Genomic DNA, 72,089 nt, shown 5'->3' with positions numbered 1-72,089 from the left:
TGAAGTGAAAACCTAAGTTTAATAAAGCTGAACTGGACAAACAGCCTAACCATGTGCTTGTGGGAAGGCAGAGGTGCTGAGCAATTCAGCTGGGGAGAAGGCAGATAAACCTGGCAATAAGCTCCAAGGCAAAAGGTACAATGATTATTTCAAATCACGGAATGAACAAATGGGAAATACCTCAAGCCCATGCAGAGCAGAGGGGAATGCCATCAAACCCTGGTCCTGGAAACTTGTGGCTCAGTACTCTGCCTGTCACTTTAGTTCAATCCAGGTAACAAACACACAGCTGGCTGTTAGGGTGTTCTCCTCCCACAGCATCAAGGAATGGGTTAATTGTAACCTTCCATCAGGGGAAGGTCACAAACTCCCCTGAAAAAAACATTTTTAGCTACCTTGGGGACTAATAATACATTTTATTCTGCTTTTGGAGAAACTGACTAAAGCTCCAGTGCCACTCAGCATGTTTCACAGACAAGGCATTGTCCTGGACAATTCAACACCTGCAATACAGAGCCTGGTGACGGTCCCTTCACAGCCACGTGTCTCTTTCACTGAGCACACAACATGTTGAAGGGTGAAAACCAGAAAACTTCTTGGCTCACAAGAGCCCTGCAACTCTCTTCCTTTTCTTTCCTCCACTTTCACAGCTTGTTGCTACTCTGAACATGGTATTGGCAGGTGTCTCAATAAAAATGCCTTTGTTCTTATCAGCAGTTAATATTCTATCATGATCTGAAGATGCTTGCCCTAAACTCTATTGGAAACCTTCACAGGGGAGAGAACCAGGATCCTGGTCAGACACAAAGAGCCATACGCCATCTATTTCCATGCAGACCTGAAACTTTCCCTCAGCACTGAGCAGTAAAAATACATATCCCTTTCTGCTAAAGGAGGTGATAAAAGTTCCTGTCTTTTGCCACAAGGCAAAAATTGACTTGCCATGATTTTTCTCAAGTTTGTGCTCTTAGTGAGACATTTCAAAAAGTGATTAACATGAAGGACTACTTCTCTAATTGTAATAACCTTTCCTATCCTTTCAGAATAAATTTTGTTGAACACTTTTCATGTGATTTGCTTCATTATCTTTTCATTTCCATCATCTTTGATGACACACCATTTAATTAGGTTTATTGTGCAGTATGGATGGTTTAACTTGTGCATTCAGCACATACATTCCATTTGACTAACGTAATACATCTTATTCATGTCACTGTCACCATCCATTGCAAAAATTAATAAGGCATCATCCAGTTAAACTAAGTTTGCAAAAGGTTGTTTACGAAGTATTTGTCTTCCACAACATTATAGAATCCCTTATTGATGATTTTGCTGGTGTTCTGTGATCTCAGTCATAAATATTTACTTGTCAACATAAACTGTGAAATGTTACCTTCCAGGGAGTCAGCCAGTGTTCTCCTCTAGTCATAAATATTACTCCCTCTGTTGTAGTATTATTAACATTGCATTTTTTCCTGTTATGAAATTTTACAGCCAGGAAAAGAAAGCAAATTGTCTTGTAGTTAATAACAATCATTTTATACACACCAAAATCTCACATAACTTACAAATATTCTTTGGCCTGCAGCAAGAGGTGTATATTCACATCTTGTTTAATCTGCAGATAAATATGTACTCCTGTGCACAAACTTGTTATTGTCAAGATATATTGTTCAATGGCTTAAAAAAAAGTATTGGCAGAGTAACTCAAAGCATTTGGCTGTGACCATTAAGGGTCCCTTAAAATCCCTTCTGCTCCCAGTATTTTTAACAGCTGCTTTTCCAAACGATCCAAGGTCTGCAGGGAAGAGTCACTGCTTTCTTAGCCCAGCTGATACAATTGTCAGACAGCACAAAGTCAGCCATGCAGGGGATTTGGTGAGCACCGCTGAACTATTGAGGCTGCTGCTGAGCCCTTTCTAGGCCCATCTGCTCAGAGAGGCCACAAGGCCCTAACGCTGAGGAGCATCACAGGAAAAAACCCTCCTGGGCTGACATCCCAACCACAGCAGCAGTGCTCCCACCTCGAAGTGAGCTCCCTGGAGTGCCAACAGCCTCCCCCAGGACAAGGAGCTGCTGTGCTACTCCTGCAGCAGATTCAAGCCCAGGATTCAACCCAGATGGCTCAGATGGTTTCCCAGAACTAAAAACTATCTAGTCATTAGTTTAAATAATTTCAGCCACAACACTTCTTTCTCCTGAAAAGTGCTTCCACTACTGCTCTGTGCTTCACTTTAAAATAGCTTCACTTCCAGCTTTTTTTTTTTCCTATAAGCTGCTCTACTCAACAAAGAAAAGCAAAACTTCTGCACAGCAATAAAGAACAGCCTCATTCACAGTGGATCTCTTCTCCAAGGACTGTGCATTCCGTGCCTGTTTCGTCAGGGAATATCAGGCAGGTGTCCCTAGCCAGGTCACAAACACATCACTCAGGTAAAACCACACCAGGCATAAAAGATCTTTTAAATTCCTGCAGAACATGTGAGAGAAAATAAATAATGAAGGCCAAGGGCTGGATGTTCCTTCAGAACAACAGAGCTACTTTGTAGGTTAAACTTCTGCAATGCTGTACAAAGTGCTGAGGGGATCAGATGTTTGAAATAAAAGTCCACAATGAACAGTCATGGTTGCTATGCACCCACCCCTCCTGCAGGTAAAAAGACAAAACATGTTTTCATCCCAACAATAAGCACATGGTAATTTTTAAGAGCTCTCCTCAGGCTTTGTGACAGCAGCCAGGACTGTGTACTGAGGTACCAGCAAATGAGAAGGTGCAAATGCTTTGAAAGAGGGTGTCAGTCACAGACAGTGTCAGTAAAGCTGGGGCAGCTCCAAAGGAAAGAAAACCAGCCACTGCTATGTCTAAAAGTCATGAGGAGATTCCAGAAAAGTAGTGATGATGGCTAGAGCAGAACAAGTAGATCAGCTGGGTATTAAACCCATAAATATTTTAATGGTGCCATTTCCTGAGTGCTCTGTTTTGTACAGCTACCTGAATGCATCTGTGTTTGAGATACATAAATATATACTTAAACAGAAAAGGTGTTTCATACTCGTGTCCTATTTTTCTCTTTTGCTTTGCTGCTCTGATGGTAGCTTGCTCTCTGAAGTCTATACATGAACAGTCAGATAAAATCCTAATTAAACTCATGCATTTCTAACATTTAAAATTATAAAATTAAATACCCAACAGGAACAGCTAGATGAAGAAAGAACACAAACTGTCTGAGATGGTGCATTTCATAGTTCATGTCTTTTCAGCACTTCATTAGGCAAATCATCCACCATGAGCCCCACGACCAGCACAGCTTCCTCAATGGGATTTCTCTTTCTGCTATTAAATTAATTTTCTGTGTCGGTTTCTTTTACACTCATTTTACTTGCTGTACTCAGGATAAAACATGAAAATTTAGGGTCAATATATATGTATATAGATGTAAGTCTTGTGCTCAGAGAAAGAAGGAAAAATAACATGCAATATAAAGTTTATGCCCAATGTAAACAAGCAACTATAATCTGTGGTCATGAAAACTCTCAAGGACAAAAGCACAATTCTATTTTTTTAACCTCTGTATTTTACTGCAGGTTGAGAAAAGATAAAAATCTCTTGTCTGTGGTACAAACAAACATTTGGGGGCTATATTTTATAAATGGAAATAAAATGGCTAACCTTCAAGTTTTTAGTGGGTTTTTTTTCCCTTTACCTAGATTTTCATGCAGTGCTATTCTCCCTCAGGCTAACTACTTTTTTGTTGGTTGGTCTCCCTCTCACTCTAATATACTCATTTACCTCATGGAGACTGTACTTCACCCAGTTGTTTTTATTCTATCAGCAGCAACAGCAAAGAAACACTGGCTTACCTTTTTTTTAGGACTGAAAATTATAATCAGCCTCTGTAGCAATTGTTCTATTTGCAGCAGAACCTAGGCTGTACAGGGAAGGTGACAGATTTCCTGTTAACCCTCCCATTATATTAAATATTTACAGTTTTAATTAAGAAAACTACGCTTGTATATAGTTAGATCAAAAGAGACGAATCCAATGCTACTGGTCCCATATTTCCAGAACAGGGATTTGAGGTTCAACTTCAGTTTTGGCCAGCCAGGTAACCGACCAAAGATAGCTGGAATGCTTAATGTCATTTGTGTTGTCATAACTATGAGAAAAGACAGCAGATAGCAGTGGAAAAAATAAGAAATTTCTAAAATAAAAAATTATACTTCACATTTATTGGTACAGTGAAAGGGTAGATGTTATCAGTATCCAAAAATCACTTACAGCTCAGACTTAAGTTCCTCCAACGTGTTTTCTCCAAATGTTACCTGTGTGCCATTTACAAAACATACTTGAAAATATCTTTTATATTTTTGGGGGGGGCTATTTAAAATACATTGTTGTTAAAGTGTTGAAATACTTTGTTCTTGGCGAATTTTATTTTTCACACACTTGTTTAAAAAAAATGTTGCAATAAAAAGAAGCAAGACAAAAGACACAATATTTAGATAAAGCCATAAAACCAGTGTGAAAATGTAAATCCCCCATGTCCTCAATCCTTCTCCGGGTTCATACAATGAAGAACACTGACCTCTGGACTGATGAAAAGAAGCCTGACCCTTATATCAGCCACAATCTTATTGTTATTATTTCTGTGACATTCCTGTTATTATCTCAGTGGAAATAAGTTTTACACACTCCCCTGCAGTTTGCCCTGTCCCCCCATTCCTCTCAGAGGGTTTTTCCTATTTCCATATCACCCTTGGCTGGTTCTGACAGCAGTTCAATCCATGGGAACCCACTTAAAACTCCACCTTAAGAACTCTTACCTTAAAAATCCCTTTCCTGTTACTTCATCTGATAGTTTTGGGGAGGGACTCCACAGAGGACCTAAGCTATCCAATTACTGCTCAAGGATGGAATCAAAATGAGGAAAATGCACACAGATACAAGTGACTAGATTCCTGTTATGAGCACCTTCAAAAAGGATTTTTGTGTTATCTCTGGTCAGGAGCAGGAACTGAACACAACCCTTAATCAGCAGCATCTACAGAGTTGGTCTGTGGGTTTTGCTAGAGCACAGCAGTACAGTTTGGTTAAAAAGGGTATGTAAGCTGTTCATGTGGAAGGAGAGAGCTGAAATAAAAGGATAAAACCAATTTAAGATGTGGGCTAGAGTGCTTCTGTTAGTGTGAAATTATTAAAATGAATGCTTTCAAAGATCCAATAAATCAACTGGATTATGAATCTCTTTTCATGTGGGTCTCTGCTCACCTAAAGCTCCACAGAGCAGCCATGAAGAGCAATTAAGGACACCCATAGAGAAGAGCCTACTGTAACACTTCAGGTGCCTCAATTTCTTTCAGTCCCCATTGAAAGAATTCCAGTTGGTCCTCCTGTCCAATTTAATCCCTATTGGGTTTTCACCCAGAACACTGCCCTAATACTTAAGTTATACACAAGGGAATCTCAGCAGATTTCAGCAACTTGCCTCCTTGCTAACATAACACATCAATTTTTCACCTCCCTCTTTGTCCATCCTACGTTCCCGCCAGTTTCCATCCTCCCAAAGATTCCAGCTGAAATGGATTTGCTGCTTGGTCACACACCAAGGCTTACTGAGCTATCAATGAGTAGGGCTTGGCTACATCCCACAAAAGCAGACACTTAATGTTTGAGCACTTCCAGCACTGCCCATGGAACAACTCCCAGGAGTCCAGAAGCGTATCCTGGCAAAGCACTGTGCATCAGCATGCTGACATTTCCCTCTGCTCTCCACATTCTTCCCCACAGAAAAGTTGGGAACAAGAGCGAGCTGCCCCCGTGCCGCAGTGCCCTGGAGTTGCCACAGCTTTGCTGCTCTCTCTGCAGTGGAACTGCACTGCAGGAATTGTCCTCAGGCATTTCAAATGACACTACAGCCTTCAGTGCCCCTGCAGGGGACAGACTGTTTGCTACTGCCGAGTTCAAACAGCCACAAAAATGCCAAATAAGCTTCACAGTAAGGCTCAGCCATTTCATTATAAAGTCTATAATCAAGCAGGCTACTCAAGTGAGAATGCACACAGAGCCAGCTGGGAATAGAGGAGAAAAACAACCTAAGCCTTGCTCAAGACTGTCAAGGCACAGCTCAACCTTCAGTTCCATCCCCCTTGCCAGAATCTGCCCAACATTAACCTAGAGCTGAAATTACTTGGGCAAAGAGTTTACAATCTCATGGATACAATAAAGCCTATGCCAACACATGACTATTTCACCAGGATGCTTCACGGACATTGCTGAATCCCCTTTGTGCTGCCTTTTTCTCTTGGTAAACAAAGTTCTGTTAGAATGCAGAGGTAAGCAAGGGCATCCAGAGGATCCATAATAGGTGAGGCTGTTTTCTTCTGCTTCCCAACTACACTTCTTCCTTCTCAACTTGCTCTTGAGGCACTCGTTTAAATATAATTACGCAGAATTTAATGGATGCCTGCTACATGCAGGTACATACTTTGAATGGCATCTCACTGCATTTTTCCATGGCTGGCAGCAATGGATGGACACCTGTCTGCCTCATCTTCCAGGAATTCAGTAATGATAATTCTGAGCAGACATTTTGCTCATCAAAAGTACCTCTGTTCAAATCTACCCTTCCAAAAATACCAAAATCAACACTTGAAAATAGTTTACTATATTCTTGGCTAATGTTGTGAAGGATGTCACCATAAAAGACAATGCACTATATGTGCACCACAAAGGAGATGATGGTGCATTGCTGCAAGAATTAGACTTGATACCTCTGGTTTTAAGGAAATATGAGCACAGATGCATCCTTTCCTTATGTCTCCAAAGCAGTGAGAGGAAGAAAGAACCATACAAATCTCATATGCAACACAAATTTCTACCAATGTAAGTTAGCTTATTTCTTTTACTTCTGTGATTTAAGGGCTGATTTCCCAGTCACAGCAGAAGAACACTTACAGCAGTTTTATATCAACACAAACAGGTCTATTAAAAATGAGCAAAGAGGGATCCTGAGAACACCACAGCAGTGAACCAGGTGGAAATGCAGGGTATCCCAGTTACCAGTCCTAATACAAAATTCCTTGCTTTACTTCCTATTTGCAATAAACACATTCAGCACATAACAGATTTGTTATGCCCTTAACACTCATGGACCTTGAGTTAGAGCTCTGACCCAGTTTTGCCCTCAGGTGGCTGACAGGTGTGAGATTCTCCGGTTCAAACCCAAGTTATTCTGTCTAGGTTTCACACAGTTAATCTTTATACTCCTGTGGTATGCCTTAGAACCTTCAAAAAGTTCCTGGAATACTGCCAGTAAGTTAAAGACAGGACCATCATCATCTGGTGAGAGGTCAAGTACCTCCAGAGCTGTTCTGTGCTTTAAATGCTTTTCATTTGAGACTGCTATTTTTCTAAAGGGAAAAAATCCTGCTGCTTTTCTCTCTATGACACATATATTGAGGAGAGGTGGGTTTTGTATGCATGTGTTTGCTTCTTTTTAAGCGGCATCTCTTCCCATATCTCAATAGAAGTGAAGTATGTATTTCCAAAAGGAGAGAAATCAGTTGCTTACTAACAACTTTGAATTGCAGAACAAAGGTTAGGGTTGGAAGAGACCTTGAACACCATCTTGTTGCACTCCCCTGCCACGGACCAGGACACCTTCCATTGGACCAGGTTGCTCCAAGCCCCCTCCAACCTGGCCTTGGACACTCCCAGGGATGGGGCAGCCACAAGTTTTCTGGGCAACCTGTAAGAGTGCCTGGATAACTTAGGTAGTAATCCTCCTGTAGTTCTTTAGATTCACCCCAAAATCTTTTACAGGCCTGCTTCAAAAGAGGCAAAATATGTCATTTTCACAGCTGCAACATTTGTACTGTAACAGACTCAAATCTTCTGCAAGGTTTGTCATTCAGAACTCTATTTCCCTCCATAAATCCAGATGGTTTCACTATGTTTTATCATACCATTTCTAACTCAAGGCTTCCCTCCTCATTATGCCTTTCACTCCGGGGTGATTTGGAAGTGTTGATTGTCAACAGCTCTCAGTAAAACAATCCCTTGTCCTTGACCACATGGATCATCAAGTGCCAACAAGGAAAGCTCATCCCATTGAACTGAAGGCCACATTAGAAAGCCACTCATTTTTCACAAGGTCAGCTGCTAGTTAAGCAAAGATTCCATTTCAGATTTCACAGAAACTATTGTGATCTTTGTTTGGTGTTCTTATTTGTGGGCCAAGTGCTAGATAGACAAGAATCTTTCCTCATCTTCCAGTCTGAGAAGGAATGCTGGCTGTCTTTACAAGCAATTAAAAAAACTACTTAAGGAATATCAGTCTGTAATATCAATTTTAGTATGATGCTGATGAAATTTGTACCTTTGAACAGCTGTGAAGGTGGTTTCAAGGGTGAATGGTGATTCTGTGTTTAAAAACGAAACCAAAACCGGTAAATAGCATTAACTGCTGAATTTCAAAAAGAATCTCAAAACACCAAGCAAATTACTTATTTAGAGACAATCCTTAGCCAACCATTTCAGATGACCAGATGTGTGCATTACCTTGCAGACACGTGCAATTTGTATTACCTTGATTCCTGGTCCTGTGAGCTAACTTGAAAACCCTGAAAAAGCAGATAGGCAATCCAAATTAAATATCTATACACCCACGTACTTGGAAAACATTCAGGGTAATAGCATTTGGATAAGTTTCAATTTCCAGCAGAGAAAAAAAAAAAAACAAGAGCTCAAAAAATTTATGATCATTCTTTTGACTCACAGAACCAATCATCTAAAACACCTCTCTGAGTAGAGATGCGTAAAACATCTTTTTATACAAGCAAATCAACGTGTTGTGTTATTGTAAGGACAGCAGCTGAGATGACCTGAACTTTGTGTCACTAAAAGCAGCTACACAAAGAAAGCACTGCACTAAAGGAACACTATTACCCAGTAAAGGAACAAATTTCCTCCATTTGTTCTAAGTGCACTCTATTATATAAACCACATAAAATGTCAATATGACTCTCGCAAAACGACAAGTGTGTCACTTGGTATTTGGAATGATCACTACAGCAGTTTTTGAAGGACCAAAAAACTTTAAACATCCATACCCACATTTAAGATATTTTAAGTATTATCCTGTGCATCGCTAAGGAGTGGGGCAGGATGTTAGGCAAAACTATTAAATTTGTTTTAATAGGCAAGACTATTACAATTGTTTCAGCAAATATTTGTCTCATAGTCCAGAAAACTATGCCTCCATTAAGTCTTTGTCATTAGAATGACTTTAGACAGGAATGATTATTCAGGTTTGTAAACCTGAGCTCACTGAAGGCAGAGAAAAAGGAAGGATAGGAGTGACAGGTCCACATTGCCTGCAGCCATCCAATGGCAAACCTGTGCTGAAGGGAGGGAAGGGCAAAGCAGCAAAATCAATTTCAATGTACAGGCACCTGCAGAAAATGCCACCTGTGCTGGCCAAGACAGGCACAGCATGGGAAAATCATGGGAGTGCTCAGGTCAAAGGAACAGGGAACAATAAGAATGCTGGTATTACCAGAAATGAAGAGTTCACCATAAAACTAAGTGAGTTTGGTGATAACCTCTCTCCCTGCCCACAAAATTACCACAATGTCTCAGGACACGATTTGAAAACAGCATCTAAACTAAGGTACAGACCATTTTCTTCCTAACAAACTCTGCTTCCCACATTTGAATTCTACCCAAGGAAATCATTAAGCTGTATTGATTTATTGATACAAGAACCTGATCTAATTTGCATGTGTAAATTAGCAGCAAGAACATTTCCCATTACTTTGCTATATGGCTGCAATGACTGTTGACTTAATTTCCTTTGGCACAGCTGTGGTTTTGCAAAATGCATTTGCAACCAGGGTGTCAGCTCAGATTTATTTACATGTTACATATGCTTCGTAAAAAGGTGAAGCAGTGCAAAAAAATATCTGGGAATTACAATTTGCTACCAGGCATAAGGCTCTCAAAACAGAACCCATCCATCCTTTGGAGCACCTGAGTTTTTCCTCTGTACAAATACTAGAGAAAGCTTGAGTCTTTAATTCTCTTAAGACTAAAGGGTTTTCATTGTTTTTGATATAATTACCTTTAAATTGTCCTGTACACATCTAGGTTCTAATAGCTTGTTTATCCTTGTAGAAGGTGAGAGATTAAACTTGCTTGAATATGAAATAACACATCTGTTTTAGAGCCTTTTTCATTTAAAATAATGGATATTTGGACACTGTGTTACTTGGTTGCTCTAATTCAGTTGGACTCTGTCGAGTCCAAATGCAAAGTTACCATCTCACAGTATATCTCTCCAACAGCTGCTGAGGATTCAGGTGTTTGAACAGCTGTAATTTCACCACCAGAACTCCAGAACAGACAAACCAGGGAAGCCCATTTCACTGAGGATTCAGTGCAGTGCATTTTCAGTGCTGTGCAGCAGGAGCTGACCCAAAGGCTGCATCATATTCCAAAGGCTTTGCTGCTTCAAAAATGTGGCAAAACACAGTAAGGCAACAGGCTCCTGCCAGAAATTAACTTCCAAGAAGTGACTCTGTTTTTTAATCTGACACATAGCTGCATAGCTCTATTTATTGATAGCTTGGAAAGGAGGAATAAGAAAGTGAGATAAAATATAAAGTCACAGCACTAGAATTAACTCCCCAGAAAGCTGTTGTGAAAACAACTTAAATGACTGAGGACACTGTGGCTGTTTACTCATCTGTCCAATACCCAGCAAGGTCACACCTGCTCTGAAGTGGAAATTCAACAGGATTTGGGTTTTTTTTGTACTGGGCAGCAAGCCTTAGAATGTTTCGTTTTCTTTTAGGAAAATTTTGCTCAGGAGCCACAACAGAGAAGAAACTCCCAGAAGACAAAGATCCCTTCCACAGGCCCTGTGCCACAGGACCTGCAGCATATCCAAGTGTCACATCCAAAGTCCATGGCAGCACGAACAGCAATCAGGACACCAAATTCAGAGGGCTTGCATTTAGGGATTGAAAATGAAGTACTCCTTATTTATGCATGGTATGCAACGTCACACTAAACCACTTTGCTGGCAGAACACTAGGAGATGACTAGAAAGACTTATCAGCCTAACTTGAGGGAAAATTTCTCCCAAATTAATATCACTATTTTTTATTGATAGCATTTCACCCACTTATTCTAAAATGTGGTCCAAGGAAATCATTCTGAAAATCATTATCATAATGAAAAAAAAAAGCCAAATTAGCAAAGCCACAACAAATAGGATCTATTACATAGCAATCAGCACAACTTATATAAATGCAAGGCATGTATCAACAACATATTGATTGCCTGTGTAGCCAAGAACAACATGTCTAAGAGGTGAGGTTAATATACATACATGGACTGCCAAAAGGCCTCCTACAAGAACCCTTCAAAACATTTCCAAACAGGCTGAGCAGTCACTCATGAGAAAGAAGGTTCTCATGTGAATAAAAATGCTGATTAAAAAAGGAAGATATTGAAGGTCAGTGAACAAGCCATTTCTCTCTCCAAACAGAGCTACTCAGCAGAGTCTCCCAGGATTTATGAGAGATCCTGGTGTTCAGCATGTTTTTAAGTTATCTGGAAAAAGGAGCTGAGAGTGTGATGACAAACTTTCAGGATGCTACTGTTATTCATGGTGGTAAAGATAGGAATAGGAATTGACTGAAGGAATGCAAAAATCCTTGCAGCCCAGGGATGGGGAGAGATAATGGCAGATGAAATTCAGGAAGGATTGTTGTAAAATGATGCACAAGGGAAAACAAAATTAGCTCCACAATGCTAAGCCAGCCACTGATAGGCAGGAACAGGATGTTAAGGTCAGGGTAGACAGTGCTGTGAAAACATAAATCCAGTACCCAGGAGTGCAAAACCAGACATGAATATCAGCAATTACTAAAAAGGGAGCAAAATAAGCAAACTGAAATATCATTAGCTCCCTGTGCAAATCCACCACACTGCTGCATCTTTCCAACTGGATGCAGTTTTGTCCTCCCCTTGAAGTGAGGTTAATTCAGGATAGAGCGACTCCCATCAAAGGAGGCACTGGCTACCCCAGCTCTCCCCAAACCTCAAGAAAATTGGCTGTCAACAACTGCCCTTTCACTGCTGCTGTAAAATAGAGGGAATTACGCAAAGTCTAGAATATCTTTCAGTGGTTTGAATGGTTTGCTGCAGTGTGGAGTCTTCTGATTTTGATAAGGAAAAATAAAATAAGCTTTCAGGCCTGAGGATGGTAACAAACAAGGGGAATGACTGTAGTTCACTGAAAAAACTCAAACCAACCACTTTGTATCCGCTTTTTTTCCATGTAGTTGAAAGAAGAGCATTTGAATTTATGGGAAATAGCATTGTGAAATTACTAGTAATCCAACACGTTATCTCTCTTACTTATTCTAATTAACCTATGAAGTTGGAGGAGAAATTATTCCTTTGACCTGCAGGAAATAGCTATAAAGAATTTAAGCAGGGATTCCAAAGTGTAGAGATCAGGAACTAGTTGGATTAATACTGCAGGAATCAATCCACTAATGAAATACAGCAACACACAGGTATTCAGTCTCAAGAGCCCAAATGTCAGTGAATCAACAATCTGCTTGCAAAGGGAATTTTTTTCTGTAGGAACCAGGAAGCTGCAACAGAACAACACAGACCACAAGGTAATCTCATTTAGAGTGGGGGCCCTCAGAGGCAAAAGTAACTTCCTTGCTACACCCATTATCTTCTTTCCAGTCTGTCATCCCATTGCTTTTCCACACATGCCTCCTAAGAGTATTGTGTCCAGCGAAAAAAACACTACCAGAGATTCCAAGAAACTGAGAAGTCATTTCCTTTTTAACCTCAACAGCTATTCATCTAAAAAATAAAATAATATATTTGGTAGAGATACCCTGTAGTTCCAAAAGCAAAGTGTTAATATAAATAATTTAATTAAAAGCAAATAGCTGTAGTAGCAATTTATTACAAAGAGACTAATAAACTGAAATCCATGTGTAATACTGCTTTTTAATAAGATATCTTAACAAAAGTAATAACCACTGAATAAAGCTAAATGCCTCAATCAGAAAAGAGTGAAAGCAGCTATGTAAAATGTGGGAGGGAAGCAGAGCATCACTCAGCTCACCTAAGCTGGATGCTTTAAGCTTCAACAGTCCATGTCATCTTCATTACACTAATAAATGTATTTACGTGTATATACACCCACAGAGAAGCCCTGCAGCAAGTTACACAGGTTCTCCTACCCAGCTGACTTCTCTACCCCATTAAATGACTGCTTCCCTCTCTCCAGGTGTAATGGTGCTCCTGCCCTCTGGCTAGGTGATAATTGAATCTGCTAAACAAGTGGCAAGGAGTTGGGAAAGAAATTATTTATGTTTATCCAAAGAGGAGGGGCTCAATTAAGACTTCATTTAGGAATTCAGCTATTCGAATTTAATCACAACTCAGATGTAATCTGAGCTCCAAGTTCCCTCCATCCCTCTCTCCTGGTTGCTTTGATTCTTCCTCTCAGGTCCTAAGTCTCAAACAGGAATTCCTGCTTGGGAACAGGAAGGTCAAAGAAGAAAGCAAAAATCTGAGTAATGGTCTGTTCACACTCAAAGGTCATAACACTAAAATACCTTGGAGAAAAAAGATGCAAGGACCTACAGAGGGTCTCTATCCAGGTAGTAGGGAGTGTCACCAGGAATGGAAACACAAATTCTACTGATACACCTCTACCTATTAAGAAGCCCTGAGACCATTTGAGGTTGTCTGCACTATAGGAAAAGTAACTCTAATGCGCATTACCACTGATTTGGCTCCCTCACAATGAAAATAAACTGAGAAAACAGGATTTGTAGTTAAAATTGTTCTGATTGCTCTCCTCTATCCTTGGAATAAGTACAGAAAATTCCACTTTTGTCAAGGAGATAAACACACATTTTACTTCAAAGTGGCTGAGAAGCATCATTGGATTAAATATTCTGTCTACAAGAGGGGAGAAAACCAGTTTTCAGTACAAAAGATAAGGTAATTAATTAAAACGAACCCCAACCAGTTTCCAGTAGCATCATCAGGGATTTGCATGCATTAGCACTGAACAGGCACAGAAACACAAGCTGAAATGGAGGTTTATTGGTCTAGGCTGGGCTCATCCAAGCACCAATAAATTACTCTGGTCCTGATAAGAAGCAGGTATTAACCAAACACCAATAGAGTTCTTGAAACCCCTAAATTATTCCAACTTGGCAACTTAAAAACATCATAAACAGGCAGGAGCTATTCTTCAAATCTTAGTCATTAGAAATTACAGCAAATAGACCCATACTGCTATCAGAAATATTGAAAATGTGGATAGCATGTAATTCCTAATCTCCTTAGGTTCCTTTCATATGCTGAAGTTGTTGAAGGATGGACATGAAAATGTGAATAAAATCTTCTCAAGAAAACCTCTCCTCTAAGTTGGAACAATTGTGGTTAATCCTCCCACGAGTAACACTAAAGATCCAAGGCACTTATCACAAACCTGAAATCTCACAAGTCCTCATCACGTTTCATAAAGGAGCTTTTATAGTCAGGGAAAAAAAGGTGGGGGAAAAAAAGCCATTGATATTGTTCTACTCTTGGCTTGTGGTGTGGAAACCCAAATCTCCAGCTGAACTCCAGTGCTTTGGAAAGTTGAATGGCCCCAATTGAACTCCAGCATCAATCACCCTTTCCCCAAGGAATGCCCAGATTCCTAGCCTGCCTCAGGCCAAGCTTCCCTCCACTCCAGGGCTTTGAGCAAATCCCATCTGCTGTCAGGGATCCATTACCACCTGAAGCTCAGAGTCCTTGAAATTGTCAAAGTTCCCAGGAAGAACAAGTTCCGAAACACTGAGCTTCTAACAAATGGTGCATCCCTTCTTCCCGAGGGTGAATCTAACCATGTTCCACCAGGAACGTCTCACAGAGGGCAAGCGAAGGGTAACTGTAACAAAGCAAGAATTTCCTTTCCCTGCACCGCCCTGTCCTGAGCTGAAAAACCCCCAGTCACTTCCAGGGCAGTTCTCATTCTGCTGCACAGAAATCCCAGAGTGGCCTCCCCCACAACACTCATATTATTCACAAGAATGGATCACAACCATTTCTGCAGTCTATCACATTCCAGTGCCTTGGCATTTATTGCTACAGCTTTTCCAATACTAATGCACACCCATCTGCTCACACGACCCCTGCATTTGGTTTTTCCAAAGAATTAGGGGTCAAATCTCTAACTGGGGGTGCAGATAGTATTTTTGAATCCAGAGACAGAAAGGGCAGGCCATGTGCAGAGCTCTGATTCTCTCACCAGGTGTCTGAGCCCCACTGTCAGATCAGGAGAGGGGTCTGGAAGCAGCCCCTGCCTGCCCCAGCACAGCCCATCTGTACCTACAGCAAGTTAGCTGCTGCTGCAGTCCTGCTCTCCCTTCCCTGTGAGCTCTCACAGCTCTGCAGGTATCATCTGGAAACTAAAAAGCAATTTTACAGGTTTTGACACACCCAATTTAAAATACAGCAAATCAAAGTAATTTAGATCTTTTGATAATGCTTCTCAGTATCATATCCACTGGTTTAAAAAAAAACCCAACAGAACTATTAACAGTGGTTACTACTAAGGAACAGGCTCCTGCTCTTCTGGTCCATTTAAATCAAAGTGTCATTAACTATAACTAAATTAGTTTTATCACCTGAAGGCTCACAGTCCATCTTTGACCTGACATCCAGCATATTTAAGGCTTCTATAGCTATCCTTAACACTTTTGAAATTATGAGCATCAGGCAGATCATATTTATTCCTATCTTTAATCCCTTGACATCATCCCTTGGAGATTGCCTTGGTCATTTTTCTAGTCAAGAATTCCGCTATCTTCCTCCAAATATTTGTCTCCATGTTCTCAGTACATCCTCTCCAAAAAATGGTGAACAAATAGTGGAAAAAAATTACACTGGCTTCTTCAAAACAGTAAAATCTTGACCATCTGGTTATCCCCAACCTGCATGTGTGGAAATGATTAGGGGTCTACTGCCATGAGATACAACTTTCAGATCAGAGACTAATCTCAATTTTAAACACAGTAAAGAGCTTACACAATTTCAAGATGCATCTTGTCAGTCTGGTGCTTTATGTCAAAGAAGAAAGACTTGCATAAAATTAAAAAATCCACTCATACATAAAGCTGATGTGCAAAATCAATGCCATTGGAAGAAGTCAAGTCTGTGTAATTGCTGCAACAATAATATTTTTTAAAAACAAAAAGACCACCCCCACCAAGGACAATTAGGAGTGACCCATTATTTTATTATTAAGGCATGGAAACAACATGGTTGTAGGAGTTGTGTCTTATCTTCCTTTAACAAAGGAAAGCTAAATTGAATGTTATAGGAGACAGTTTTAAAAAAAACCTGCAGGTAAAACTAGACTGAGGCTAAAATGTATAAATCACTGAAACACAATTCCCAAATACCAAGAAATATTTTAAAAAAAGATTTGACGCCACTTTTAACTGACCAGTAAATCAGTTAAGACAATTTTTCCTGATCAGTAAATCAGTTAAAAGCACTGTTGGGGTTTTTTTCTGTTTAAATCAAACTACTCATAAATAAATAAATTCACAGTTACCTAGTAATTCTTAGACTGATTTGCTGAATGTTTAGCAAATGGGAGAGCATTCAGCCAGGCTGCAAACAGCACCAACAGGTCCTGAAGGAATTCTGTCCCTTACCCCTCCCCTGTCACCACATAAGAACAGCCATCATCAGTTCCAACAAACTACAAATACTACTCTGAAACTCTTATTCTGCCAACTCTTTTTCTTTCACGCTCTGTTAAACCTCATCCAGTAACAAATGGAAACAACTCATCCTGTAATAGTCTCACACTCAAGAAGGTTTTAGAAGCAGCAAATGGGACACAAAAATTGAAGGGAGAAAGTAGACAAGAGCTGAGCAAACAACTGCATTGTTGGGCCACCTCTGTACTCTGCAGAGCACGTAACTGAGAGAACAGGCTGGCTGTTCAGATCAGCTCTTCTTCAAAGCTGCTGCTGATTATCCAGTTGGACCTTTACAGATCATGTCAGAGTTGCATGCTCATTTCCACAAACACACGGTCAAGTAGCATTTTTTACTAAACACAAAAATCCTCCTTTGCCTACATTGGATAAGGGGAGAAATGTTTTTGTCTGGAGGAGAACAACAACAAGGAAATGAAGGGAAAGTTTTGCGCACCTGCCTGCAGACAGGATGCACCCTTGTTCTCACTCGGGGTTTTACTTGATAATCAGTTGCTTGAAAGAATCTTTTGAGGCAAAAAAAATTTACTCACTTTTTTATCTACCTGGTCAAGTTTTATTTTCTACTGAGTTTTTAAAAAAACACCAAGTACAGCAACAAGAAAGGCGAGGTAGGAGCAAAGAATCCAAATTACTCCCTTGGGATCTTGAAAATTACTTTCTGAATAAAAACACTGGTGGTGCTTTTCTAGTTACCCTTCGCTAATACCACAGATGAAGGACAACAAAAAATACATACGGCACTTACAGAAATGAGCTACACTCCCACTATTGAAGGCTGTCATCTTCTGGTTTAAGCAACTGGAAAATTTTGCTTGGTTTAATAAGACATCTCCAACTCACGGAAAATGTTCACATAGAATAACTTAGGAGCCCAGCACATCACACATCTAACTCGCCTTCATTACCTTCAGTAGAGATGAAAAGCCATTTCCTCCATTACACTTGTAGCCCATTGCCTCTTGTTCTGTCTCTGGAAATCACTGAGACAAGAGCCAGGCTCGATCTCTATACATGCACAAACATCCATATTTTGGCAATGCAACCTCATCCTATTACTGTGTGCCTCCTAAGATGTGCCATACAGAACATTCTGCCAAACAGATCTGTCCCCAGCCTTCTCTTCAGAAAGCTGAACAGTCCCAGCACTCTGGCTCCCCTTATTTCCCATTTGTTTCAGCCCCCCTAATGCTTTCTGGTAGCCCTCCACTATTACTTGGGGAGAAACACCAAAGAAAATTCCCAGTAAATTAATTTTCTACAACAGGCTAAAAGGAAAGAACTCCCCAGCCATGGGAAGAACAACAGGCAAACTTGATGGAAGTGCCCAAGGAGGCAACAAATAAAAAATCCAGGATACCTCTGTTCAAGTACAGTCAAGTGGCATTTTGAGAAGACTGAATACGAATGAGAACAACATGACAAGTGCACTAAAAACCAGAGTCACAGAGAGAACCTTTATGAATGGCTGAGTAACAGCACGCAGAAAGAACCATCTTGTTTTGAGAACAAGGAAATATTCTGGAATACCAACAAGCCCACAGAGCAGTGGGAGACACCAAAAACACTGGGGAAGGTGCCGGGCTGGCACTAAAGGGTACAGAGGAACAAGCTCTGTGGGACTGTGCAGCTATTAAAGGTGAAATAATCTTGAGAAATAAAAGGAGATGAAAAACAAGTCAAATGCAGAAGCCGTGACAGATATGCAAAATAGTCTTTGTAAAAATGATAACAGCATGAACTAAAATGAGGTCCAGGTTTTAAATGAATTTTTTCATCTGGCTTTCCTTGTTATGGAAGCAAGAGCAGGCAGGACTCTGCTCTAACACAATGCAGTGGGTGTTGGATTGTAAAAAAATGCCACCACTGGTCCAAAATCTTCCCAAGAGAGAAGGACCTCTTTGGCAGCCACAGTTATACAGTATCTCAGGTTGTGACTGCAAAAAAGCCCCTTTTCAATAGTGATTATAAACCACCTTTCCAATATCTGTCCGTGAGAAAAGGAAGCCACAAATAAAATCTGTTAGAGCTTAACTTTGGACAACAGGAAGAGTTTAAACTTGAGGGAGACAGTACATCGAAACAACAAGCAAAAAGATAAAGCATGACTTCACAGAAGGAGTTTAAAAATCAACCAAAAATGGCCCATTAGCACTTTGTAGAAGTTGAGCAAACAGACAGCTGTCAAATGAAATGATTTCCCTGCAATGCTAGAATTTTAGTGAGAAAAAAAAAAAGAGTTGGAAGTACTTCATAATTTGTACTTTACAGAGCTTGGTAACTCCTATTAACTTGTACATAGCATTCAATGCCTGATACTAGCCATGTCAGTCCACCTCCATGATGACATGAAAGTTTAATAACACAGGCACTATTAGTTTCAATTAAAATCATTCATCCTTGTGACTTGCTGTTTTACCTTAGTATATTTACTTCTTATTGCATTAAACTCATTATAATGACCTCCCCATGCCAATGACCAGGATTAGGATCAGGGTGTGATCAGGGATCAATCTCATGTACAGCAGCAAACTCCTGCAAGGACCCGAAACTCTTTCAGTACCGATTCATCTCCATGCATCTTGCGGGCCAGATGCATTTGTTATAAAACCACAGTTCTTCAAAATCTTCCAATAAATTATCAGCTCAAGTATTTCTCATGCAAGAGTCACAATTATCAATTATAATACCCAGGAGCATTTTTAAATTAGGGAGAGAAGAAAACATGAATTAATAAGAAAATAATTAAGATAACTAATGAAGGCTAAGCAAAAACAAAACAGAGCCAGGTTAGACAGAAAAAAGGGGTTTGGGAACAAAGCACAAATCACACAGTTTAATATGACCAGGCAGAAAAACACAGAAAAACCCCCACAATCCAAAGACTGGTCAACCAGGGAAAAACTGAGTGTAAATTGTAAAGACAGAACCAAAACAACATGGTCTTATGACAAATAGTTGCTAACCAGTTCATTCATTACGTTATCTGTTAAAACCTTTTATTTTAGTAGCTTTAAGTAAACCATAGGCCCAGTAAATTTATGTGTGTCTCAGAACTGGAGAGGGGAAATACTGGTTTATAATAAAGTGCATTTTTGTTCTACTACATAGAAATTAGCACTGATCCATGTAGACAGATCTGCAGCAAATGAGCTAGTTTTCCAAAATTCACATTATTTGCACGGAGAACAGATGTAGGCATGAACACACAGACACAGAAGACAATGGCAGATTCGCATTTATCTCAAATGTATTTTAGCTGAAGTCTGACTGCAGTGAAAAGCAGGGTGCCTTGCAAAAAACTTTTGCAACTGTTGGCTCTAATCCAAGCTCAGAGCCAAGCAGAGCTGGCAGAGCTCTTTCCATCTGCTCGCTGTCTTTTCCCCATCATGGATGGGATTAAGAATAATTCACAGTGCAAAGAATAACAAAGTGGCTTCTTACATTTTTGTTACATGGGTTATCCATCATTTTCATGGCAACAACTTCCTCTTCAATGGACGAGTCCCTTGGTCTACCAGCTAGCAACATGCAATTTATTTTTTCCTTACAGTGCAACTCTCATTTCTCTTTTTATGAATGCCTCTGGGCCAAATTCACAGAAGAAATGCTTGGGTTGCAGAGCTCTCTCCAGGAGCAAACCAACTGCCAGCCATTGGCACCCTGTCCCTGTAAGCATTGCAGCCTGGTTTCAGAATGCAGCGGACCCCACACTGGCTTTATCCCCCCCCTCCACTGATGTGTTTGGGTTGTCTGTTCAGGCATAAATTTACCAGCCACAGGATCTACCTGAGCTTCCATGAGCAGCCCCTCAAAGCTCCAAGGAAACAAAACCCCTTTAGAGAAACGTGCCAGTGCACAGTGATTGGCAGGTCTTATTGGGGAACAAGTTTAGATAATTTCTTGCCCTAGAATAAAAATAAATACATCAAGGTTTAGCACGCAGGTCAGCTGTGAATGGTCTAGTAACAAAATTTTAAGGACAGTCCATAGCTTTCCTCCTTCTCTCCAGTCCTGTTTCCTACTGCTTAGGAGCCATCCCACATCATCTACTCTCAACATATTCACCTCTCCCTCTTCTATTTCATTGAAAAGCCAAGGCAAATGTGCAGAGAAACTTCAGCTCATGGAGCTGTTGCCAGTGTGAGGACTTGAGACAATCAGAAACCATTTTGGATCTTACATTCTGTGAGAACTTGGTCATGGGAAGAGCTTTCGCCTGTAGGTGACCCCCTTGGCAGCAGCAAGGTGTGATGTGAGCAGCTCAGTCCCACTGCTCCTTTCACAGCCATGAGCAAAGCACTGGCCCTGCTGGAGGGAGGTGAAGGGTTAATTGGAAATTCAGACAGTGCTGCACTGAGGCTTGAGGATAACTGGCTGCTCTGAATATGCATTTCCAGGGCTTATCAGGAAATGGAGTGGAAGATGCAGAGAAGGCAGACAGAGGAGCTGCTGGAGCAGTGGGAGTTACCCAATTAATTTTCTGGTGTGTCTGCAGCAGTCTCACAGCTCTTGGAAAGTGGTTTGTACTTCCAGAATATTGTTTAATTAAAGAAGAAACTTAATCTCTGAAAGGTTATCTAATTCCCCCCATGAAACTGTTGAGTTTAAAAAGCCAGGCTGGGTAGAACAAACAGGATTAAGCACTAAATGTTCACATTTAAGGCATTTACATTCCTGACTGCATGGAATACAAATTATAACAATTAGACCAACAATGAAGATTGTCATTTAAGCCAAAACTAAAGACTGACAGCTCTATTCATTGGCTGTGCTGCTATAACAGGTGTGAAACATGACTGTCATCCTACACAGCATGAGAAATCCTTAATTTAGGTTTTACTCTGGCCCTTGCAACAGTTCAAGAGCCCCTGTTCATGATCAGTCACTCACACTTCCAGCCACACAAGTCCAGCTGCCATCACTGCCTGCAGTGTTTTACACCGGAATTTATGGTATTGCACTGCCACTGGCAGCTTTGCTCCTGGAGAAAAACTAGGTTAAAAACAAACAAAAAAACCCAGTTCCATTTTTAATTCAGCGAGTTTGGCCCCCTGTAACATCAAAGAGGTGGTGATGGGACATTGCCAGTTTTGCCTCTGGGCCAAAACACAAACCCCAGCTGAGCACCCTCCCTTGTTCTCCCTTGTCTACATTTTTTCTAGTCCATGCTGAACAGGGAGAGCCCATATGTGCATGGATCAAACCCCCAAAATCTGACAGTGAGCCTATGGAAAACTGCTGAATTTGACACCTGGGAAGTTCAAGACAGCCAGTATCAACCAACACAACTCCCCAGCCTCTGCCAAAGAAGTGATCAAATCTCTTTAATATCAGTTATTCAAGGAAAAAAAACCCAAATTATTCAATAAAGTGAATTTTCCCCCATAAATGAAATACATTTTACTGTGATACTTAGCTCTCAGATATTAAGCAACACTCTTCCTAAAATCTTTGGCATATCTCTTCCTTTTAAATTACATGCAGATTTAGTTGAATGAATTTGTTCATAAGTTTAATTTTCTGCCTTGAGGTTACTTCCATCTTCAGATAACAAAATAAATTCTGTGCAAATTTAAAATGTAGTTCAGTAGTATACTGTGAATAAAACAGCCTGCTAGTCTAGAGTTATTTTATTTGCTATGATTTGGAAACAATTCCCATTTCCCATCAAGTTCAAACATGGATCAGTGATAAACAGTTGCACAGAATTTTTTTACCCCAATTTAAACCAGAGCTGTGACTCAGCAGACGAAGAAATCTTCCAGACATCAAATGAAATACAAGGCACAAGAGACATCTGGAAGCTACTTGGAAGCTGGAGTTGTTTATCAATCTCACAAACACCTGGAAGATTCAGGTAGGTTCAAAGTCTGACACCTGAGAAGGCTGACAGCTTCTGTCCTTGGTTCTGATGACAATTGCCATGGGTTAGGTACAGAAATTCTGTAAAGGTCACTGCCACATGTAAATCAAAGACTGGGCAACATTTGCCAGTTTCATTTGGAAAGGTGTTGGAAAGTTTTCACCCTTGGCATTTTTTAAAGCATGGGACAAGTGTCCTTTTCTCCTCCTGTCTGAACACACAAGTCACGACAAATAATTTTTGAGTGTACCAATTGAACAGAAATTAAATAAGTCATGCATATTCTATGACTCAGATGGAGAATGCTCACTAATATTCCCTGCCTAGGCCTGGGGAGTTACTATCACCCTTATTACTCTACAGCTCTTATTAATGCCTGTGCAAAGTGTTACAAATGTATTAAATATTTTGCTCACATTATTTGGCAAAGAACTGCCAGAAACTTAAAATGCTTTGAGTTCCCCATATAAGAGAATATCAGAACAATTAGAGAATATTAAGTTTTGCTGAAAGCTATTTCCCTCGCATCCTTGCTCTACACTTCTGCTCAGCAAAAATTTGCTAGAAACTTATTTTGTTTGTTTAAACAAAAGTGGATTTAAGAATGGATTTATAATAGTATCACACAGTATGGGGGAAAAGTAGAGGACTGGGGTTATCAAGGACGAAACAGAGCTGCAGCTGGAGTGAGGCAACCAAAAGACTGCCAAAGTAAAACACAGCCTGAAGATGTAGCATGTTTAATCTTGGTTCCAAGTGAAATTACTAATTTAAATATTCATCAGCATATTGAAGACAAAATTGTAAAATGGGTTTCTTACTCTCAGGTGAGCTGCCAAAGAAAGCCAGAACCCCCAAACTGTAGAACCCAGAGGAAATAAGAGCCTGATCCAAACTACAGCACTACATCCACCAGTAAACTCTAGATTTCCAGCCCTTGGTGATATTCCCAGTTCCCTCCTGTGATGTGCTCGGATGTACCACACAACCCAAACACCAGTACAAACACAATGACACAAGCAGAAAAGCTGACTCAGGCTGAACCAGTTGCTCCCATCTGAAAGAGTTGAGGGCTGAGCAGAGGATCTGCCACATGCCAGCACAGCACCAACCCCGTGGGCTCCTGGAGTTTCCCACCCAAACTCCAGTCATGGCCTAAAGAGCAAGAGACCTGCAGCTCTTACAAGTGACACCTGAGAACACCTCAGTTAAAGAGATACTCATTTGACTGAACATTAGACTGCAATAAAGAATTCAATGCAGTGAAGGAAGAAGAACCCAACCCATCCCTTTGCCTGCAATGAAGCAAAAATCACCAGAGGCCAGCATCACCTCCCAGGCTGCCCGTGCAGGCACAGGTACCCAGAGCTGTGGCAGGATGTGGGACAGAAAGGGGACACACACAGGGAGTCCCCTGAGGTGCACTTGGCACAGTGGGAAATGCCAGCACAGCCTTGTCACCCAGTGTCCCACTGCAGCTCCATGCCCAGCGACACAGCAGGACTGAGGGAAGGCTTCCAGCTCCTAGAGCCACCTGAGGAGCCAGAATCAAAGATTTACTGAATAGATGCAGAGGAAAAGGCTTTCACTACACTTGTGCAGTATTCCTCAAAGCCTCTGCTGTAAAGGCAGCTCCAAGAGCTGGGAAACACAAGACTTGCTCCTTATGTCAAGTTTTCCCACAGAACTACCTTTTGTTGCTTAAATCTGATCTAAGGTTAACAAAAATCTGTCAAGCATTTGCAACTGCACTTGGCAATTACCCCACTACATGAGAATGTATGCAATGTAATCTATGGCTTGTTTCTTTGATGTACAGATTTTGGTAACCAAATGTGATTACTCTACAAAAGAAATTTCTAGTGCTGAGCTGAACTCCAAGTACAAACCTCCCAGATGCTCTGCCTCCTATTTTCCTAGTTTAAACCCATGCACTTTTGGCCTTTCAAAAACAATTAAACTAGTTGACATCTTTATTACATGTTAAGACAACTGAGCACTTCCAGTCCTCGCTGCAGCATTAAATCCTTCATTTAAAACACCCCTGAAGTTCAGGACTCTCCAGGGCAATACATTTCCTGCAGCTGAGATGTCCTTTGCATCTGACAAAGCTCCTGCCCAAGGAGGCTGCAGAGGCTTCACCCTCAGAGGTTACTGCAGTTACTGAGCGGGAGAAGCCCAGAATGACCCTTGCTGATGTCAGAGTCACCCCTGCTGTGAGCAGGGGGCCAGGCTAAAGATCTGCTGAGATCCCTTCCACCTCATATTAACCCAGATTTAGCAAAACAGATAATTCATTTCCCTCCCCATTTCCACTTGACTATGGACTAAGGAAACTTGGGATGCACAAGCAGTGCAAGAAACCTTTTGAGAGCAGTAACAAACAACTCTCTGGTGGATTCCAAGCAGGAAAAGATCCATGCCACAAACGAAAACTTCACAAACAACCCCCAAAACAACAGGGAAATAAGAACACAAAGTTAGTTTTCCCATCAATTAAAGAACTACCTTGAAAGAGTTATATCAATTTTAACAACAAAACAAGTGGAGGAAACTGCAACATAAGTATTCACAGGATGCAATTTTTAGACTGGCAAGAAGTCCCCAAGCCAGAAATGTCAGGCTGTGTACAGCACACCATGAACAAAGCAATGAAAGGGAAAAGGAGTTATTTTGTTTAAGCATTACCTTTTCTCACCTATATTTAACTATAATCATCTACTACTCTTACTTTCTGATTTTTTTCTTAAAAAAGGAAAATTGGCACCCAGCTCTTGACCTTCAGAACAAACAGGATAGTAATTTGTTAAATACCATCTCTTTCTGGTTCTTCTTGCATAATGCCTATGGATAAATGTCAATCAAAGCAGCAGAACAGAAAAATGCACTTTCTGGCTTCAAATGTATAGAAATTCTTAGATGTTTTATGTACTCAATAATGGATTTTTCTTTTTATGTGTTTATTTCTCTTGGCTCCCTTCCTTCCACAAAGATATGCAAAGGTCCTTTCCAGCAGGGGAAAGGAATCCACACAGCCGGAAAACCTCTCTGGGCTGGCACAGAGCAAAGCATTTCCCAACTCTGTGGACAACAGAGGAAATAAGGAGTCTCTCTTTTACCTCTGTAGAATCCCAGCACTCTGAACAAGAAAGCCAGCCTTTTAAAAATTGCTTATTTGGATACTGTAATGCAACACACTAGTGCCATCTGTTCCTCCTCTACCTCTCCATTTGAAGGCTTAGAGATCCACCTAGCCCTTCCAAAACAATTGGTATTTAGTGCTCCCAAAGGTGAAGATTATTAAAGACACTTGTTGAACTCTCTCATTAGGAATACCATAATTAAGCTAAGCTGGACCACTCGCAGTAATTTAATTTACAAGGATGTCAAGGTGTATCCTGTTTGACTCAGGCCAGTTCAATGGATTTGTGCTGAACTCCTAAATCTCTGACTAGCTGGAGCCATCATGAGAACCTTTGGGCTGGCAGCAAAGTCCTACCCCAGACAAAGCAAGAGAAATCCAACAGCCTGGTGAAGGCAGGGAAGGCACAGTGCATGAAAGCTGATGCATTTAAAACGTGTGGTATTTGGCCAGAAGAGAACTGCACACCACTACTGTTTCCCATAGCAATCAGCCATATTCCCAAACCTGAAATGGCCTTTGTTATTACAGGCAGCACCCACATTTCAAACCTGCATGACTGAATTTCAGAGCCTAATTAATTTTGACCCCCTTAAATTTGCAAGGGCCACATCTACAAGCAGCCTGAGAGGTGTGCACTCATCCATTTCAAGAGATGCATTTTGAATTGCCTCACGCTTCCTCAGGCATGGAAGATTACAAGTGTTGATTTGGACTAAGTTGTTGCTTTTCCATGAAACAATAAGACACTGACAATCAAGTGCCTCACTACAAAATTAGGGGACAAAGTCAAACATGGGATGGACTAATGACTAGCAATGAGCTACTTAAGAATTATCCCCATCAATTCCCTGCAAAGCTGAGAAATTCAGGGCTGCACAACAGCAGGAGTCCAGAAATGGAGGAAAGCAGAAATAAAGGTCAAAACCAGATGAGAAAAACAAGAGGACACAAACCCCAAAAAGTACCTTTTCTGCCTCAAAAGACTACTCTAATTAAGTGTATTTATTACTTCATACACTTCTCACTTTAATATATTTAAGTGTGGCAGAAGCTCAGAGGGTTGCTTGCTCCATTAATGAAGTTTTGCTAGCATCCTCCCCATCCAAAGAGAATAAAGGGAATGCATGGACTATTCTTCTACAACAGCCTGGACAAGGACTTTTGGGCTCTCCTCTAATTCAGGACTTCTAAGCAATCCAGTCTTTGGTTGGAAAAAATAGACTATGACCTCCTGGATTGCAAGTAGAAGAAAAAAATCATCTTATCGGAAACCATGATAGAAAAGAAGAATTAATTCCCCTATATATTCTAGGGACCTTGTTATCTATTATGTATCCCTCCCTTTTTTAAGGAATTAAAGTAGCCTTTGGAAACAATAATGATTTCCTGATCCTAACTGCTGTACAAACAAAAGAAGAAATTTATGCTTGTGATTTCATAAGCCACAATCATTTAGCAGTACTTATTATGAGGTGCAGACAGAACCAGGATTACCCAATGAGGATGAAGTCTCAGCCATCGCAAAATGTCTCTTTGCCATAACCTCATTTAAACCCTAACCACAGAGAAGTGGAACTATCTTCCCATTAAATACCTTTGTGACAGTTTGTGTAACAAAACATGAATTCTCTTTTGTCCCTTTCTCTCTGGATGTGAGCAGATAAAATCTACAAGAGTAATTAACTAGATGGAAAAGAAACATTACAGACTCCTCAAATAACTCAGCAGGGTAAATTATGTATTTTGCTAGCAAAAAAAGACTTTGACAAATGTCAGTCACATACTGAAAACCCCTTAAAAAGGAAGCCTGAAAGCTCTAGATACAAATGTCATCATAGTTAGATATTTGGCATTTTCCTGTCACTCATGGACAAGCATTTCATTGGCAGTTCTACAATCAAGCAGGCTGTAATCCAAATCATTATGTGCATTTGTTTTTAAGTAGATACATTGTATAGTCAGAGAATGACAGGGAAAACTCAGTTGTTATATGTTGCAAGTACTAATTCTATTTTTCTCTTTTCTTGTACAAGCTCTCTCTCTTATAACCTAATCCTCAGATCACAAAGTTGTCATCGTAGGTTGGAGTAGCAGAACAGGCAGGTTGCTATTTTTCACATGTATTTGTTTTCCCCTCCTCTATCCCCCATGAAGTCCAGCCCAGGAGGGCAGCTGCCACAGGGCTCTACAGACAAATGCAATCAACTCTGAGTAACTACCAACAGGAACAACAGGATTTTCTGTAGGTGGTAAAAACAGGAATGTGATTTTTAAGCATGACACAGTAATGAAATAATCTTATTAGATATCACATACACCAAAGACAACAAATTTTCTTGGAGATGTCCTTAATCTCACTACTGTCAATTTACAGCCAATACCCCAGCAGCAGACTCTGCATCCCAACTGGATGATCACAAGCTTGCCGTGTGCTGCATTTACCATGACTTGTACTGGCAGCCCAATAAGAGATTATTGGCACATTTTCCCAACATATTCTAAAGTAAAACATCCAATGGCAGCAACAGGTTTCACATAGCTCTTGAACAGCTGCCATCCAGATGTATACAGGAGACCACCACACTTCTGCCTCTCAAAAAACAAGTCTTACTGAATCCATAATATTTAATTTTCACAGTTTTATACTGTTTCATACAGTCACCACAGACAGTAGCACTTCCCCAATACAAGTATAAAAAGATGAAGCAGGGCACCCTCAAAAATGCTCATCCTCACAGACATCAAATCTGTGCCAGACACACAGATAAAACAACATCTGAACTGATACAGCTGCTCGCCCTTTGGCACCCTCAGAGGACAACACTGCAGACTGATATTGAAGGAGGAGTTAACAGAGAATGTTCACAATTAACTTTGAACTTACTGCTCACAAAATGACTATTACACATCTCAGGGGTAAAACTCAGCACAGGGTGAAAACTGGAAAGCAGTCCTGGCAAGGAAGATGTTAAAGCAAGATACGGCATTTAAAGAATTTTCACAGAAACGGAAGAAATCACATGTAAATTCTGTTTCTGTAACATTAACTGCCCCAAGGACAAAAATTTAACCTGATTTCATGCAGCTCAAGGAACAATCTCTTCTAATGTGCTTTTCTGTCACTATAGACTGGTGGATCGATCACATCTTGAGCTGAGCTTCACTCACCACTGAGCCCCCAGTCATCTGCCCAGTTGGTTTGTGTGGCACAGCCACTGACCACTAACCAGGTGTGATCCATGTCCCCTGCAGTGCAGCAGCTCCTGTGTTTAGCCTGCCCCAGACCTCAGGAGTGACAAATCCCTGTCAGCACCCTTTGGCACCAATGGCCCGAGCAGTGGCACAGCACCTCTGCCAAGGGTGGCTCCCATGGCACACGTCCATTGTGGGGTACTGGGGAACTTTCTGGCACTTTGGCTCCAGCACAAGAAGTCTCTGCCAGAGGAGTCCTGCAAGGAAGATGTTACTGGGATTCTCAAGTTGTGCAGGCCCAGCTTTTTTTACTGCTACCTCTCTAAAAATACCTATTATAAGCATGGTTAATTTTACTGTATCTCAAACCCACGCTCAGAATCACACAAGGGAAATGCCTTTTTACCAGAATATTTCACCATCATGTATTTCACAAAAGAACTAAATGGGAGCTACCAGGCTGCACTTTATAACAGGTATGAAGTGGTGGTGATCCTGGAAAGGGAGAGGAGCAGCAAAACAGAGACAATGAAGTTACTGAGCTGCCAAGCTGCTGCTTGGCATTTGTCCACAACATCCCAAACCCCATCTGCTACAAGAACTGGATCTGGGATCTGCTACAAGAGGATCTTGATGTGGCTTTTGCTTTGCCTGTGCTACTCAGAGGCTTGCAATGGTTATTTGGAGTTACAGAATGCAGGAGCAGGCAAGGCAGCATCTTTCCTCCAGCTACTGCTTGGAATCACAATGGAGCTCCTGCGGCAGTTGAAGCAGCAGTGGGCTTGTGCAGAATGGGCTTTGGTGAACTAGTTGAAACATCTTCAATTAATAGAAATCTTAGAGCTGAGTGGCTCAGACTGACAAAGCTGGATTGAGAAAGATTTTGTCAGGAACACCTTTTTTTATTTTTTCCCCTTTTCTATCCAAGAGTAGGATAAAATGAGTGTTTCCAAATGCCAGGGCCTCAGTGCTTCATAACAAACCCAGCTCAGCAGTAACACACTGGATGGCAGAACAATGGCATTACACAGCCTTTGTCCCTCCTAATTTGTGCAATAAGGAATGAAATGAAGCTCTACATACCATAAACATATATTTCTTTTTAGTGGACTAAAAAAAATTCCATAAGGATTCATACGGAACTGCTGATGGAGAGGACTACCAGCCACCACACCATCAGCTCCTGCATCTTATGCTTGGAAATCAAACACGTTGTATAGAAGTGATTGCCCTGGAAGTTACTGGTACATTTGAATGCAAACTACCAAACCATGAAAAATGAGGCATCCACTTGCTATAAAAATAAATTAGGAGGCAATGCTTTGCTGGCAAAGCCATTGGAGTACCATAGTTCATAACTATTCATGGTACCATTAACAGATGTCTTTGCTTGTACTGTGAGCAGCCTTATGATATTGTCATATTCAGCAGTACTTTATATTTTAAAGTGAGTGCAAGCAACTTTGTTTTAGAATGCAATAAAACCTTGCCTGATGCAGAAATCCCCTGGGAAATCATACAATAATGTTACCTACATAACTAATTTTCTTCTTATGAAATCATGATTCCCACTACACTTTTAGAGCTATTCCAAGTATTGTTTAACATCACCATTTCCATGTTAATATCTCAATAAATCACAGAAATACAATACTTTATATGAAAAGTGAGCTGCACATTCGGGACCATAAGTTTTCCTTTCTAAATTAAAAGGGGAATGAAATCGATGCTGAATGTTCCCTGGTTGTTGCTCAAGGGTAGTAAAAGCACCCAAATGCTCCTAACAAAGCAAGACTACTCACTGTGCACACACACTCACACCAGGTACTGTGGAACATTGCTGAACAATTTAACTCTGTGCCAGGAGAAGTGGGGAGCTGGAAAAACAACCCCCAGCCTCAGTCCTTCAGAGATTACTCAGAGCTAAAAGCAAATGGTTAACCCAACTGAACTTCCCACCTTGAAGGCACTTGTGAGGCTGCTGTTTCATCTTTTCAAGAAGGATTATTTGGAATCAGTACGCAAGCAACGGCACACCAGGACTCTCACACTTCTTAAACAACATTTAAATAATGGTGAAAGATTTCATGTCTTGTGTCTCAAGCACTGCCACAGTACATCAGTGAACTACTACTCACCCCATGCCTGCATCCATCTGTGTGCAACTTTTATATCATTAAAAGAACATTTTCAGGGGGATTAATTGTCCCCCACCTCTTCAGACCCTCACTGGAACTCCCATCCACAGCATGCAGATTTTTAGTTAAAACTTCATTTCTACCCTTTCTCTAGAGCTCCTAATCAGCATTCCACTCTCCGTTGCTGCTTGCCAGGCAGGATTCACTTGGGGAAGGCTTCAAACAAATAGGCAAAGGAAAGAAGAGCTGCGCATACATCAAGGACATGTATTGTAAATTTGTGGAAGATGTTATGTATTCATTTAGGCTTTGTTTCAGTTCTGTTTAAAACACTTCCCAGCCCTGTATACTGTTATCATCATATTGCAAAGCGCTCATACCTTCTCCTTGATTTCTTGTGGACAGATCCTCACAGCACTGACTCCTCCTTCATCTTTACAGCTAACAGCTCCAACTCTCTTCACAGCAAAACCAACAAACCCCAACTCTCCCCTCACCCAGCTCACCCACTCTTTCATAGCACTTTTCTTATTGGACACACCTGTGGCCTGTTAAGGGCAGAGCTGCTCCTGATCTTTGGTGATCAGTACAGCTGCAACCCCTCAGGTGTGAGACTACCTTCTGCACTATTCTCTTACATTCTGTCCCTCCACAGCATACCCTGCTGATCATCTCTGTGTTGAGTTACACAAACCCATCATAGCCACCTTGTTCCCTTGCAGGGGGACACCATCTTTCCCTTTCTGGGCTTTCTAAATAACAACCAGAAGCCTAATGAAGAGCTATTATTTCCACAGTAAGTAAAAAATGCTCCAATCAGTGTGATAATTATGGCTAAATGTTACATGGGTGATTATTGCTATGGGCAGGGAGAAACACTGAGTCTTTAACCAAAGTGTAAGGCCTGTAGATAGTTCTCCCTGCTATTTCCAGAACCCACCCTGTTTATCTCTCCACAGTGGTCTCCAAAACATCACTCAAGTGGGAAAGCAGCCATGAAACCAGGTTTGGTGGAGACAGGGATGGGCACAACTGGGGCCCATCCCTGGAGCTTCCAACCCACAGGCAGATGGTGTCTGGATGGGGGTCCCCAGCGAGGATTCTCAAGAAAATTATGGCATTTTAGTGCCTTCCCTGACAAGCCAAGGCAGTTGGCATCCTTCTCCACAAAGAGCTCTTATCCCTTGGCTGCTTCCATTCCCAGTGGCAGTTTGGGGAGGAATTTTGTCCAAATGCTTTCTGGTTAACTGAGCAGGCTGTATCAGCTGGCATGAGGCTTGGCAGCTGCCTGAAAGAGCCCTGAAAGCTTCACAAAATTTCTTTTTCCATCAACTATTTTAAGAACTTGTCCCCACGCATATTTACCCCCCTAAATACTAATTAAATTATTGCATATTCTATTTAATGGCATACCAATTATAGTGTCAGGCAAAGGCTTATTGGTACATAGCAATGAGGGTGTCAGGCTTACCAGCTGCTTTTTTGAAGCTTTGAGAGGTCTTGATGTCATTCACACCAACTGAGGGATTTCTTGAAATTAAGGCAGCTTTTCTTTGTGTGTGCTAAAACAATTTCTCACCTAGCTAAAGCATCACATCTTGTGAAAATGGCAGATTTAAGTTGGACACAGAAAAGTGGGGAACTGTGAGGCCTTCAGCAACCTGCCAACATTCTGCACCAACCCAAGTTGTGTCCCTCTCCTCCCTCCCTGTATGCCTTTATTGCCTGCCTGGAATCAGGCTGGGTTAATTTGACCACGTGTATTGGTTCTCAGTTAGTAAGAGAAAGCAGCACATTATTGCTAGAGAGTTACAGAAGTGTCACAGAGCCAGATCAATGGTGCTCACTGAACCCAAAGCCATGGGGCACAAGTAAAGCGCCCTTAAAGCTCCCTAAACCTCACAAAAGGAACACTGAATTACACATTTAGCATCAAGCTTACAACACTTAGAGTGTGAAATCTTAGACCTATTGGTCTGGATCACTTATTATTTACACTTTAACAAACATATTAATGTAAAATATAAACCTTCCGTGAAAATAAAAGGAGCAGAAATGTGTTGTTTCTGCTTTACACACAAGTACCACAAGTGAAATTTGACCAGAAAAACCACACCCTGCCTCTAGTTTATTTTCATTTCCCATGGAAATTGTCTGAAACACTATGACTACATATCTATGTCACCTAATTCATCAGAAGTCAACTTCCTTATCAAAAGAACTCCCTCATAAATACAGCCCAAGGAAATACCATTATCTGAGGAAAAACAAAGGAATATAAAAAAAATCAGAACCTAGATGAATTTTTTTACATTAACTTTCATCTTCTCACATATTTCAAGATCACAAAAAAAAAACCAAAAAAACAACTGTGGAACAGAAAAAATAAAATAACTGGTTAACCTTAGTTGGTAAGATTAGAAAAGAAGTATTCAGACAGATTACTCCAAAGTATAAATATATATTTACACTTGATCCCAAAACCATTCCAGATTAGAATCACAAGAAGCACAGCAAAAAAGGAAGATACATTTGAAACAGGATAAGAACTTTTACACTCAAGCCAAGGAAACATTACATTTGATATTAAAACAAATGTCAAATTTAATGGTATTTTCTACTCCAAATTTATAGCCTCAAGTCCCTGTTTCTACTCACTTCTAGAGACCAAGTATTCTTTTCCCACTGGCTGTTTTACCCACATTACTGTGTTTTCCCTTTGCATTTCACCCACACTTGGGCAGGCCTATCACTTCCTAAGGCCACAAGATCTCATCTTGCCTTCTCCAGTCCTCTCCTTTACACACCTGAAGCCAGCAACCACGAACCTGACTCGCTGGTTTGTCTACTCAGTGGAATTATTTCACCTTGGTATCTTTTCACCCCTCTGACTGCTCCATTTTCTGGTAGCTCTATATCCCAAAACTCACAATACCATTTGCAAAAAGTCCTTTGTTGAGCATCTGGATTTAACATGCTGATATTTCTCCACTCAAAACATTTGTGGACCAGCAAAAAAAACCTCAAGAAGTTAAGAATTTACTGACCTCTTCCTGGAGCCAGAAAAACGCACTCCTTCAGACAAAGCAAGCAGCCAAGGCACTCCAAAGCCAACACTCCTCCTGAAGAGCACCCTGCAGGCCTGTTCTTCAAAGCCAGAAAAAAGCCCCCATGAAGGCCCATAAACAGCTTTTATACACCTGATACTTGTATGAGTAGATTTTACACACCTGATGCTTGTATGAATCAGTGAAAAGCCACAGCTGCCTCCAATTCTGTAGCGTTTAAGAAAATCAAATCAAAATGAGAGACAGCAGAAAGTAGTTTTAAAAACTGAGGGTAAAAGAAGGATTTCTGTGAAATAACCTTCACATGGGCTCACTGTGCTCCCCCTCACCTGGAAGAGGCATTAATGATGTGTTCCTTGTGCATCTGGCTTTGATGACCACAGGGATATGGAAGCTGTTCTGCCTACTAACTTTCTGCTGCTTTTTATTAGAACAAATTCACACTTGTGTCAAGCAGGGAGCTCTCACCTATCCACCACCTTCTCCAAGGTGAAATCTAAGCTGAACAGGAGAAAAATGTACTGTGAGAAACTGGCCCTTCTTCTGGAGCACTCTACCATAGAGAGAGAGCAGGAGAGACTGGAAAAGGGAAAAGCAAGGTAGAAAATGGAAGAGAAAGGTGATTTCCACTTCCCTTTCTATAGACACACCTTAGGTCTCTATTGGTACAAATTTTCCTGTAGCCTCTAGAGGAATGTCTCTTATAATTCTTCTTACCTACAAACTCCAGAGCCCTGGCACATCATGTTGATAAACATCCATGCAACAGAGAATCGAGGAGCAATTAATCATAACACATGAATCTGGATCTAAGAGAAGACAGTAGAGTAAATCTGCTTGATAAACACACCCTAGGGCCAACTGCAACCTCCCAAATTATTTTCAATTGCTATGTACCATTTTGTAAGCACATAAAATGTGTTTACAAATAAAAAAATTATCAGTCTTTATTTCAGTTGCCATCTTGGTTGAACAGTTTTGGCAATTAATCATTGGTGTGCCATAATACTCTGGAAATCATTGCTACAGATCTGCTCTTGGCTGGCTGCATAAGAAATCATTTCCTCTGTAATCAACACGGAAGATGAACCAAAACACTCTCATCTACAGTGTTCTGCATCCTGTAGGGGAAAAAAATCTAACATTATGGCCCTTGACATTGCTGTTCAGGTGTTAACTGAGCTTCTAAATAAACTTTTCAACAGGGATCAGAACATTTTGCTCCGATAAATCTGAGGTTACAGTAGTGCATGATCTGAAATCTCAACATTCTACATCTAGCAGCTTGGAACTCCTTTCAATCATGATACCCATGGAAGAGGGTCATCCAAACTCTATTTATATATACACTACGATAGCCATAGAGTTGTCTAGTGATGCTGGCACCAATTTCTGCTGTCTCTTAACTTTTCAAATTCTTTGAAGAGCTCTAAATCAGGGCTGGTGCTTTTTATTAAGAACAAAAGAGATGTAAAGTTGTTGCAAAAAATCAAAACTTAACTTTATTGCTGTTGTATCCAGCTTCTTCTGATGCTTAAAACTTATCAGTAGTAGTTGATTAAGCATTTATTTTATCACTCAGGTCAGAATGCAGCATTCCAAGTTCTATTGGTATTTCCTTGCTAAATCTTAGGGTTTAGGGGTTTATTACTCCATTATCTTATCTCTCACTGAACTCATTTATAATAATAGGGGATTATGCCTGAAATTTAATTAGTTCCATTTTTATTGATAGCACTTACTAGCAAGCCTCCAGTTTCTACTCTACAGCTGGTGGATAAAGAAAATAAAAAACACACTGGGAACTTCAAAGAGAAAGCATTCTTATAACAAAGTTCTATCTAACAGCATAGAAAAATAATCAGAATACCCTTGAAAAGACCTGAAGTCTCTTTTTGGGGCAAAGATGCAATGTGAAGCAGCAATTGCACGTTCAGTGTGCTGGTGGGGATCTCTAGAGCCTCTGGTAGGATATTCCCAGCTGTCACTTCCTGGCAGAAAGCAGGATCAGATCCTGGGAACTCTGGGGAAAGCAGGCATCACCTTCCAGGAGAGGTTCTGCACTGAGCCCACGCCTGACATTGGTGAGCCTTGTAAGAGCCTGGATCCATCTGAGCCAAAGCAACTGACAGAGAAACAAATGCAACAACAAATACATCCTGGATCCAAACAAATCCAACTGATCAGGCTGACACCTCTAAAATGTACAGTCTGCCATGTGAGCAGAGCTCTGAAGCCACAGGAGTGACTTCTTTCTTTTGGCAGTGGAAAGAGTTGTGCACATTGCCCATAACTGGGGAGCACTTCCCCACTGCTACAGGGGGGTTTCAGCTCCTGTGTCAGCACTAAAGATCTGAATACTCTCCTGAAGGTGCTCTCAATGCAAGGAATCAGAAGAAAAATTACCATTTCAGATGGGGAAGATGCACTTACTGGACAGAATTTCACCACACTTAGACCAATATTTCCTCTTACAAGTTGATTGGGAAAGGAATAGAGAGAAAGCAGGATTGTCTGTTGGATGAAGAAGTTTATCAGGCAAGGGTATAATTCAACTTAGGGAAAAATCCCCAAATATCTATGGGGGTTTTATGCCCATAGACACTGTACAACAGGCCGTGACTGTATTAGAGATGTAGAGGGGATTGCCTTAAAAATAAAACTCTAGAGAAAGATACAGTTTATTAACTTATTTCAAATTAACTGCAACACAGGACATCTGAAAAAGTCTGTATACATGCCAATAACTTTTTCTTTTTGGTGTTGATGTAATAATGGAAAAAAAAGAGGCCTCCTTCTCTTAATAAGGCTTCATAGATTTCTAAATGCTGTACTGAGGGAGAAAAACTGTAAGAGTCCCAAAAAATTTTAAGTCCTGCACTCAGCAGAACAGGGTTTATGCAGAAGTCATTGAGGTTCTTTGTTGTAGTTTTCTACACTCTCACAAAGTACTTCTTTCCTCATTTGAATTTGTAAATGACTCCTGTACATTTCCATAGGGAAGCACAAAGCCACTGTTATTCCCAAACTCATGCTCAGCCCAGCTACTTTGCCATGCACTGCTCTTCCATCCCTGTGCCCTCTAATGACTCAGTACCTCCCTGCAAACATCACCCTGCAGCCTTTGTCTTTTCCCACTGATTTCACTACAAATACCTTCCTCAACAGCTACACAAATGATTTTGTACCACTCTCTGCTGAGGAATTGGGAGTTTTCACACACTCCAGCCTTCCCTCTGTCTTTTTTATTGCAGCATGGAAACACATGGCTCTACTTCGAGTATCTAATTGACAATATCTACAAGTGCTGCTGAGAGGTTCAATTGTATTTGTAACATCTGATAATCTGATTGTATTTTATTTAAGACTCGAGAGCACTTCAGACATCAACAGATGGCAGCAGATATTCTTTGGAGAAAAAACCCAGCCCAGTAATTCTGTTTCTTTTAGAGAGTTGTCTTGCCATTTATTGAGGTAAAGTTTGAATGTAGGGGCTGGAATGAAATGGAAAAAAAACTTGAGCAGTTGCAAAAGACTAAGAGTGGATGGATTTGCTTTGTTCATCAAGAAAGTTTTGGCTAATTACAGATGTGTTTCATGCAAGAGATTCAGATTTCATAATCCATGTGCTGGATATAGGCACAAAACTACCCTTCATATCCTATCCTGCAAAAGGATTTGCCTTAATGAATGGGAAAGGCTTTGCTTCCCCACTGCAGATGAGGTTACTGCCATTGTGGGATTATACCTTGGAATACAGACTCCAAGTGATTTTGATTATTTAGATCTTAATTGGCCTCAAGAGAGCTTTGATGTCCATAAAAAATAGCAAATCTTAATTGCTTCTTTTGGTTAAGAATACCTTGGATAACCAATGGATTCAGTTGGAGCAGAAGAGATTAGTTAAAGTTTAAATGCAGGGCAAAGAACTTTTGCTTGTCTTATAATGGAAGAGCATTATAACTGATAAAAATATAAAGTGGTTCTGTTTTTACAGCTATTTCAGTCCTTTTATCTGTGATTTTTTTTCATAACCACTCTAAACCACAAGCCACTTCAGCTTTTAATATTAATGCTTTCACAGGAGTGGAAAGAGAATGAAACAGAACTTCTCATTGTTTAAGCGATGTGTTCCTCCAGTCCTAGTTTATTAATCTTAACAGAAAACGCCTTTATTGAAAAGCTGTGTTTCATTATAAGGAAAGAAAAAAATGAGAATATTCTTTGAAACGGTCCTGGAATTCAAGGTGTGCTGTGAGAAAAGTATTACACACATCCTCAGCTCCTGCATCCATTCCCAAATTGCCATCTGGTGTGCATACATTGTGCACTTGTACAATAACATGCAGAGCTAACACTGTTCTAAAATAGAAGTTATGAAAATTCAGTAAAATCTATCATAGCTGCCGACTCATTTTTCCCTGCAGCTTTTGAACAGACATGTTTCCATTATCTTCATCTCACATTGTAGTGTTCAAAAAGGAAGATGTACAGTGTGAAAATGAATTAAAGAATAATTACCTTTCAGCCCTTAGTACATGACTGGCAGGGATAAGATCCAAGTCGACTACAAAATGTTTTTGATGCCTTCTCCCTCCTTCTGTTCTGCTGCTACCTGGTTTTATCAATGAATCAAGTGTTTGGTGGAGGTTCAGCCAATGGATGAATTTTGTCTGCAGGAAATCCATATGGATTTTGTGGATGCTTACAAGATGTACAAGAGGCTGATAATATGGTTAACATACTGTTACCCTTATAATAAAGATAACATATATTAAAAAGGCAGAAAATACAACCTGACTCAAATATGCCAATTTATATCAACTCACTAAACCTTGACTTGACTTAAGCAGCAAAGCCATTTCAATACTGGTGGGGATTTTTTTCTCTTAACTGTTTGGTGAAAGGGCAACAAAATTTACACTGCAAAGTGAACTGAATTCCTACTCCCAGAGAATTTAAAACAGTAGAAGGAATTACAGCTGCTTCAACAGTGCATGTTCACCATCCTTCATTACACACACACAGGGGACATCAGGCTATGATGTGCCTTTAACATTTTCTGAAGCAAATCTTCAATATGAGAGATATGTGTCTTGGTAGGTGCATAGAGATTACTGATAGTATTCAAAACCAAATTGCATTTCGTACATACCCCTTTTTGTCTTCATTTAATTCCAGTACTCTTAAAAAAAAAAAAAAAGAGCAATTCAAGCCTTTTACAGTATGAGCACTATGTTCCCTTTGAGAATGTGCATATAAATGGAAAAGAAAAAAGTAAAAACTAGTTGTCTGGGGAAACATTAATGCATTTAGCAGTGGTTATTGTTCAAACACAGATTCTGCTGCATACCATTATGTAAAATAATAATATCATTTTCCTTTTAAAATTGCAAGAATTAGAAAGAGATTATAATTAAGGCAATGCTTTGACCTCCCAGTTTTTCATGATCCAAACAAACCGAGGCAAAACAAAGATTCCCACATGAATTGTAGCAGATCCATTCATGCATCAGTAGAAAGCAAATTCCACCAAATTCAGCATCTCAGCCCTTGCCCCTCAGCTTTTCTTCAGCTCTTTTCTGGGCACTAGAAGAGGGTCCCATGTTCTGTGCTGGCCTGACAGGGCAGGATCCCAGGATCTCAGGAACTTGTCAGCCATCTGTCATATGAGACCTTATGAAGTGGAAGGAGAGCTTGTGCCTGGGGGAAGGGGTTGCTCGGTGTTTGTACTTGGTGTGACAAGGAAATCTCAATTCACATAAATCTCGTACACCCTTCTGTAGAGGGATACAAGATAAGAAAATAAAGTTAGTACAGAAAGTAATCTTACCCCTTAAGGAGCTGCAGCTGTAGCCAATAAGAAGAGTGCTATAAAAGAGTGGGTTGGTTGGTTGGTTGGTTGGTTGGTTGGTCGGTCGGTCGGTCGGTTGGTTGGTCGGTTGGTTGGTCGGTTGGTTGGTAGGTTGGTTGGCTGGCTGGCTGGCTGGCTGGCTGGCTGGCTGGCTGGCGGGAACTGGAGTCAGTTGGCTGTTATGAGAAGAAGGAAGAGTCAGTGCTTAGAGGAGCTGCCTATGATAAACTTCAAGGAGGTATGAGATTCTAGCAATAAGGAACCTTTGCAATATAATAATAATGGAACTCTTGCAATATAATGGTGACACTCTTCTGTTCCCTGGGGGAGGGGGGGGGGTGTGAGCAATTGGCAGCATGGCACTTACTTGCCAGGTAGGGGTTAACCCACAACAGTTCACATTTAATAGTCTCCTTTTATATCCCTCATTTATTCTTTTCAGTTCTGAAATGCATGTTTGGGGGAGAATGTGACTGTTTGGGGAGGAAAATGGTGTCAGATCACTATCAGTTGTTAACAAGTCACAAGAAAATATGAAATTCTTTTTCAATATGAGCACTTACTAAAGGCATCAAAGCTGAGGTTTGTATTTGTGTAGATTCAGATCTGCATTAGCGATGTGATCCATACGATGAAGAGATGCCACATCAATGCTATGGCAAACACTAAATTATGGAAGGGGGAAGATGTCCAAAGCTTCCAGGTCAGTTTTAAATTCTCAGTTTGGACCTGGAAGTAGGAATGGCTTGCACTCACTCAGACAAAGCAATGAATTGTGATTATGACTCGTCAGAAGTGCTCTTGTACAATTACCCTGGTTCATTAGTTGTTTCCTGGCTGGAATACTCACATTGAGCCAGTGATTTCCTATGCTCAGCCTGAGAGCAAGTGAACTACTGCTAGCTGCAGATGTTTAATGCTGTCTACCTTCCCAACAGTCTCAGTTTCAGAAATGCTGATGTACGCCTGTTAATTCAGGCCATGTGATGTTTTACATAATCAATTAATTTGCCAAAATAATTTGTGTACTTCTTCTGTAAGCTCTGCTTTACTGCCCTGTAGAAGATTCAGGCACAGAGATTAACACTCAAGTATGCATGTGGACAACACCCAGCACTCCAGTTGGAGTAGCCAAATGCTCTATGAATAACTAGTAATTCTATTGGTATGGAATAACACAGCCTATTCCTGAAGGAAATGGTCAATAAAGAGGAGATGCATCAGTGTCTGCATCTGGAACTCATTGCTGTCAATGTTTCCAAGAACATTCCCACCCTTTCCCCTAAAGTGTGTTGGAAAATGTAGAGAGGTAAAGAGCTATTCTGAAGTGACAGAATGGGAAAATCCTGAAGGAAAACACATGTATGATTCACTTTTAAAACAATTTTCAAGTTTTTGTGTACTTTTAGCAAAGAGATTTATTCCTCCTTCCCCATCTCTCAGGTGTAAGTAGAGTAACTGAATGTAGCAGGAATAGTTTTGAGCCCAGGATAATGGAATTAGCGTGTGAGAGGAAGAAAACTCCACAGACTCCTAAGAAATGGTAAAGTACCAGGGCAGATATTAATATTTTTGAGACAGGATAACAGTATTTAATATAAATGAAAGTAAGAAATATCATTGTGACAGAAGAAATGAGGTCTTGTGTTTCAGACTCCTTCATTTTTTCTACTGAGGCGTCCTGTTAAAGGCAGGGAACCTTTCACAGCTGACTTATTTCATTGTTCTGTTAAATTTATGGAATTTTTTAAAGCAGTGATTCAAACAGCTTTTTAAATATCCTTAAGTAGTGCATCAAGTACATTTCCTAAGATTAACAAGCATTCTCTGGTATGAATTAGGCATTTCTGAAGGTTTATTTGCAATTTCACCATACACTGTTCTTTTGAAAGTTTCAGATGAAAAGATTAAACAAAGCCTGTATGAAACCAAGCACAAAGTGCTGTGGTGTCTGTATGCTGTAAAGTTGTGTATGGCTCTGCAACTGAAAGACCATATTTAGCAATGATAAAGGTGGTGTTTGAGCAAGGAACAGCAGTTGTGAGAAATAAAGATCAGGCCTTTAGGGGGGGTAGAGAAAAGAGGATGGAGAATCCTGCATCTTTATTTTTTCCTATCACTGAGGAAAATATTGTAACAAAAAAGAATGTGGTTATCTTGCTTCCGTGGAATAGGGGCTGGTACTTTAGATTCTACATATATGTGTTGGTTACCAGGTTGACTTCAATATCTGAGGCAAATTTATCGATGTCAGAGTTCCAGTGAGGAGTGCCAAGGAGAGGCATGTGCATAACATCAGCTGAAGATTTGCTGCTAAATCCCTCTTACAAAAGAATCTGCCTGGAAACTTCTTCTTGGTAGGGGGAAAATTGTTTGTTCCACCTGAGCTGACTCTGGCACATTTTAGGGAGGGAGGACGCAGCTAAGCAGGCCCTTGATCTGGCAGGCAGCCGGGAAAAGCACCTGCAGGATCTGTAGCATCAGTGTCTGTTCCTGTTTCATAGAACCCTTGGCAAATAATCCTGGAAAGGGCTTTATTTCTTCTGCTCCAAACCTCAACATTTCCTCATTCAAAAGCTTGCTTTAGAGGAGGAGAGTTTCAAGATGTAACAACTTCCAAGATTCTTTTCACAAAGCCATTTGCTTCTATAGCAGTGACTTCCAAATCAAGTCTTCATTGTGAACTCCATCTCTCATTTATACAAGCTACAGCCAAAATTCCCTCCCAGAGCTCAGAAATGTGGTAGAAATGGCTTGAATACTGAGGTCTTTGTGGACTGCTGTTGTCCTGTGCTTTTTCAAGAAGCCAATAGTATCCCATTCCTTCTTGTTCTGTTCTCTGATGGACTCTGCCATGATCTGTCTCCGTTCACCATAGCTGACTTGGCTTCCTACGCTCACCAAGGTTACACAAACTCTGCTTTTGGTTTCAGCTTGGCTTGCCCAAGTTCAAGAGTGCAAAGCACTCCAAGGAGCCCATGTTTCTGCCTGCCCAAGAAGCTCCTGTGTACCAGCTTTGCCTTTCACACTGGGACTTAACAATCCCTGTGAGATGGCTCCCCTCTGAAGGGAAGGCACCAAAACTCCGAAGCTGGGACAGTGGAGCTCAGGGGAGCCCCTGGCACTGTGCTGCCCCAGGGAAGCTCCAGTGCATTTCCAATGCAGCTCTGCTGGTTCTTTTTTCCACAGCTTTGCATTTTTATTGCTTTTCACAGGCTGATGACTCCATCTGACAAAATACAAGCATCCTGTTATGACTCACTTTATGTATATTTTATTCTCATTGATTTTTACTTTGTCCTTCTTCTTTGTCTTTCCAATGAACCTTCCTTTCAATATTCACTTATCTGTTTTCCTTTCATGACACAGCTCTCTTTCATTCCTGACATCCATAATTTCCGGTACTTTGTTTTAGCACTGATTGCTTTTTCCTTCTGATTTTAGCATTCCTAGATATTGGCCTCTCTACACTTATGATGCCTCTGTGGTTCCATGGTTTCCAGTAGATCTCAGTAGTCTTTTATTTTTAAAATAAACAAATTTCTCCTGAATGAAGAAAATTCTCCTGAGTTTTCTTTCACTTGCTCTGATGAAGGCTGACCTGAATTCTTTCATCTGATTAAGAGATTTGTGCCCACCTTCACTCTAAGCACAGATGTATTTTTATGAGCAGCATACAATGCATGCTGGGTGGGAACTGTCATGAGAAGAAGGAAAATGGAATGTAAGTTCTTCCAGTTGAGTTCCAGACATAATAAATCTCTATTTTAGTCTTGATTTGCAACTGAAATGTTCATTTGTATGAAGAATTTGCTCAGCTGCCAAAATCTGTAAGCCATGTTAGATATTTCCATTTCGTGCTAAAATTGAGAACAACATTTGTGAGAGAATGACAGGAGGGGAAAAATCAAATTTGTGTGTGGTCCTAATTTTCCCTCCCTGAAAACAGGTCACAAGAGAAAAACAATACCAAAATAAAATGCTGATATATCCAATGTTAGCAATTTCTTCCTGATCTGTTTTCTGCTTTTCCATGTTAAGCTGGTTTTGCTCTGTTCATGTAAACCTGGATTCTTCAAATGTGTAAGAAAAGTGACTGCTCTGGGACAATCCAGGAAAACACAGCCATGCTTGTGGCTTTGCTCCTCCCACAAATAGGAAATGTATTTTCATTTAAGTAGTTAATGCCTTTCAGTCAACATTAAGTGGAGCCCTCAGGAGTAGCAATAATATTCTATGTATCATGAAATTATGGAAAGAGTAATCCAGAACAGATGTGAACAGCATAGTTAAGGATAAAATTTTAAATGAAGCTTCATGTCCCTGAATTTTAATTTCAAAATAGTCTTCTAAAAGTTTCCTTTGGATTTTCCTTCCAAATCAACACTGAAATCAATATGTGATTTCTCAGAGTTTGGCATAAAAAGTTGTTTTGGGGAAAACTTCAGCTCAGCTTAGCTTGAACAGCTCCTCATTCTCCAGGAGGAGCAAATAAGGGTGAGGACAAGCAGAAAAATTTGGAAGCACATGTTTGGATCTCATTTTTTAGGAATTTTATGAATCCAGTATGGAACAGGGACATGATACTGAGCTGTTAGTTTGACACAATTTGAGATTTTGTGTTCAATAATGAATATTACTTACAATGCCCAGGGAAGCAGTTTGGATTAAAACTAACGGGTTCTTGCCGGACTCAGAAAGTACCTGGGGTTGAAGAAATACAGATAATGAACATATTGAGTATCCCAGATTTCTCCTTCGGTGCTTTCTGTTCAGGACTTCTCTTTGAGTCCAATAAACAATTTTAATTGAAAAATCAGTATTTATCTTTTATAAAATTCATCCATGGGCTCCTGATGGGAAAGGCTGTCGCATGAGGTTGTTGGTGATATGAAACAAGTGGCTATCACATTTTTCAGCATCTGTTGATAAAGCTTTTCCTCATTAGACTTTCTATGTGAGAAATGTCTTTCTTTGTAGCTTCCTTACAACATGGCTGGTACTAATTGGTATTATAGCAGTAAGTGAAGAGAGCGTTTTACCAAGAAGCAAACATTGTCTGAAATCCACATTTTGTGAGCAGATTTAAAAGGCCAAAGCCAAGATCCAAGAGAGGCAATGGCTTTTCCAGGTTACACAGCAGGTCAGTGATTTGTGAGAGCTCAGGTGTGCTGACAGCAGCAGTTGGAGTGTGCACCCCATGAGTTCTGCCTATCTCATCTTTATTAATTGGAGATTCAGTCCTGTTAGGCCTCCAGCTGGTTTCCATACTTCTCCCAAATGAAGTTTGGTTGGAAAGTTGACCTTGTAATGGCTGATCATTTTTATGTGCTAGGCAGCATAAAGATGTGCAGCATCATTCCTGCATTTCCTCCTGCAACAGGCATTGATTCCCAGGCTGAGGGAAAGCTGGCAAACTCATTTATGTAGTATGAATGTTATGTAAGAGTATATATACTATCCTGTGTGTTTCTTTTTGTTCAACATCAGGTGGCGGAGGAAGAAAAGGCAATCGGAGAGATTACTGTCCTTAGTGTGGGGATAATGCCATTTATTCCCCTTATCATTTTTTCACTGACAGGCCACTGTTTCCCAAAAGGTTTGATTAGGCTTTTAATTAACTTGAGCTGGAAGTGATGTGACCTCTAATTAAGTTTATTTTGTTTCTTCTGGCAGTATAATAATGAATATATTCAAATGAGACTCGCAGATCAACACACCCAAGCAAGTTAGCAGCTAACAATGAAGGTTGTCAGTAGATGTGAAAAGAGCTTTAAAAGGGAAGTTTTTAGCCTTAAAATTCATCTGGTTTTGTGAGCAGAAATTACTGAGGCGAGTTCCCATCATGTGTGCATTACAGTACTTGGCCCAAATCACTGAAACTCCCCAATTAATGTCAGCTCAGTGCCTCATGGGCTGGCCAAGTTGGAGTGTTCACTAATGTGTGTCTTTGTGCCAATTATTTCTCTGGTAGTGATTATTGCTGGCTTTATGAGAGCACCCAGGTATCCCAGATCATAGGATGTTCCCAGGACCCTGAGCAGGATCTGATGGCAGAATTGATTGCAAAGTTGTACCCAACAAGTTTAACACCAAGCTGGATCTTGCTTCAGAATGAGATTGGAAGAAATTAAATCCTATTTTCATGGGTGATGCGGACTGACTTTTCCAGGACCACAAAGGAAACCTGCAGCAGTTGCAGGAAGGAAAAGAACTTTGAAATGCCACAGGAACATAGGATTTCTGAAGTACAGCATTATTCTTCCTGTTGTAGTTTCTGTTTAACAAGTCTCTAGGTTGTATCAGGCAGGAAGAATGTTTTTAAAACTCATATATAACATTAAAAGATAAATATTCCACAGCTGTCAATGTTGCCACAATAATTTTCTTGATGAATGTTATTTTAAGTGTGATGATTGAGGTGAATGAAATTAAAGAAAAAAAAATATTGAAAGGTAAGCATGTTTCAGATTGTATTAAAACTTAGTTTTTCTTTTTTCCCTGAAGAGCGTTGCTTTTACTGACTTGAATGGACAAATGGTTTCTGTGGGTAGTATTGTGTAAGATTGGTGCTGTCACTGCAAAGTTCTACAAAATGTTTGGTAGAAAAAGTTCATAGGTTTTATCTTCTTGTTGGTGAGGCACTTTTAAACTATTTTTCCCCTCCAGATAAATTTGGAAAATTCTCTTCAGTTAAACTCTGTGGAGGGACAGAATGTAAGAAAACAGTGCAGAAGGCAATCTCATACCTGAGGGGTTGCAGCTGTACTGATCACCAAAGATCAGGAGCAGCCTTGCCACAGCTGTGCCCAATAAGAAGATGAGTGCTACGAAAGAGTGGGTGAGCTGGGTGAGGGGAGAGTTGGAGCAGTTGGCTGTGAAGAAGTTAGTGCTGTGAGGATCTGCCCATGAGCCATCACCAAGAAGGTATGGAGCTTTTGCAATAAGATGACAACAAAACTCTTACAGGAGTTACAGGGGCCATTGAAACAGATTCAATTAGATGGAAACAAAACATAAGACGAAGTGTAACCCTACCAAGGCCACTCCCTAGCCCTGTCCTAAGTGCCACATCCACCCTTTTTTTAAATCTCTCTGGGAGCACTGACTCCACCCCTGACTCCTGGGAAGCCTGTTCCAGGGTCTGACTAACCTCTTTTTGAAGACATATTTCCAAATAACCTAAACCTCCACTGGCAGAACCTGAATCTCTTTCATCCTGAATCTGTTACTTGTGAGAAGACCCCATCAGGAACATCTCCTTCCTACAAGGTGGCTGTAAAGAAAAGAAAGGTGACTGTAAGAGCACTCTCTGTAAAAAATGACTGGAAGGAATTCTACAGTAAAGGAAAAAATAAAATAAGGAAGGGAGCCATAATAGGTTGAAATGGGAGTGAGCTGATAGGTGAGGAAAAAGCAAAAACCTGTTTGTGAGGAAGTTCAAGATGGAAAGCAGACAGAGTAATGTTCAAAGGAGAGAGCAATCCAAAGAGCAGCCCTTGTGAAGGAAGGCCTGAGAAATAGAAGTCAATGCTACAGTTGGTGTCTGTGCAATTGAAGAGTGGAGACAGATTATGGGATGAATTGGTATTTCTGCAGGTTTTTTGTAGCGTTGTATTTAGTTATCACTTGTCCTTACTTACCCTGAGTCCTGAAAGGCTGACAGAAGAACATCAGTCCTTTGGGGCTCCCATATGTTGGGTCTGTTTCACCAATTTAACAACTGTTTAGCAAATGAGAAAACAATCTTGTTTTGAGCAGAACAAAGGAGTCATTAATTCATATTGCCAGTGGAAAAAGAAATCACATTGATAAAGCAGGGCACATTTGCTTGATTTAATTTGAATTATATATTTATGAACTTTTCTCTTTTGTAGCTACTTTTAATAAAGTTAGTAAAACAAGAATGTTATTATGTCAATATCAATAATATTTTCTCTGCTGATCAAAACAAAATGACAATTGCTAAAGCACAGCTTGTTGCATAAAATGTGAAGACTAATCTGATCATATTTACATTATGTTGGAATTCTATTAATCATACAAAAGCTTGAAAGCTTTTATCAGTTACCTCACCATGCCAGGCAACATAATTTAGCTAGGGCTACATTTTCTTGCTTCTATTAGACATTAAGTTTACTCCTTTGCTGCTTTTCTAAAAGCTTTTTACTGCAACATTTGACTTCTGGTTATTGAGGATAAACTATTGTGCCCTGAATTATTTTTCTTTTTTTTATTTCTGGATGTCATCCAGGTACCTGCAATGTATAGACCTGGATTGTGGAGACAAAATGCAAATAGAGTTCTTTGTCTTTTAACGTACCTTGAGAGCTCAGGAACATGGGAAATACTTGTCATTTAATGGAGTTACACTGCTTGTGTCATGTCTCATTTTGCTTACTGGAGTAGAGCGCTGCTGAAAGTAGCACAAAGTATTTAAAATGTCACTTACTTGTAAGCTGACTGGTTATTTTAAAAGAAACAGAAGTGGTATCTATTGGTACATTTGATTAAATGTTCCAGAAGGTGCTGGGGATAAATCTTGCAAAAACTTTACCGAGTTCAGCGTTTTTCCATGGAAAGTGAAAGGGAGGTTTGATTTGTGGGAAGAAAACTTTAGCACAAAAAAATAGAGGAAAAATTGTTTTTGTGTTAAAGGATAATGTGCATGGGCAGGGAATGAAAATTAAAGATTCATCTTAACTGCAATCATTTTAGAGTTAAGAAAATGTAATTGCCTCTAAAAAGGATCATATTACCAATTCATTAGTACTGAGTTTTTTGGCTTGGAGTTTGTGAAGTGCCTAAAATTCTTTGAGGCAACTTTTAGAAAAATAGATAAAATCAGGACATTATTCTTTGAAGAGACTTGTGCATCATACCCTTGATTCCATTGAAATACCAGCTATTTAAAAAAATACCCTTCTTCAAGCACATTGTGTTGCAAAGACATTGTCATAAAATATCAAACTTTGTATTTTGTTTCTTACCAGTAAGGCATAAAGACAATTCTCAAGATCATGTCTTTCAACATTGTATTTTGCAACAGTGTTTTTTAGCAACTGTAGCTTTTGGATCAACAGTCTGGTATAAGTTTCTGATTTTATAAATGAACGTGAAAAATTGTTTGTGCGACCCAAATATTTGAAAATTCGTTCCACTTCTTTCAAGTTAAAAAGAACCTGGTCGGCTCAAAATGCCAGGACCTCTGAATTCTGGTGATGCTATATTAAATCAGGTAAATGTGTCTAGTTTGCAGTTAATTATGGAAAATAAAAAAGAAAATTAATCCGGGAAATGATTGAAACAAGGAATTCTTTTCCATCAGCTTCAGACAGGCACTTCATATCTTTAAAGCAATGGAGACCTATTTGCTGCCTCACAACAGCAATGTGGATCTATCTTTTTTCCCATTTAGCTGAGAATATTCCAAGGCTCTCCTGAGAGCTGAGAGACAAGGGAGAGAGCCCTGCTGAAGGTGGTTCAGAATTTATGTGCTGCAGTGCTCTCTAGAGGTCCTTTTTCCTCCACTGGCTGTAGAGGGAGTCCAGAGGAAGCTGATTGAAATGCCTCTGCTTGGGGCTTCCAATGATGTGGGAAGAGAGGAAAAAAACATAAGGGAAAGAAATTGTGATACAGCTATTATATACATACATAAATATATATATTATATATAGAGAGAGAGAGAGAGAGTTACTTTTTCAAGTGTTCTGTAAGGTTGTGTTTATGTTTTCCTCTTAAAAACATTGGAAAAAAAAGGCACCAAAGTTAAACCATTGTTTCACCAGAACACTTGACATGAAACAGTAGACTATTCAATTTTGCTCAAAAATTAGATATGTTTTTTTCTATATCCCATTCTTCCTCAGCATTCTGAAGACAGTAATTTAATTATTTCAGGTGTTATTGAACACTAATTTTTTTCTATTTTTTTTCCTTGCAACTGTGGGCTGTGAATGCAGGCAAGTTACAATTTTTGCCACAAGTAAATCACACCCTGTAAACTCCCTATTTTTGTGCTCTTTCCTTGTGCTCATGACCTGCAGTGTCTTCCTAGCTTCTCATTGGTTTTGGCCAAGAAAAGATGAGGTTTTTATGTGGGTTTTGGACATGCACTTGCATTCTGAGCTAACTTTCTAAAGGTCAAATGCTAATTTGGGTCTGTGCTCAGGAATTGGTGTCACAGGCTGGAGAAGGCTGGCAGGTGAGCATGTAGTGTGGAAATTAGGGCAGGCTTGTCAAGCAGTACACTTGAAATGAAAGATTAATAAGCCTGCCTTTAGTCAATGAGAGCACCTGGCCCAAGAAATCCCCTTCTGTTAGTGTCAAAACCTGACTGTTGATGGTTTGTACTCAGATTTTGCTATAGCCACAGTGAGTTTGTGCTAAAGTAAGGGGTGTATGGCAGCAAAGGAACTTTAGGTAGCCTGCAGATTATCAGCCCATGACAATAAATGTTAGCTTTACATGAGCCTTAATTTGTGATGACTGCATTAAATTCCATTTATTCCACCTGTCTCATCTAATTTCTGCAATTGTTGTATTTATCTGAGAACTTGGAAGTGTGGAAAGAATGAGATTTCTTACAGAAGCTGTAAGATGCCTGTAAGTGTTACTCATATCTCTGGATTTGCACACTTTACTACCTTGGAAAATTCCCCAGCTGAGTGTGAAACAATCCAGCCTGCTGTGGCTCAACACCCATGCTGGAGTTTCAATAGACCTTCTCATGTTAGTGCAGTTTGCTTTCTAAATCCATGTCTGCTGACACATCACAAAAATATTTTTTCTTACTACTGGAAGTTATTTTTGCCTTTTCCTCTGGTCTGTCCAAATCTGGGACCATGCAGCTACTTGGCATCACATTTTGCCAGGGAAGGGAGGAACTGCTGTTTAACAGCTGCCCCAGGCCCCTCAGACTTCACTCAAGCTGCTACTTCATAGAGCAGGAAAGGCAGAGGGTTTTGTGTACATCACTTTTTTTTTTCTTTCATGCAAAATCTTTCATCTGGCTGAAAAACAAAAAAGCTTTCTAAGCAAAACATATCATCCTCCATTTCATTGTCCAGAGTGAGCTGCTTTTCCAGTTTAAAGCAGTCACCTGTACTTCCTTGTGTTTTAGCTTCTCCTTGGAATTTATGTGGCAATTTTTCTTCTTTTAAAAATGTTTATAACTCAGAAGGAAACACCTCAAGTTTTTAACATCCAGTTAATCCTATTGACAGTAGAATTTAACACCATGACAGGAAAATCCATTTTACCTCACCATTTATTACTGGGAAATGCCTTCCTTCTCCTGATAATGACAATGAAAAATCCTCTTTCAAGGGCATTGTGTGACTTCTGATTTAATGTAAGTCTTCTTCTAAAAATCCCCAGATCCAGCTTTGTTTACACAGTATCATCTATTTAACATCATTGCTCTTAAGAGGTTGTTTTTTGATACATCAGACCAGGTATTTAGCATTTGCTTTTGCTTGTTCCAGCTTCTCCATGTAATTGTATCATGTAATGAAAGGCTCCATGAAAAAAGAAAATGCCCCCTGGATAAGGAATCTCATCACTTTCCCCCTCACTTAATCTGCTTCATTTTCAAGAGGAAGCAGAGCTGCTAGAAATTTCCTTCACCGATAGTGCAGGTTTCCAGTCCTGCTTCCTATTTGGAAAGGCAGTTTTTCAAATTTGGAGCATTCACAGTGAGATTCAATACAAGTCATGAACAAAGATCAGTGCACAAGGGAAACTCCCAATTCTTCATGATTTCTGGTTTTACTTAACTCATAATTTATTTAGCATGGAGTCTGTGCTTGATGGAAACATTCTAACGGATTAAGTTGGCTTTAGGTAACAACAATTCCATCCTTTTGCCACAAAGAAGAAAAGTAAACCAGCAAGCAGTCTGCAGTATAAATTTCCTTACCTTTTCTTATACAAAGCACTTGCTTTGAGAACTTCATGAGGAAAATAACACATCTTCACTAGAAAGATAACTGCTGTGTAGATGTGGAAAATCTGAGTGGAGGGGAAATGTTTTCATTTATGTAAATCTGCTCATTGCTGGTGAGTCTTTGGTTAAGCCACAAATAAAAAACCGGTCTTTGTTGGGAGAAATGTTTCTTACACATGTATCTGCACACTCACAAACACGTAGGTCTGCTCCTGGGAATCCTTCAGTGAGATCCAGGGAAACATGAATTACTTGCACAGAAAGAAACAAAGTGTATCAGAAGCCCATATGAACTGGCATATAAATAGGCACACAAGAGTAACTGTGGAAATTTTTTACAGGGAAAAATAGCTTGTGCTATGTTGGAATTCAGTTGGCTATTTATAATTCTTTCTGTGAGGAGACTTCCCCTTTCTCTATTTATGCAATATATATGGGATATTATTTTCTGGGTGGAAAACTTGGAGCATAAAAGCAAAGGCAATCCTCTCTTGTGGAATTTTTAAGAAGGGTTAGACCTCAAGGGAACAGCGACCCATTGGATGATTAGTACATGTAGGAAAATTGCTATTTCATCTTGAACTTTAATGGGGAAGCCTCCATCATTTTTTGGTCAGTTAAACTTGGACTGAATTGTATTATTTACACACAGTATTGACCTTAAAATGACTCTTCAGGACACTAAGGAGTATGCCCACTTAAGCATGTCTAAACAGCAGATAAACGACAATCATTCTTCTTGTACTCCAGAGACTGTCATAATTTTTGTCTAAGAAGAGGCAATTTGTGGATCTCCTTACTGTATTAATGTGCTCTTTCAAAAGGAAAGTTATGGGGTAGGGAGCAGGTGAGACAAAGGTGACTTATAAGGTAAAGACTCGGGTAATAGACAGAGAAGATGAAAGTAAAAGACAGCCCCTGCAATGTCTTTCATCTTTTCAAGATCAAGGAGATTTGCCAGATTAGCATGAAAAGAAGCCTGTACATTGTGTAACAGCAGATGTGTCAGTACCTTCAGAAAGGTTATTGCAACACAGTTCTACAGTGTAGGCATGCTTTAAATATTTGTGTGTATCTGCTAAGTTTTAAGACTTGTTTCTCTTTACATATCTATTTTTTTTATCCATACAGGCAAAGTAAATTTTTGCTGATTAGGAAATTTCAACAATGAAAGGGAGTTTTTTACATTCCTAGATCCATGGTTAACCCTTTTCATCAGTTTCTCTGATCTGTGAATACATCCAGTTCCATACTGTCAGCTTGTTGATAAAAACTTTTCCCCCAAAATGATTACCTTGGTGTCAGGTAGTGGAAAACATCACATCTTCCTGGGACAGCCTACACAAGGGAAGTACTTGCTGTTAAGGTAGAATGGCTTTGTGAGACTCAGGAATTCCAAGCAGCCATGACCAATTCAGAGTAATCTGAAAATAAAATTTTAGTTTTAAATTTATTATTTTAATTATTTTTATTATTTAAAGAAAAAAAAACAAACAACTAAACCCACAGGTCTGGAAGGTATCAGGTAACATTTTATTTCCTCAAACTGAGAACTGTGCTTTGTCATAAGATCTTCACCTATCTGCCTAAGAGTGAGGCCCTGCAGTCAGTTTTCCTCCTTAAATTTCCCTATCTGATTGAAACACTTGCTGGAATCCCAGCTTAAATCCTACAGCTTGACAGTTGCACAGAGAGCTCTCTAACCTGTGCCATTCATCTGCCAAGGCAGCCTTACAGCTCAGAACTGTGACTCCATGAAACTCAACCCCCTTTTTCAATATCCCAGCCAGCTTTGTATCTTTTTGTTCCATTACACTCATGTTTCTTATTCTCTTCCTCCCTTGCCTTCTTTCAGACTTTTACAATTGCAGGTTTTCTTCAAAGTCACTTCCGTGCTCTCTCTTTGACAGCCTCATGACAGGAGAGGCTTTTTCCCACTTTATGACAGTTTAATAATACAAACTGTGAAGCCAGAAGAGCTTGTCTGTGTTTTCTGAAATATTCACTGACACCCAATATGTTCAATATTTAAAATCTCATATCATAGTTAAAACATTCCAAACAATCTGTGGCAGAGACAGTGTATAATAACCAATGTGTTTAAAATGCTTTTTATGAGATACTATAAAATTGCCTTTCCCACTTGAAGTGAATAACTCATTGGGCAATAAAAGTCAAAAGCAATTTACTATTTAGTACGTGAAATAAAAGCAACAGGATTAGAATAGCTGTTAATTTTCAGAAGACCCCATACCTGAAAGCTCAATTCCTTTGAGCAGTATTAATGTAACTACTGAAGAAAACAAAGGATGATTTGGTGCCTGTTCTCAGTGGACCCATGAGCTGCACCTACACCTGCACATCTGAAATCCTGATCAGCCTTGGAGCATTCCTGCTGGCTGTGTTTGCTGGAGAGCACTGGCAGGGTTTGACAGTTTAGCTACAGAGGATCAGCCCAAGCAGGTGATAGAGGGGCACTCATGCATGGTGCCAGTGCAGTGTTGTATTGCCATTTGAGACAGAATTAGAGACAAGGCTCTGTGAAAGAGAGATAAAGTGCTGCAAACTGCAGCTTGTCTTGTCTGCACAGTGAGATGTGAGAAACAAGCAGGACATTTACTTGCCTCACTTCATTTTCACTTTTCCAGTCATAATAAAGCAAATATATATAAGTGCCGAGTTTTCATGCAGGAGAAATAGTCTTTAATGTCATACACCTACACTGTGCTTATAGAAAACACGAATAAGTTGTTAATAATGTAAAAATTATCATTGGCTTTATCTTTCATGCTTTTCAAGGAAAATACTGGCTTCGCCAACTTCTGCCGAGTTCTGTCCAGCACAAATTATTCTTGGGTTATTTCTCATGGACTATTGTAATACTGTATTTGAATAATTGACACTTTTTTCATTTAAACAGAGTCTATTAGATAGCACTCAACTGTAAAAAGTAAGGTAAATATTATGCAGTGCAACAAAGCAGAATGAGATCTTCCCAGGCTGATGAATCTTGTCTGCGTGAGGTACTTCACTGGATTTTCACTTTTTCTGGAAGCAAATCCATTGTAATCAAACCAACCTTACCTGTAACGCTGAGAGAACAAGAGCTGCATCCTTTGATCACTGGGATGCGCAGTGAACTATGGAGGTGTTGGCAGAATCCCTGAGCCACTCTGCTTTCTGAACCAAAGACTACCATGAGAAAATGCATGAGGTTTGTTGTTTGTTTGCTTTAACTTTACATGATATTGAGATATTGAAACTCTATTTAATGAATGCAGAGGCATTCACTAGGAGAGGAAGTGAAATGCTGTTTAAAGGAAAACCTGCTGCAGGAAATGCCCATGATAACATCTGTTTTGGCAAAGAAGTGAGACCTGGACAGGCAGTTATCCTGAAGTCTCCCTCACAGCCCTGAGGAAAGTGTGGTTTTGTTTGTAAACACATGCTCAGAAGTTTCTCCATATGGACTGAGGAGTAAGTCTCACAAAACCATATGTAGCCATTATACTCCTTAGGGAAGGGCTGGAAAAGACAGAAGATGAGCCATATCCTCATCTGCTGCTCTCCTACAGGAAGGAACCCAGCGTGAACAGGTTCACCCTGAAACCAAGCACGTAACTGCACATTGTGCCACCAGGGGGAAATGGACTGAGAGATAATGGCCATTGTCCTCTACCTCTACAGCTGAGAGTGTATCCAGAACCCACAAATTCACCTCTCAAATGGCATTCAATCTTCCAGGGAAAATCAGTGACCCAGACAGAAATCAACAGAGCACTGTGCATGCACCAGCCCAAGGTACAGCAGTTCAGGCTGCAATAAATTTTGCATTTAAGGAGAAACTGAATCTGCTGCTTTGCATTAATGATTCAGACCTGATGCTGGAGCCTGGCATTTGTGGGGGCCTTTTATCCCCTTTCTTTTTAATATGTAGATGTGCAGTGGGAGGCAGAGCTTTTTGCAGCACTGTGTGCCATTATCACCAGTGCTTTGCAGTTCTCAAGTGCTCAGACCTGTAGCACCAATTCACCAGGAATGCAGAGCAGCAGCACCACGGCAGGGCCACACAAAAACCCGGGAGTGCTTGAAAAATTCGCCTGATCTCGCTCAGAGGAGGTGCTGGAAAAGGACTTTGAGGGCCCCACCTGCCACTCTCATCTCCTCCCTGGTGTGTGTGGAACAGTGCTGGGAGCCTTGCTGCAGCAGGAGATGGCTCCACTGACTGGGCATTGCCTGGGCAGGGGACAGTGTTAGGGTTAGGATGGACAGGCTGCAGTGCCTGACTCTCACCCTCCCAAACTGGGGGCTCTGCTCAGGCAGCCCTTCCCACTGGACATAAATTTATCTCTAAGAGCTACCCTTTAAAATGCTGTCCTGGTTATCTGATGGTTTGTAATACTGCTCCTCGATATAGTCTACAACTAGAAATGGAACAATTCTGATGTAGGCAATGCTTTTAAAAACATATTATTCTGGTTATTCCCAGAAGCAATGAAAATTTCATTACACAAAGTCAATTTACCTAAAAAAACTCAAAGGACAGGACCTTGCAGGTGAATTAAAATCCTCTCTTTGTGTTTCCGAATTCAAAGGAACAGAATGATGTTTCATGGACTAGAAACCCATGCAAATAATTTTCTCCATTGTTGATTCTTGGCTAAGAAATCCTGAAAGGAACGCTCTGACTCATGATGTTGAATCAGCTTTTGGGTCTGTGCAGCTCACAAGCGACAAAAAGCTGCAGGAAGAAGGAACTTGGAAGGGAAAAAGGAAAACACATTCCCAAATATTTTTGAAGCTACTCAAGTGAAAATCCATCACATGGGCTCACATGCCAGCAGATCAATTTTATCCAGGCAGAGCACACAGTATTGGATATTCATTAATGATTTTGTGACAAATCAGATGTATTTTCATCTGCAGGTATAAATACATCACTGAAGATTTCATTTCTCAAAAAAAGCATAGAGTGCACAAGGATCCAAAATTTAAGTTGGATTTACTTTTTCAGCAAGCCTTTGTGCATTTCATTTTCAATGAGCTCCTATTTGAAATGCCATATCCAGAAGGCAGCACCTTTAGAAGCTGTCACTGCCAGCATCTCATCTCATAGCAGAGAGCTCACATTTTATGTTTATCTCACATTCTCCAAACACATTATATGTACTGAATCCCTCAGGAAGGCCTCACTGCTTCTAAACTCAGCATATGGTGAGCAGTCAGTAAACTGGTCACATTTTAGCAGGCTAAGCTTGGAAGAGTTTTAACACAGAAAGGAATGGGATGCGAGGGCTCCTTGCCGTTGTGCTGCCGGCAGGAAAATCTACATTATTGACAATTCATTACTCATCATTTTTAGCAAGTGGCACTGATGCTGCCTCACAAAGTGAGCAAAGGTCTGTCTCAGCACTGTTGGGAGGGGTTTCATGGAGAATCAGCTCACGGGGTACAGCAGGAGGCTCTGGAGCCTGTGCTCTTCCAGCACTCCTAAGCATATCTTAACAGCGTTTGCAGACTAAAGCAGGACACACAGATTTAAATTGCTCTGAATTGTACACAAAGTTAAAAACTTCTTGAATACACCAAATGAAATAACTTATTTAAAACTAACACTGTCCCTTTTTGTGTGGGTGGGAAGGGAATAAGAGAGGAATCACACCAGGGGAGTGGCCTGCTGTGAGAGTATTCAATATCCAATACAGATTTTACCACAGTGCTTTGACTTGTTTGGTGTCTGAGGACAGGAAGAAGCTAGAGCAGATGCTCAGTTCCATGAGCAGCACAACTACTGTAACTTAGTCACCCAAAGGCAGCTGGCTGTTTTCCCCATTTGAGGGAGAAATTCGAGGGAGAAATTCATGTTGGTGTGATGCAAAAAGTATTTATTTTGCGCTGCTTATCATTTTGTTTATCTGACTAGATATAAGTGTGGGATATTTGCTGTCATGTGTTTTTGACAGAATTCATTAATAAAAGTCAATTTTAATTGGTAATTCCAAGGCAGTGAACATGACTGCTGAATATAACAGACAGGTTGGAAGCACTTGGTATCAGAGAGTGTCTTTGCTGTCACACAACATCTCCATCCTTGCTCCCCTCTTTGTGCCTGTTTTCTCTGCAGTAACTCAACTTTCTCAAAAGCAAAACCTCTGAGTCTGGGAAAATGTCCTGTAGGGCCCACAAACAAATCAGCTGGAGAGTTTCCAGAGAAGGACCCAGGAAGCAAAGCTGGTGGAAAGCATCATGGAAGGCAGCGTGTCTGTCCCTACAACCCTCAGCATGGGAGGGTGCTTTGCAGCAGCCTTCAGCTCCCAGGAGACAGAGGGGCTCATTCCAAAGGCAGGAAGGACAAGGCCACACTGAGTTTGTGTTCCTTGACCTCCCAGCTGGGTAGTACTGGCCTCTCATTTTGTTTTTAGTTTTAACTTCGCTGAAAAAACCCATGTTCATTAGTTGCTATCATCCTCGGGATAGGAATAGCAGAAACTGAATATTAGAAACCATATTTCCCAAGTTCTATTGTGCAATCACATAATGCCATGCAGAACTATCTCTACTTTCCCACACGAGGCCCTTGTTGCACACTTTTCACCCTGTGGCTGTGAGGAAGCTCCTTGATTTTAAACAGCCTGAACAGCTCACACACATCTGAGGGACAGAAGGGCATAAACTTGAAGTGTGTTTGAGAAGAAAATCTGAGTGGCACAAAATATTTTCTTTATCAGTAATCGATTTTTGTAGCTTTGTTAGAAAACTCTTGGCCCTGTTAATTGCTTAAAAAAGTATGTTTTATTGCTTGAAAGATCTCTTTTATCATGGAAAACTGTCGAGCTCAGGAGGAGAAAAAGGAACATTATATTAATGGGAAAAGGAGAATGATTTTGTTAGTCTTGATGTACTTTAAAGAATTTGAATTAAGCTACTGATACTCCATCTGATTTTCTGCAGTGCTGTACAATCTGGTAAGTGCTCAATTTATCTGTTTCTGTATGTGTGCTGAATAATCCATGGCCATGTATATAAAAATAACATGCAATAAAAATAACTGAGTAAAGTTCTTACTGACATTTGGAAAAAATCATCTAACCTGAAAGTGATGTGGTAATTGCTTCTTATCATAGCAAGTGTCTAGTTTTTCTAGACTCCACCGAAAATCTGATTAGTGAATAAATATAAATGTAACTATAAATACAACATAGTTGTTTACTGGTGTTTCTGTGTTGAAATTCTGTATTCTGGAGACTTTTAAAACTATGACAATTTAACCTTTATCTTATAGGCAAAGAGGGTGGATTTTGATATCTCTTGGCTCAGTTTAACTGAATCCTAAAAAAAATGTAGACACATCTTCATGACCTGCAGACCTCATGGTGCTTCATAAAGAAGTCGCAAGAATTTCAAGCTGAATAAATAGGTTTAATTTATATTCTTCCCCCTAAACAGATCGCAGCAGAAGAGTGATATAATGTGGGATTCTCAGTTCATAATTGTAAACAGGGTAATTTTATATTTGCATGGTTTTAATGATTCAAGAAAATGGGGTAGATGGGAATTGTCAGCCTTGAAGAAGTAGCCACACTGGGATTTAGCTGTACTACTGTCCCACATGCCCTGCACTGGACTGTTCAGTCTGCCAAGATAAAAGTGTTGGGAACCCAATGCACTTAAAGGATATCTGATATGACCTGTAAGCAGCCTGGTATCTCTGTGCTTAATAGTCCAGACAGCATGAAAAGCAGAGAAGAGAAATTCTGGATTAGAACTATTTTATAAGCAGTAGCATACACTAAAAGCACTTGCACCAGTTGGTGGTATAGTACTTGTGGTACTTGTAGTAGCAAAAGTAGTCACCACTTTGGAAAATTGGAGACAAGCACTTAAAATCAAAGTTAGGAGCCCTTTTAAGGCTGGATTTATAATGTCTGGAATTATGTATGACAGGTCCATCCTTTCATATGCTGTATAATTCCCTGTTGGCAGCAAACCAACTCTGTGAGGGACATCACACACCAAGGCAATCCTAGCAAAGAGACATGGGCAGGTAAAGAGAAATAGCAAAGTCAGGGATAGTGTCAAAAATGTCAAATTCAGGATCATTTAATGGATCATTCACAAAACCCCTGCCAAATCTTTCAGAAATGATGGGTTTGATCCACAGGTGCCTGAACACCACAACTCCTCTCTTGACCACAGACATAGAGGACTTAAAGGATTCTTCACTGAGCTGAATTACAGCTCACATCAAATACTAAAGGCAAAGTTTTCAAGCAGACTTTGCTTTCTGCAAGGGTCCATATATAATAACAAGAATTGCCATGTTGCTAAGTTTCTATTCTCTCTTCCATGCAATTGTCAGTCAAGTGATTGCTTCATGTAAAAGATTATAATAATTGTAATCAAACATAATTTAAAACTTATGCTAGGTGGGCTGATGTTGCATCAGAACCACTCTCAAAGCTACAATTAAATCTTCTGTCAGTGTTTTTCTTATAAAGTCTGGTGTTCATTGGGTTTTTAATTTATTCATGAATGTTTATCCAAACTTCAGATGCACTTGTGCATAAATATAATTAAAACATGTTTATTTTATATGGAAGATAATTAGTAATGTAATGAGTGTAAGGTCAGAGCAATCACGGGCATTTTTACTTAGTTTGTACTCATAACTGTAAATATCTTTGCACATGCACAATTTCCTTGCAGCTTTGGCATGCTGGCTTTAAAAATGCCATTTTTCCCTGTTTTCGATTTGTACCCTCCCTTCAGGTTTTTATGAATATTGACACAATCCCCATTTGGTGCAAACTACACAAATACATTTTTTTAATGTTAAGGAGGATGGAACATTTGAAATCATGCCTAATACTCCTTTCTGTATATTAATGGATTGATTGGATAGGGATGAATGGTCTGAGGGGCACTGACAGAGTTATTCTCCATAGGTTTTAGTCCAGTTCCTGCACCTTTGATAATTACCTGGACTATGACTGTACCAATCTGTGAGCAACCTGACCCAGCCAGCTTTGCTCTGACTAGGTGACCTCCAGAGAGCTCACCTGAATTTTTCTGGTATTTTATTCTGCTATTCTATCACACTTTATATCATCACAAAACCCCTTGTGCTGGAAGGGAAGTTGCTGATCATTACCATGCAGCTCTTGTACTGTGAATTTCTCAGTGCCCATATGGCCTTCCACGTTAGCAGCAGCAAAAGGACAGATGTTTTTGCTATCACAGCTGGAAGCTGAGCTGCTCAATGAACAATAGAAAGCAAATCATTAGACAACAATCCTTAACGTAAAATACAAATCAAGCAGGAAATAAGTAAAAATTGTTTGGAATCTCAGTACCATGTGATGTTTTTCATGCAGTCTAGAAGAGCAAATGCTACAGAAACACCCCTTTCAGGTGTGCAAGCAGTGCAGGAATCAGAGGCTCTGCTGCCTGAGGTTTTAGCCCTATGCAGCCTTAAAGAGAGGCACGTTGCTCTTAGGCAGGATCTGCCAAGGGGAGAGGAAAACAGATTTGCTTTTGAGAGTTAACTCAGTTCTGGTAAACCATGAATTCCATCTGCCAGCAGGAATATAGTGTTCTGTGATACCACAAAAATGTGTAAAAAGCAAAGTATGCTCTTAAAACTGCACAAAGCTGATGCTTGAAAGGTGAGATTCCCTCATCTGTGTGTGATGGTGGAGCCATTGGGCTCTGTGGCATCTGCTCCAAAGCCAGAGGGCATGGACAGAGCTCTGTGAATGACCTGTGCACTGTGCAGAGCTCTGAATTCCCACACCCAGGAATCCTGCTGCTCCTGTTTCCATGCACACACTTTACTGAGTGGTCTCAGTTTGGTCTGGTGCTCCACTTGGGAACTGCAGTCACGATTTTTGTTTGCTGGTAATGAAATCCACTTTCCTGCTTCTCTTTCACAGCCCCTCATGATTTGAACCTTGAGCAAGGCACAAACCTTTCACTCCTGACAGGACCCTCCTTGTGCCCAGGGAACAAACTGCTGGACGGTCTCATGCCCACCCTGAGACTGGGGTGCTCCAGGTCATACTGCAGGAAACAACTCCCACCTTTCCTACTTTGGAAACTGCACTCATGGCTTATTCTAGGGAACACAACTGTTGTGTTGCCCTAAGCAACTTTATTAATAAGTGTGTGATTTTAATGGTTAGGCAGGTAAAATTAATGCTGAATGGAAAGGCCTGAGGCTTGGTGTTTTCTTATAAAAAAAGTGATTTGTGCCAGACGTGGTGTCTTTGAAAAATCTGTAATCCCAGTGATAAAGAAGGACTGACTTGAGAAACTGGGAACTTGACCACAGAGAGATTTGGGTAAGGTTTCTAAAACAAAGTGATTCAGCACTTCTGCTCCACTGCTTTCTGAGTATCTAAATGTCTTTTGCAAATGGAATTTAACTACATTGGAACATTAATTTCTGAGAGGCATCATGGGAATGACAAAATAAGGATCTAAGCTTGGATCTCCTGCAAGTCCATCAGTTCTCTACCAGCCCAATGTCAGCTGGTGAATGAGAACCAAAAGATGAAAGGAAGCACTTATGGGTAGAACTGGAATGAGGAGAAATATTAGAATTCAGTAAATCACAGCTAAGGGAAAATTTTAAGAAATATTTTCTATTTTACCATCCAAAAATTCCAGTAGTCATCAAAATAAAGAAATTAAAGTTTACACTGTTCCTTGCTTTGTATGAATTCTTTCACTGATTGCAGAGCTCTAGAAATGAAGAATTGTTTTGTTCACTGTAACGTTTCCAATGAATCATATTTAAGGAGACACCCTGGTATTATACTTGAAAGCCACATAGCAGGGAAACATAATGACCTCTCTTGTAATCCTGGGGTTTTCAATGAAGTATCCTCATGCAGCAGTAATTTGATATTTTGCAGTTTTAAAATGTAATTGAAAGCACTTTTATTGGATGCGTTCTCATTACAGAGCCACCCAGCCTTCATTTGATAAAGCTGTTCAAGAACTGACTGAAAATGAATGATCAGTCAGAAGGGAAAAAACTCCTGACGAGTAAGGGAAAATAAAAAGCCTAGAAAAATTTTAATCACTGTAAATGTTGAGATAATGGCATTGCTCTTCAAGGTATTGTGATTTTTTCTCTGCCAGCATTCAGAACCCTCTGTATTACATTAAATGCTTCACTGCAGTCTTGCAAGGTTTCTAAGATGTAAACTGGCAATTCACTGAAGGCACAGAAGCAGCAGCACTGCCTCATTTTCCCTGGGTGCCACCAGATTTCTCCTTTTCCCTATCTGTTTGCCTTTACTGCCATTTGATTTGATATTGCAGCTTCCATGTGAGCTCCGAGCAGCTTTGGAAAGTACTTACAAACAATAAGTAGAAGTGAATCTGGTTTTCTTTGCAGCTCTTCCTTCTAATTTTCCTATGTGCTGTTCAGCTTTCCTGATTCAGCAAAGCACCTGGCACTTGTTTTATGCCTCAAATTCAAATGAATGAAGTGGAAGTTAGGTATTCAGTAATTATGGATGATGTGCATTTGAAATTGGAAAAATTAATGTCATAAGAACCAGCTAGGTTTGACAACTGGTGATGGGGTGTGATCTGTTTATGTAACTCAAATGGAATGGAATGATGCCAATAACTCAAACTAGAAAACTTTTAAACTGCAATTTTTTTTACCTACATAAAAAACTGACATAGATAAGAACCCACAAAAGTGATCAAAAATAAACAGATCATGAGACTCATCCTGCTTCCTTTTTTTTCTGTTTGTAGGCTGAGAGGTTTTTCTCCATGCTAAAGCAAGTGATAGGAATTTTGAATTCTTGTGCTGCTAATCTCTAAATGGTAAATGTCCCTCAGTTTTGTTAATTTGTTTCAGCAGCTCCCACGAGACCATTCTGATTACCACAAGCATGTTTTATACTGATTGATTCAGAGACAATAGACAGAAAAGGTATAAACCCATACAGCTTATAAGAGAAAAGTAACTTTGACTTTTGTAATTAAGGACAACCCTTCTCTCACTTAACAATAAACTACATTTAGATTTTGTCAGTAATTGGCAAAAGAACAAGTAAACTAAATCTACACATTTTTCACTTAAGTTTCATGTCTCATCTGTTCTAGAATACCTTTATCCATCTTTTTTTATGTGGTGATAATGAACAGTTTTAGGATGCTGGGAAACAGAAGGAGAAAAGCCCAAACTATTTATCAGAGAAAATCTTCTGCTTATTTGAGCAACAGAAATGTAGCAATACCTCAATCTTAATTTCAAGTTCAGTTTAGTTCCTAAAATATATAGCTTCCTCTCAGGCACTTCTCATTTTTTCCTTGTTCCCTGAAATTATTGCAGTTACCCAGTGCCATTTTAGCCCCCTGCGCTCTAAATATTTCTGCTTTCTACTCCTTTTTCATTTGGTCCATGTATATTTTTTCCTTCACCTCTTTCATCAGTGTCATGCTCAGGCTGGAACTCTAAATAGGTCTTCAGAAGTGCCTTATCAGTAAACTGGAAATCCCTTCCAATTTCATTAATGGACACAAGTGTCAAATATTAATTTTCCTATAATATTTCTTTCTGATGTTTCAAATACTATAAAATACAATGCAATTAATCTAGTTCTTTCAGTTTTTAAAGCAGAAAAACTGTAATAAATAATTCCTGCTGAATTCCTTTGAAAATTATTTTTTTAAAAATGATTCATGTCAGGGGGACAGAGAGATAAAGCAGTGAGATAACCTACAGAGAATACAGCACTGGAGGATGCAGCTGCACAAATTTCATACAATGATCCTGAATGCTTTCTCTTACCTTTCAGGATATGTGGGTTAATTTAGACCAGCAATTAAGACAATAGATCAGAACTCCCTATTCAGATAATGGCTGTAAGATTATTATGGAGGGTTTCTACTGGCTCATTTAAGTGTTTGCTGAGAGCTGACATTTGCCAAAACAGCCAAATTCTAGGATTCACTTACTTGCCAGGGTTCCTAGAGATCTCAGTGCAGATCCAAACAGTATTGAAATCTGTGTCCCATTGTGTCACATGTCACAATTCTCTGTAAAGCAAGTAATGAAGGATTCAGAAGAAGCTTCCATATAACAGAATAGAAAAATAGCAGTATGGGTCTTGAAATCCTCTATTTGGGAAACAAGGATACATATTGTAATTTCAAGAAGCAATATCTGATACGTTCTCCAATTTCTGATTCATCTCCTTTGGTTTTAGTATTAAATATTTTTGCTTATAAAGGAATGCATTTGAATATAAGAAAGCATAGGGAAAAAAAGAAAAGGTAAAGCAGGAGAGGGCAAAGAAGCCTTTGGCACTTGCAGAAAAAGAAAAAAAATTTAACACAAGTAGATTTAAAGTTTCAAAAAACCCTGCATTTTACAAAGTATTTTATTAATTCTCTCAGCATTAGCTTTCTAGCAAATACCATGGACCTGAACTATCAGATGAGAAGCGACAGGCTGAGCTGTCTTCAGCTGCTTCTCACATGGCTTTGGCAGAACTGGCAAGGAAGGAGAGGAAATGGCCACTGGAACAATGTCTGGAGAAACAGCAAGGAAAAATGACGGGCATTAGAGAAGGTTTAGAGGATTTCTGCTATTTAAGGATCTTAAGAATTACTTTGTTGTTAGAAACTGATGCATGATTCTTATTTTGTTTCCACAGTGTAAAGTGATTTGCTGCAATAAAGCATGTCAATCTGCAGCTGATTTATGAAATCCAGTTTGGCCATCCTGACTTTCTTCCCAAATATACATGAAAAAAATATTTATAGAGAGATATCTTAATTTTTCAAGTTACTCACTCTGATTTTCCCCTCTGAGATATTTCAAAAAGTATCCTCCCCTTTTTCCAAAAGATAGCAGTGAATGCAGAAAGGTATGGATAACATTTTGCAAGACTTTATCTGAATTCAGAGACTACTGCTGAGTATTTAGGAGAAATCATTAATAAGAAGGTTTATTCCAGTTTGGGGTATTTTCTATTTAGAAAAAGTGATTCCCAGGAGATAAGGTGACAGCTGTCCTGTAGCAGCATTAGCAGTGTACTTGCAGCAGGGTTTTATAGATAGATGTTTTGCAGATTCTACTTTCTCTCCCTATGCAGTGTTTGCTCCCTCACCTGCTGCAGGGAGAGAGAATGGAGTGAAAAATTGCATAAATATACCCAGAGTTATACCAGGGTACTCTCTGAAGGCTGTGGAAAAGTTCCACTTTTTCCACAGGGAAAAGTCTAAGTACGTGATATGATGTCCTCTGCCCTGTGCAGGTCCATGATGCTCAATAAATAAGGGAAATTTCCTCAGTCAGAGACATAAAATGAGAGTTTTGCACCTATGCCAGGAGCAAGTGATGTTTTGAAAAATGGGGCTCTTACACTGTATTATGTATAACACTTCTCCCCATCGCCATTCATCCATCCAGATAAAACGGAACCTCTTTCCTCTTCAAATGTCAAATATGTAATAGATATTTGGAAATGGAAAGGATACCTTAGGGTACATGCTAATGCACTTCCTTCAATTAGGTTTTATGATTATGACCTTTATTCCAACAATAATTTAATGTTTTAATTAAATTTGCAACCATTTTCATTGCTGCAAGATGTCCTTCATCTCTCTGAACTGTAATTTAATGAAGTGGTTTTCAATCACAATCAGCAATATCTACCAAGAAATTTTAATGCCGCTTTTCAGGAATCTAAAATGGATCTTTCATGTTTTAAAACAAACTTCATACCAGTGCTATGGCAAGGAATAATTCCAACATCTACTGTAAGCAAAGAATACACATTTTCAGTTTTGGCAACCAAATGTGGAATATTAAACTCTAATTAGAAAAAGAAAATAAAAGACCATTTAAGTAAGAATGAGGAAAGTTGAAAAAAATTAAAATTTAAACTAATAATAGCACCTTGGTAAAGAATATCCATTAGAATTACAATGCCTCTTGATTTATGCCATGTTTCTAACTAAACATCAAAATCTGCATGCAGATTACTGAGTTCAGTCTTCATATATCATTAACATCTCAAATCTTCAAGAATCCATTTGCTCAGAAAATAACCATTGACATGAGAAATATTAATCATGTTTGAACACCTTCTGACAATATTGTGATCTGCCCAGCTACAGACATTCATGAAAGGAGTGACTTACACAATGCAAAAGACTTCTGAAATAGATTACAGCAGAATATTACTTGTGCACTTACCAAAAATGTTGAAAACAGCATTTATTCTTTTGAAAACATCAGTCTAGCATTTATTCTTTGCAGCAATTTCTGCCTGAATTCAGTCCTCTTGTTTCTGTACAGATGATTTCTTTTCAACCAGGGTCATGTTACCAAAAATAACAGCAACAAGGATATTCAGGAAAGGGGAAAAGAACACAAGAAAAAAATGTTCAGAATATTTATTTTGGAAGAAGAAAATAAACTACTGCTTTGCATTCTTTATATAACAGCAGCAACTCTGCACATATTTGCACAGAAGGGGGAAGCACAGCAAAAGAAACAGGAAAACAGTTAATATTAACTCATCACCTTAGAAAAATAAAAAAAGAAACAGTATTTTTCTCTTTCTTGCACATAGATTTAAACTTTCCTGGAAGGACATCCAAGACTGGCACCTCTTTGTGGGTATTTTAACAAGAATCAGGGAAATCTGAACTAGTTTCTAACTAGAAAAATGTATCAGCCTGGAAATAAAAGGTGGAAATCAGAACACCTAGATCTGAGGAAATTTTGACAGTGTCTGCTAACATGGATTAGATGGATTTTAAATTCCAGTCACAATTCCTGGGCTGAAGCCAAACCTGACAGCAGCTGCTTTCAGTTCATGTCTATAGATGGGGCACAGGAAGAGATCTATCTAGTCTGGGGATGTGGATGTGTTGAGGCTTGATGGTGGTCAAAGCCACCTGAAAGTAGCTAAAGTAAAGAAATATAGCAGTTTGCAAGGCAGGGAACAGAAGTGCCAAATGGAAATGAGAAGTTTCCACGGGAGGGAAGGTGTAAAGCAGGAAAGCAATGGTACATGTGGTGACAGGAGAAAATCTGGGCTGCAGTAAAATGAATGGAACAGAATCAGAATCTCTGTTCTGATAAAGTCTGAGGAGATGCCAAGAAATATAACCTGGATTTTGAGAAAGCAGAACGAGCCCTGTAACGCTGTGAGCCCTATATAATGTCAAGTAATTTTTTCCCCTGAATTCTTCTAAACCTTCTATAGAACAAAGGTACCTTCTACCATGGATCTCTCATGTCCCTCTTTCTTGGAAGGTGGTGAGTAAATTTTATCATTTGCATCCATGCAGCCTGAGTTTGCACAGCAATGATGTGGGATGTGAACCTCTGGTGGGATTTGATACTGATTGCCCTGGCTGGGTAATGAGAAAGAGGGCTGGAAATTACTGAGTTTAGTTCTATCCTGACCAAGAGCACCCAGGAATTTACTGAAGCAGCCATTACTTGTGGAACGTTCTCTATTCACTGTGTGGTCACTGCTTTCAGTGCAATTATTATTTCAGCCGTAACCTGGTAATGAATGAAGGGGATTAATTGCTGTTGTCCTTTAAAAGTTTCAACGTTCCTGTCTCTTGGCAGACAGGGAATGTTTGGCTTCCCAATGGGTTTGAGATGCATCCATATCTGTTAGCAAATGATCATCACTCCTACTGCTTCTTGATTTTAAAATGTATACAGCTCTCAGGCTGAGACTCCTTTGGTTAACAACATGAGTGATTTACCAAGTGTCTACAACTTGGGCTGCTCATCTTGACTGATGTCATGAGATATTTGTGCTGCTTTTGACAGAACAGCATGACATTTCTCTGAATAAACTCAAACAGTACTTTGCCCGGCCATGTGCATATTTGGATTATTTTTTGTGCCAACAATGGAAAATATTTTTGTCTTAATGGCAGGTTTTGTTTTTTATTTCTGCTGCCTCTAGTTATGAAATTCTCCAGAGAACCATTTACATGAGAGAAAATCGATTCTCAGAAAATGTATCAGAAATACCAAAGTAAGGAGAATGCATAATCTAGTGTATTAAAAAGATAAAACATCTTATCTACTTTTTGTCATATTCTGGCAATCAAATTATTGTATTTGTAGTATCCATCTCTGTCTGTCAGTGTAGGATGGGTCACTGGCTTTGCATTAAAAGCTCAGTTTAGCAAAATCATCACTATTTCTCAAAAAAAAATTTTATGATCTCATTGAAGTCATGTAGGACATATGAAATCACTATCTTTGCAGGGAATTTTGTCTCTCCCTCTTGGTCTGGTGTTGCCCCTTTTGAAGAAATTTATCTTAACTACACTTTATTTTCTTTCTGTTTAAACTTGCTGTTAAGGCATACGCTTGTATCCCAGACACTCTTCATTAAACATTCCTGTGCTGATGCACAAGCATCATTACCCCCAGAAGAGTGGAGAAGTTTTAACTACCTCAAACATCACAGCAATTAAGGAGATCCACGGGCACAGGAGAGCCACAAAATCTTTTCATTTTGAACATAAAGTCTCATTATTCATATATAAACCAGCAAACCAGGTCATTGTTGCATTTATCCAACCAAGTTCTTGTCAAGGGGTGGGAAGGAAATTTGGAAAGGCTGAACTTGGGGCTCAGGAATCTGCTCCCAGCCTGCCTTCTGTGCCAATTCAAGCTTGAACACCAGACAGTCACTGGTTACCCTACAAAATGAAGGTCAAATTAATTAGTTGAGAGGATCTATAGAAGCATTTTATAACAACCAAATTAATACTAAATGAGTTCACAATGATTATTATTACTGAACAATTAAAAATTATAGGGCCATTATTTAAAGTCTTGGTCCAGTTTACAGCTACCTATCCCACACCAGGAGATGTGCTGCTGAGCTAAAAACACATTTCATCATTGGAAGCAATGAATCTTGGGAGGACTAGTATTTAAACCATCAGATATTTATGAGCAGCAAAAAGTGCAGCTCAATAAGTTTTCTGCCCTTTGTAGTTTTCTGCCCTGTGTAACAGATAAACCTGGAAATCCTAATCCCAGTCTCTTCTGTACAAGTCCCTTACAACTGAAATTTATTTATTGATTTCTGTTGCTTCTCACCAAACTGGGGATAGTAAGAACTTAATGGTTTGCATTTAAAGTCTGAATAAATTACACTGCAGCTCCTAGCCACTGAATCTGGTTTGATAACCAGAGATAATTAGTGGCTTACATTTTTAAAACAGATATAGTGAAATCAGCAATGTAAAAAAGTATTCACTAGAAATTTATCTATTTTTCAGACCATTTTTTTTTGTTTGGGGTCTGTTTGTTTGTTTGTTCCATAAGGGATAAAAGACTTTGTAAGAAATTCAGACCCATATAATGTATTTCTCTTATATGCAACATAACTCAGTAATCCTAAATTATACTCTATCCATTGCTGGTTCAGACTTTGACAATATTTTGGAGCTCTAAATAATAATTTTGAATACAATTCTGGTGTCTCTTTCTAAAGAACACCTTTATTCTTTCAGGCAGGTGCAAGGTTAGTGCAGCCTGCCTGAACAGCAGATGGCCAGCAGCAAAGCTTTTCCCTGCTGACATGATTATAAAGGGAGAAGGGAGCACACTGCTATAAAACTGAGTTTGCTACTGCTTATAATCATAATCTACTGATTGATTTATAAAGCTCCACCTGAACATTTGCAGAATTTTACATCAAAAGACATCTTTTCTTTCATATAAAAATACAGGAATTATTCTGAAAAAAGCATGATCCTGCAACACAGACCTTCCAAAGCATCCAAAGTCAAATCCCAAATGTTCCTGGTTTCCATCAGTAAAAATTTTTATTTTTCAGAAATACCTACCATGAAGCTGCCATTAGTTTTACCAGTTCTGATACTGATTTTTATGGCATTTTAAATAAAACTGAAACATTGTCCTCTAATTTTGCTTCTCTCAAGTAGTAGGATTAAAAATCATATGATTGTACATGTGAAAAAATTATGTTCAACTCTCAGTCACCCATCATCCTTTCTCAGGTTGCTGTTATGTGATGTGGTATTTTGTAACCATGGAATATCTCAGATTGGAAGGGACACAGAAGGATCAAGTCCAGTTCTGTGCTCCTCACAGGACCACCTAAAGTTAAGCAGCATGACTGGAACATTGTCTGGATGCTCCTTGAATTCTGACAGGCTTGATGCCCATTATATTATAGAATATATATTTTAATGTAATTTGTATCAATGTTTGCTACAGACTGATCTCTAAGTCTGACCTAATTGTCAAATATGGTATTAAAACTCTTCTGATTATTTTAAGAAACATTTTGCAGATGTTTCCCACAAAAATTTAAAGGCAATATTAGAGATTCCAATAAAGCTTATTCTTAGCAGCTAAGTCTATTATTTAATTTCATATTCTTCTAAAGCACCAAGTGCCCTGGCTGATTCTGTTTTCTTAGGAATCTGTGGAACACTATATTATTTATAAAATGAAATTAATTTTCTTTAAATCTATCCATTCATGGTGGCTTAAAAGAAAAAGCTATAATCCACCTTACTGCTTTTGTTGCATGCTCACTATTTAAATTTTTGTGTAAAATCTCATTATTCAGACTGCTGATTGAATAACTTTGAAGTGTTTTGTGTCTCATTAGCAATGCTGCTCATTATGCAGGGTATGATGACTAATGGAAAGCCTTTGCCTCACAGCTCTAGATGATGGAGATTATTTTATCATAAGCTACTGTTCAGACATGAAATGATTATAGAAGTAATAATAATTAAAAACTTAATTACAATTTCCTTTCAAGGATTGTCACCACTTTGCTGGTGTTTAGGTTCTGTTGTGATGCTGAATGTGGGTGTTCCCTTCTAAATGTACATAGTCTGGTATGACAAATATCAACTCCAAAAATGATACATTTATATCAATGACAGAAAGTAAACAAGGGGGAGAAACCTCAGACAAAGGTTTTGAAAATGCTACACTCCCCAGTCCTTTAGATCAACACAGGCCAATCCCCTCAAAGT

Source organism: Melospiza georgiana, chromosome 5 (assembly GCF_028018845.1).
Source record: "Melospiza georgiana isolate bMelGeo1 chromosome 5, bMelGeo1.pri, whole genome shotgun sequence".
Classification (NCBI taxonomy): domain Eukaryota; kingdom Metazoa; phylum Chordata; class Aves; order Passeriformes; family Passerellidae; genus Melospiza; species Melospiza georgiana.
Note: the sequence above shows the minus strand (reverse complement) of the source record.